The following is a 72,089-nucleotide window of genomic DNA, read 5'->3' on the forward strand; positions in this document are numbered from 1 at the left end:
TGCACTGCACGCCGGCGACCCAGGTTCGATTCCCGCCCCGTGGTCCTTTCCGGATCCCACCCCAACGCTCTCTCCCATTCACTTCCTGTCTCTCTTCGCTGTCCTATCATTAAAGGCATAAAAGCCCAAAAAATATACTTTAAAAAAAAAAAAAAAAAAAGGGATGTTAAAGCCAATTAGGGCAAAGACCTGACGTCATGAAGGCAGGGTCTAGGCTCCGTTGCGCTCCGCAGTACCTCCAGAGCGGCTGCTCTGCTGCGAAGCAGCTGCCTGGCCACGCCTTGCTCCCGCGATAAGTTGAGGCCATGTGATACTGACTGCCTAGTCGAAAACACACCCATCTAGACCATCATGGACAGATTTTTAACCACGTGCATCTTGTGCTGCGCAGTTTTTGTGCTGCGCGCCTTATATTTGACGTAGGCCTACACTTTTTTTGTGTTGCCTGAGTGTGTGTGTGTGTGTTCAAGAGAGAGAGAGAAAGAGAGAGTGAGTGATGACATATGGGGGTGGTGGGGTGTGGTTACTTGGCATGAACAACTTATTCCATGTATATTCTATCATGTGCTTTCTAAGGGACAATGAAACAATTTTTCAAGCTTAGATGTCAAAACTCTTCTTTGCACTCACTTTGGACAAACAAGGTAGATATGATTAGTCATGTTTTCTTTTGTGCTCATTTTCAGCTTTTTCATCTGCAGCACATGTTTGGTAGAGATTGATATGGAAAAGGGGGGGAGGGGTACACAGCAAAGGACATTCTTATTCATTACGAACTTCACGGCATAGGCCACTATCCTATGAACATAGTTGCAGTGTACTGTATATACTTAATTTATTGGACGTTTGAATACTTAAGACACATGTTTGGTAGAGATTGATATGGAAAAGGGGGGGAGGGGTACACAGCAAAGGACATTCTTATTCATTACGAACTTCACGGCATAGGCCACTATCCTATGAACATAGTTGCAGTGTATATACTTAATTTATTGGACGTTTGAATACTTAAGACATCCACATTATACACTCAGTCACCTCCACTGATGATATTCATAGGACTTGATCTGCATTCCAAATTCTCTCTGAAATGGCAGGCATGCAACAGTGCTTGACTATTAAGGTCTCTGTGCTCAATGCCTGAGACTGGGTGCCACCAGGGGCGTCACTAGGAGTTTTAAATTATTATATTAGGCCTATACATGGGTCATCACTTGCTGTTTGTTTTGTGTTTTAATCCAAGCTTGATTACCTGCATATAAATATGGGAATTACTTTCTGTTCAATTTTTCACTCTTATTATGTAATTCAACTGGGAGTTGATGCTGTGCATGCGGTCTTAATAGGCTATAAAATGCTGATAGAGTGACATTTCTGACACACCCATCAAACAAAATAAAATAAACTCAGTCAGAAGTTCAGTGGTCAAAACATTTTGAAACCTTTTCTACGGTTCCCATTCAGCTTCTATATGATAAGCTTCATAAGATTTATCAGTGCTCTATGATTCATTACTTTATTATTATTATTTATTATTTATTAGTGATGGAACTCAATATGCTAAACTTTACCAGAATGTGGGGTGGTCTTCTCTCTACAATATGAGAGAAATACACTGTCCTTTTTATTTATAAGCATTGAAAGGGAAATGACCACCTTCTTACTTCACATTTTGAAAATTAAACACACGATTACAGGGATTCATATCTTTAGAAACTCCTCAACTTAAGTCTGAAGTTGGTAAAAAAGCCGTTCAGTTCCTTGCACCAATTAAATGGAACAAGCTACAATAACTATTAAAATTAGAACATATTAAAGCTTGGCCTTACTTGATGATATAAACATATTGCTGAAGCCCCCCTAAAATGGACATAACAACGCCCCTGGGTGCCACTTTAGCCTTCTGTGCATTTACAAATTCATAAATTATATAAATATCATATATACTGTCATAAAGAAATGCAGGAAAGGTTAAATCTGTCTTAAGCCTTTCTCTGTGTTAATTTGAATGAAAAAAACATTAATAATAAGCACAGTGTAGTTTAGATGTAATACATTCTGATGTGAATTAAGATCAGCAGCTCATTCAAACATTACTGTATGCATTATCCTCCTAAGTAATGAAAACGGTATACAGTGATCATTATGTTCTGCTCTTTTGTCTGGTTCTGCCTGAACTTGCTCAGTTGTCTTCAGATGACATCACATCCACATGGTCATTGGCGTTGAAGTTCAGGATGTTAATTAGTGCAGACAGCAGCAGCAGATTCAAATCAGGTTTCAGATAGCCTTCCTCGTGGTAGTTTTTCACCGGGAAGATGTTGGTCATGGGAACTCCACATTTATTACTGAAGATCTGCATCTAAAGACACACACACACACACACACACACACACACACACACACACACACACACACACACAAATACTTAGTCTACGGATAGTCTAATCTACAGCCATACATGCTACTTCCATATCAAATCACTCATCTCTCTGAAAAGAAAAACAATGTTCAAGACGATGTCAAAGTGAGCAAAAACTACAGTAGGCTTGGTGAACCCTGCCTGAACTTCCAGTGAATTTATCCTTGCAGCTCAGGCTGGAAACCTGCACATCTATCTCCTCTGTTGCCTGCCAGAACCTTTGGCTCCAATCAGAAACTAGCTTCAGTGTTTCCCCTAGAATTGGGGTACCTGACAGAACAGGGTCTGTCAGGTACCCCAATTTCAAAGATGAGCTTGACTGTTATGTTTTTAGAATGTGGAAGTAGGCCTAATTGTGGTGACATTATAGCCTGGCTAACGCCTCCCACTTCTCGAATGAGACGTGGTCTGGCAACCAGACGTTCATTTTCTCGTATTTGAAAAAATGCCCAGATCCGTTCATTGGGCGCCACGGATGTCAATCAAATGCGTCTCTGCATAGCTCATCATGGTCTTGCTTTCTCCCCTGTTCTGTGATTGGCCCCCAACATCAGGCGAAAATGGGGGCGTTAGTTTCCAGACTGCCTTAGCAGCGTGAAAGAAATCACCGCGCAAGGCATTATGGGAAACCCAGGCTAGTGACATTACTGATCATGTGAAGATGTTGCAGTGGTGCTGAAAATCCAGCCGTGGTGCTGCGCCACTGCTGAATACATCGTAGGGGAAACACTGAGCTTATCCAAAAGGCACACCGGATCGTTGGTCTGATTGGTTGAAGGACTATCCAGCATACAGTCATTTAAATGATGCCCATTGATCATGCCTCTAGTGCAGTAGAAATAAAGCTCAGCTTTATGTAATCTGACACACATGGATATTCTTGCGCTGAGAGCTCACATTCTGTTTGATCTGCTTGCTTCTGTAGACAAGTTTGATGTCCTTGTGCACTTCAGGACATGTCAGGTCTATTTTTGTCAGCAATGCAACCTCTGGGATTCCTACAACAGAAAACATCATGAGTTCATGGTCGGAAAAGACATACCGGTATGCCTGGTGACTTGTGAGATCGTCATCTTGCAAAGGTTCTGCCTAGGCTATTGGATTCTCCAGGGCAGCGAACAAGCCACTTTAGTTTTTAAAGTCGAAAAGGCACCGATTCGGTGGAATGACCCGCAATTCTGCAGTGATCAAGACCAGAAGTTAACGTTATACGCACGCACAGTGATATGGTCTTTTGCTTTTAGAATAGCCTTCCAGTCGAAGCAAAAGAAAATAGCCTAGGCCTACTCTTCACTTTAATATTTTAATTAATATGATAGATAGATAGATAGATAGATAGATAGATAGATAGTTATACTTTTTGATCTACTATATTGATCCCCAAGGGAAAATTCAAGACTAGTGCAGAGCCCGTAGATGTGGCATTTTTTAAGAGAAAACATAGCCGTAAGCGGCGATGGCGGGCCCTCGCACCTGCAGTCCGCAACCATTGACATTTCAGAATCTAACAACGCAACATGTGCGTGTTGGTGGGCATGTGCATGAGCAACACACATGCCCACCAAATTTGGTTAATTGTCGTCGTGCATGTATGTGTCAACCACACCTTAGGCCAGAGCTCTGTCTCTAAGTAGTGTTACCAAACTTTGGTAAGGTTTACCTTTGCAGTCTTCATAGCTTGCTAAAAGTGAACATTATTGGGAAACTGGCCCCTGATCAGCATTAGGCACCAATCTTTTATGGGCAAACATAAGACCTTGAGAAATGTCAAACAATTTGATGGTCATAAATCTCATAATGAGTCATTCAAACAGGTCTACTAAACTGAGAATAACTGCTTTCAGACATATGTGTAAGTCTGCAAGTTCTTCGCATATCAAGATGTTAGGCCGTATAGCATACAGCTGAACAACATATCCTCCCCGTTGTCACTAAAAATGCATGCAAAATTGTAAAAAAAATAATAAAAAGAAATGTAGTAAGGAAACCGTCTTACCATATTTGTGAAGCTGAGTTGAGATTCTGCATCTACGGTGGCTGCACTGGTCATCCGCCCCTTAAAGATGCTGTCGATGGCGTTGATGAAGCTGGACTTCCCAGCTCCTGGAGGTCCGTATATGAGGATCCGTAGATGTTGGACTTCTGAACTGTTGACTTTAAGTTTCTGCACTTCGCTTTTAAGCTCTTCGAGTCCCTTCGCACCTTCTTTGTCACTGTCTCAAACAAGTTTTACTAATTAGCTCAGTCATTTCTGTTCCATTAATGGAAGATATGATGAGAGCAAAGTTAACTGGAGTCAAATTCCTTGTTTGTGTACGCAAACCTGGCCAATAAAGCTATGGCAGTCTGATTCTGATATTGATATAGATATGCTTTTCATTGTCTTTTAGTGCTCTTTTAGAGCATTTTTTGCATAACCTCTAAAAATCATTAGCCAAGTTAGCTAATCACATTGGTTAGCATTGTTAGCATAGTTAGCAATTTTAGCATAACTGCTAGAAATCATCAACTAAGTTAGCTAATCAACATGGTTAGCATTGTTAGCATTTTTTACATAACTGTTAAAAATCATTAACCAAGTTAGCTAATCACCTTGGTTAGCATTATTATCATAGCTAGTATTGTTAGCATGGTTAGCAAAACTGCTAGCAAACATTTTCTAAGCTAGCTAAGCAAGCTGATTAGCATATTAGCATTATTAACATAACTGCTGGCAAACATTAGCGAAACATTAAACATCCATTAAACTATACCTTTTGCATTTTCATGCACTCGTAATTTCCTTGGAATTACATTCTCTAGTTGTCACTAAAACCTATATGATTAACCTGTATCAGCTACATGAATTAGTTGTGTTCAACTAATAGGACATAAATGATTGACTCGGGAAAGGATAATATGTAAATGATAAAGTGGCAAAGGGAAATGTAATGATGCTCTGCTTACCTCCATTTAATCTCTCGCCAATCTTTTCCCATCACTACAAGACACACAATAGGTAAATGCCATATAGTTTTCTTCTTGTTTTTATTGTATGTGTGTGTGTGTGTGTGTGTGTGTGTGTGTGTGTGTGTGTGTGTGTGTGTGTGTGTGTGTGTGTGTGTGTGTGTGTGTGTGTGTATGTACATGCACTCACGTGGAGAAGGAGGAGCAGGTTTTTTTTTTAAAGAGCCAAGCCATTTTTCCCTGACAAAATGAAATGGTAAATGGTGGGCATCAGCAGATCACACATACGGTATACTTAGAATCAACATGACTCAAGAGACGTCTCACTGGCAAGATAACCAATATAAAGCTTCAACTGAATCAATCATCAATTGAAAAAGTATGTGTGTGTGTGTGTGTGTGTGTGTGTGTGTGTCAGGATTTACGTCTTCTGCCGATTTCATGTGTATGGAGTCCTTGAGGTGACATGAAAAAAAAAACGAAGGTGAAAAAAAAGACTGTGAGATATTAAGTTTGTTTTTTTTGCGAGATCTCGAGTTTGTTTTGCAAGATCTCAGTTTGTTGCTCTTGTTCACCTCTTGCTGGCAAAATAAACAACTGCAACCAATAGCTCTTCTGGTTCTCATGTGCATTGATAGATTTGTTTTTTAAACTGGAACAATGCAAGTGTATGCATGATGTTGAACTGTGTGCATGAGGTTTGTGTGTTTATGGGACTGTTTGTCTGAATAGAATATAATAGAATAGAATATATACTTTTTTGATCCCGTGAGGGAAATTCAGTTCTCTGCATTTAACCCAATTTAACCGAATTAGTGAACACACAGCACACAGTGAACACACAGTGAGGTGAATCACACAACCCAGAGCAGTGAGCTGCCTGCCCAACCAGCGGCGCTCGGGGAGCAGTGAGGGGTTAGGTGCCTTGCTCAAGGGCACTTCAGCCGTGGTGGACTGGTCGGGGATCGAACCGGCAACCCTCCGGTTACAAGCCCGATGCGCTAACCAGTACACCACGGCTGCCCATAAGTCTGATGTCTGAACTGAGTGTGTGCTGTCTGTCATTTGCAAACAGTTTTCTGTTTGTTTTGAGTGGGCGCTTGCAAACACTCACAAACCATCTGAGGCCGTAATTTTCCACAAACATACAGGAGGGCTGGTGGTTGATGAAATGGAATCTTTACACAAGTTCAAATGTTACATTTCAAAGAATACATATTTCCCATGATAGCTCACCTCAAAGAATTTGAACACACATCTGGATTGACAACACTAAGAAGGCTAATTGTGAGTTGTTTCCCTACTATTATTATGACCGCCGCTAGCGTAGCTAGCGAAGCGGCCATATAGTTGTTGTCAAAGTTTCTTTTTTTTTTTTTTTATTCTTTTTTCCCGTCATTTTTCGTCAACGATTCCCGGGACACCGTAACACCGGAGCGCATGAAACTTGGTGGGCATGTAGCCCCAGTAGAGTTCTATGGAAAATTTTCGTTTCGTCCCCGGGGGTCACTCCACCCCCGCGCTGCCCCCGCCCAAAGCCCAAAAATGACAGTTTTTCCTACATAACTACCTGAACCGTAGCACCGAGGATGACAAAATGTTTATGGTATGTTGTTCTCTAGAGCTTGCATCAACTTAGCTTATAACCAGTCATTTGTGATTTGCCCCCCCATCGTAAAAATTGAAAATGCAATGTAATATTGCTTTAATTGCCCCTATCTTCAGATGAGATGTTATGAACTGCACCAAATTTCGTGTGTATGATTAACCTGACACCCTCTGGGAGTAAGCCAAGTTTTGTGGAATTTCATCCATGGGGGGCTATAAAATAAATGGATTTATGTGTACATTCAGGACTGTATACCCATCGGCCAGTAGATGGTGGTATTATCTGGAGTCTAAATCCCCCCCTGGGGATTTCAAAAACTGTTCCAAACATCTCAATCTCTGCTAGTTTTTGTCCTAGAAACATATAAGTGACACCATTAGAAACCTTTAATCAACTAGTTTCCAAATATGTTTTAAAAGAGAATGGTTGCTTTGGGTGCAACAAACATGCAGGAACACACACACACACACACACACACACACACACATAAATACACACACACACACACGCATACCTACACACACACGCACCACTACATACACACCTGTACACTACATACACACCTCTACATACATACATGTACATAAAACATTATACAAACACATGCACAAACACGCCCACACGCATGCACACATACACCCTTACACACACACACACACACCTACACATGCACACACACATCTTTGAGTACATTTTGTGAGACCACCGGAGCTGAGAAGTGAGTGTGTGTGTGATGTACTATAGTGTGTGGGTGCGTTTCTGTGTGCCCATCTGTGTGTTTGCATGTGTGTATATGTGTGTATGTGCATGTTCTGTGTGTGTTCTCTTTCTTTCTCTCTCTCTCTCTCTCTCTCTGTGTCTGTGTTATCTGTGTGTATTCTGTGTGTGTTCTCTCTTTCTCTCTCTCTCTCTCTGGGTGTGCCTGTGTGTGTGTGTTTGTGTGTGTGTGTGTGTGTGTGTGTGTGTGTGTGTGTGTGTGTGTGTGTGTGTGTGTGCGAGTGTGTGTGTGTGAGTGTGTGCCTGTGTATGTGTGTTTATGTGTGTGTGTGTGTGTGTGTGTGTGCACACGCGCGCATGTGAGTGTGTGTGTGTGTGTGTTATCTGATATTGGAGTGACAGTGACGGCAGAGAACACAGTGAACATATACTCAGAGACACATTAAACACACACACAAGCAGACACACACTCACACTAGACAGAGAAGCACTCATACACAAAAGCAAGCGCACACATGCACACACTCATTTACATACATAAAAGTTGCAGTAGGGATGGAGTAGGCGATGGAAACACAAGCGTGATTGATATTTGCGGAGAGAATGTGCAGGACTGAGCGGCGGTCATATTGTGTATCGCTTTGCGGTACATCTAGTTTAATCACAAAGTGTAATGTGAATTGTGTCCATAGACTTTGTGAAAAACAGGATCTCTAACAGGGGACAGGAGGCAGATCCTACAGACCTGAGTTATGTAAGCAGGGCATACACAGAGATAATGTGGCTGTCTGTCCACTGTCATCAAAACAGGGTTGACTGCAACTAGGCTACATAAAAAAAAATGTTTTTGTGGATGGCTGCAACGACAATAATGTTTTATTGTATTGAATATTATTTCTATATTAATAATATAACCATTTCTGACTTGATTATGCCTACCTCAGTTTCTGTATTTTCCACAAACCAGAAGATTTAATTACTTTGTTTGGTAATTATCGGAAAATAAGTCCTGACAGTGTGAACAGAACCCCGTCTTGTCAGGATTTATTTTTCAATAATTACCGGCGGACATTATCCCACTTATTATGACCGCCGCTAGCGTAGCTAGCGAAGCGGTCATATAGTTGTTGTCAAAGTTTTTTTTTTTTTTTTTTTTTTTTCCCGTCATTTTTCGTCAACGATTCCCGGGACACCGTAACACCGGAGCGCATGAAACTTGGTGGGCATGTAGCCCCAGTAGAGTTCTATGGAAAATTTTCGTTTCGTCCCCGGGGGTCACTCCACCCCCGCGCTGCCCCCGCCCAAAGCCCAAAAATGACAGTTTTTCCTACATAACTACCTGAACCGTAGCACCGAGGATGACAAAATGTTTATGGTATGTTGTTCTCTAGAGCTTGCATCAACTTAGCTTATAACCAGTCATTTGTGATTTGCCCCCCCATCGTAAAAATTGAAAATGCAATGTAATATTGCTTTAATTGCCCCTATCTTCAGATGAGATGTTATGAACTGCACCAAATTTCGTGTGTATGATTAACCTGACACCCTCTGGGAGTAAGCCAAGTTTTGTGGAATTTCATCCATGGGGGGCTATAAAATAAATGGATTTATGTGTACATTCAGGACTGTATACCCATCGGCCAGTAGATGGTGGTATTATCTGGAGTCTAAATCCCCCCCTGGGGATTTCAAAAACTGTTCCAAACATCTCAATCTCTGCTAGTTTTTGTCCTAGAAACATATAAGTGACACCATTAGAAACCTTTAATCAACTAGTTTCCAAATATGTTTTAAAAGAGAATGGTTGCTTTGGGTGCAACAAACATGCAGGAACACACACACACACACACACACACACACACACATAAATACACACACACACACACGCATACCTACACACACACGCACCACTACATACACACCTGTACACTACATACACACCTCTACATACATACATGTACATAAAACATTATACAAACACATGCACAAACACGCCCACACGCATGCACACATACACCCTTACACACACACACACACACCTACACACACACACACACACACATGCACACACACATCTTTGAGTACATTTTGTGAGACCACCGGAGCTGAGAAGTGAATGTGTGTGTGATGTACTATAGCCTGTGTGTGTGGGTGCGTTTCTGTGTGCCCATCTGTGTGTTTGCATGTGTGTATATGTGTGTATGTGCATGTTCTGTGTGTGTTCTCTTTCTTTCTCTCCCTCTCTCTCTCTCTCTCTCTCTGTGTCTGTGTTATCTGTGTGTATTCTGTGTGTGTTCTCTCTTTCTCTCTCTCTCTCTCTGGGTGTGCCTGTGTGTGTGTGTGTGTGTGTGTGTGTGTGCGAGTGTGTGTTTGTGTGCGTGTGTGAGTGTGTGCCTGTGCATGTGTGTTTGTGTGTGTGTGTGTGTGCACACGTGCGCATGTGAGTGTATGTGTGTGTGTGTGTGTGTGTTATCTGATATTGGAGTGACAGTGACGGCAGAGAACACAGTGAACATATACTCAGAGACACATTAAACACACACACAAGCAGACACACACTCACACTAGACAGAGAAGCACTCATACAGAAAAGCAAGCGCACACATGCACACACTCATTTACAGTACATACATAAAAGTTGCTGTAGGGATGGAGTAGGCGATGGAAACACAAGCGTGATTGATATTTGCAGAGAGAATGTGCAGGACTGAGCGGCGGTCATATTGTGTATCGCTTTGCGGTACATCTAGTTATATGGCTACTTGCAAAAAAAAACAGATAATGGGCCTTTCAAAAATATTTTTTAAATGATTGGCTTCCACTGTCAAAATAAATAGTTTGCCACACAAATCTTGAATTTGACAGTTTCAGGTGTGGTATGACAACATTTTACCAGGAATAATATAGTTTAAACAATTAAAAAAAAAAAAAAAAAATAGAAACCATTCTCTCGAACAACAAGCTATTTCCTTGTAATATTATGTGGGTGCACAACAAGCTTTTTCTTTCAAAACTAATGTGAGTCATGCAAGAATATACAGTAATTAAGAATGTCTCTATAAACAATGTAACACATGATCACCCTCCTCATCTAACATACCTTTAAAAGATCTTGTGTGCCAATCTCCGTGTGGTGGATGTCTTGGGGCACTCTTCACTTTCTTTTTCTCTCTCTTTCTCTCAGCGTCTCAACTTTTCTGAGGACACTGTCTCCACTTTACATTTCAATGTATTGAAGGTTTCTCAAAGTCTTCTCAGAGAAAAGTTAGTGAGCACATGATCAAGATGAATGGGTGCTTTGTGTCTGTCTCTCTGTTTTATGTGATCATGATAATCAAAGCAAATACTGATGATTTGCAGGTCCGTCTCACTCACAAAACCTGTTCTTCACATCCTGTTCATATTGGATTCAATTCAAATACAGACTAGTGTTATTGTCCCGTGCCAGCCTCTTTGCAGCTAAAGCTGTAGAAGGACTCTCTCATTGACTAAAAGGCCCTTCTGCAATCAACATAGCCAAATTGTCACGGCCCATCTCAAAACAGAGGACATTCCTCATAACACAGTGGGGCCGAGACTTGACTTATTTACAAACAGTGTATCACCACAATTCCTCCACAATTGAGCTCAATGCAATTCAAACCAGCTAATAGGCTAACTGCAATAAAAACCATGCCAATCTCTTGGTATGGTGAATGGTATAGTGTTGATGTGGGGTTATTTCAATTCCACAGGCCAAGGGGATTTTACCAGGGTGCATAGTGTCCTGGATACATGAAATAAAAATCTGCCTGCCTCTATGGGAATTTTAACACATAGGTTAACATAGGCGTCCCAATACTTATGACCCCTGTATTTTAAGGAAAACTTTTATTTATTTATTTATTTACAATACATTATTCATTCACAAAGACAGTTGATGTCCTTAAATGTTGAATATTTGTATTTAAAGCATTAAGATCAATTTTCAAAAGATGATTTGATGTTGTCAACTTTAGCATGCGCTCAAATACTTTTGGAGGGCACTGTATTTCTGTGCAAGTGAAGGACTTTCTACAAAAGAAAGCTAGTTACAAAGCAGGATTATCACAGCACTTGAACTGGTGACAAAAAAAAACCCTGGTGTCATTATAGACAGGATTATTCATGTTTTTCTTTTGTATTTATTTTCAGCTTTTTCATTTACATTATTGGTAGAAATTGATATGACACAAAAAAAATGGGTAACACTTTACGATAAGGATACATGAATTCTCATGAATCATGCATTAATTCATCCCTGAATATATCATGAATTATTATGACTTAACATGAATTCACTGATTGTCATTAATGAATTCATGCATAAACAACTCATCATCTTAAGCATTAAGTACGGTTGGCACATCATCATGAATCATGATTAATGAAGGATGATCATGATGACTTTTTTGTCGGACAAAATCGTGGACATCACTGTCATGGAGAAAAAAGAAAAGTAATAGCACATGAATTCATGTTAACTAAATGTTATGAATGATCATGGGTTAATTAACTCATGCATTAATTATACATGAAAATCTCATTAATTAACATGAATTCATTGTCTGTCATTAATGAGCATTAGGTACAGTGGATATTTCATTAAGAATAATGATCAATTACACATGATCATGTTGGTTTCTTGGTTTTTTCATGTGTTCCAAGGGGTAAGTAAACTATACATTAACTCAACATGAACTTATTAAGATCATTTTCAGAGAATATCGAAGAATCCACATTGTTTAAATATAGGCATGTCCTCATTAGCTAAGCATTATGTTTTCATTAGTTAATCATGTCTGTGGCCCCTGAGGTAAAGTGATGAACAGGTTGTGATTTAAAATGCGTGAATGAAGTTTATAGTCATGCATAAATAGTGAATTTACATGACTATAATCTTCATTCACACATTTTAAAGCATTCTAAATGTTAATGTGTCCAGAACATTCTGATATTAAATGAGGTCAGCATCTCATTATAGCATTGTGCATTCTCCTGATAAGCAACGGAAACAGTATAGTGATCAAATATTATGCTAGTTTCTCTGGGTGAACTCGCTCAGATGTCTTCAGACGCCATCACATCCACATAGTCGTTGGCGAAGTTCAGGATGTTAATTAGTACATTGAGCACCAGCACCTTCAAATCAGGTTTATTAAATTCCCCATCGTGGAAGTTTTTCACCGGGAAGATGTTGGTCAAGGGAACTCCAAATCTACTACTGAAGATCTTCATCTAGACACACACACACACACACACACACACACAAAGCTCTGAGTATACAGTGTAATCTACAGCCACAGAGGGTGTTCATAATGACTTCAGGGTCCTTCCATATCTCTCTTCTATCAGTAGAGAAACTCTCTGATGGTTTTGATGAATAAATCACTGAACCTTTACCAAATCAGTAGGCGATCACAAATTATGGTCTATGAAAGCCTTTTGAAGTTTCACTTTTATGCATTTTGATGTAATGTTATGAATTGTACCAAATAGGCCTGTTTACGCAGTGTACGAAACCACTTGCAGCCTCAAGCATTCGTACTTGTGAGAAAGTTGAAAAGCTGTGAATCACCACGTGTAACGTTCCGGGCCCGAAATGTTACACGTGGTGAAACTGAGGAGCATATTCTGGTGTGCGGACTTTTTGTTCTTTTTCAGAGCCTGGAAAAAGAAAAGCACATCAGATACACCTGACCTGACCAGTTTCTATCATATCAAAGGAGCCATGCCCATTAGAAGCTAGGCTGTAAGGGTTGTTTGTCAAAATGAACAAAGGCAAAGGCCTGTAGTTTTAAACCCATTAGAGTTACAGACCTAATATTAGAGATTGATCCATGTCCATCCATCCATCCATGTAGGAGCAACTCTAACAAACCTTTCAGAGCGGATGACCCTTTGAAACTATGCTCAAACGGAGTGCTTTTAATGTAGAGCAACACTATGAAGTATGTACTGTAATCTGACAAATAAGGAAATTCTTGGGTCGAGAGCTCACATTTTCTTCGATCTTCTTGCTTCTGTAGACAACTGTGATGTCCTTTTGCACTTCAGGACATGTCAGGTCTATTTTTGTCAGCACTGCAACCTCAGGGATTCCTACAACAGAAACCATTATGAGTTAGATATATGGCCTGTTGTACAGTAAAGACCTATTCGGACGGGATTAGTTTTATGGGGTGACATCAGGTATGTCGGTGAAATTTACAGCCACTTTTACCTTCCGTAAAACGGTCCGGAGAAATTACCGTACTGTAGGTAATATTAATCCCGTGCGAATGCGACCCTCTGTAAAGATGTCTGTAATATTTTGTCACATCCTGATTTAAAAACAATTCCACCATAGCCTGAATGAAAACATAACATGCTGTGCAGCTTCTAATAGGATGCTAGCTGGTTTGCCTAATGGCTTGATGTTGTTAGAAATGTCAAACTACTTATGGCATAACATAAAGCTAACGTTCGCTAGTTTAACCAACTTGTGTAGTCTTTGAAATCTGAAAATGCCCAATATGTTGCGTCTACTTGCAGCTAGAGGGTAGGGAGGCACCAAAGGCGGAGGAGTGCATTTTTATACAAAATAATTGAGACACAGAAAGGTTAATATGACAATGCAAAGGACTACAGATTGTACATGACTAATGTTGTCTTGTATGGATTCCCAAGAGTCCAAGCTTTCAAATGGTGTATAACATACAGTAGAATGAGTAGATCATAGTTTGGAGAAGCATACTGTGTAGAAAGTCATCATACCCCTTTGAAATAGTTTTTAGAATTTTTTGTCTTACAGCCTGAAATCAAAACCCATTTTAAAAAATATATCTTTCCAGTTTTATTTACAAATGTAGCTGTACAATATCAAAATAATGACAAAAAAGACAACAGTTCTGAAAATTAAATAGAATAACAGTGTTGGAAAAGTCATCATATCCCTGAATTAATACTTTGTAACCTTTTGGATACCAGGAAAACCTGCATCCCTCTTCTAGACAGCTATGACGGGCAGGTAATTTGCCTTCCAACACGACAATGATCCTAAACATACTGCCAAAAGAGCAAAGCAGTGGCTTAAGGATAGGAAGGTGAGTGTCCTTGAGTGGCCAAGTCAGAGCTCTGACTTAAATCCTATAGAAGATCTGTGGATTGACTTGAAGACTGTAGTCCATCGCCGTTCCCCACAGAATTTGACTGTGGGGAACAACGTTATACAGCTGTTGTACAGCCAAATTTGTAAATAAAACATGAAAAATATATCTTTAAAATGGGTTTTGATTGCAGGCTGTAAAACAAAAATAGTAACTATTTCGAAGGGGTATGATGACTTTCTATAGGCACTGTATCTCCCAAATTAATTACATGTAAATATTAAGACATGCATTAGAATGCAAAATTTGTTTAATAACTACTTACTAAGCTCACTGGCTTTGAGTCTTACTTCCCTCATCTTCTTGAAGAATTCCTCATCTGTCAGAGAAACCTTGTCTGCTGGCATGATGCCCACAAGGCAGTGGATCTGATCTTTCAGAGCGGGACAGTTGTTGTAGTGTGGACTGCCTTCTGAACAGGGGCTTAAAGGGTTAAACTAGAAGATGGGGAGAAAGTTGCTACATTTGACTGAAAATAACACTGGGTAGACATAATGTACAGTGTTCATTTCAGAACATCCTCAGACTCAGGTGTCAGACTCAGAGAAACATCTGTCATCTTCAGAGAAAACTGCATCAGCGTAAAAAAACCCCTGTGTCACCCACAGCTGAAACCGCATCAAACCAAACGGCCTCAAAAAAACATCTTAAAGGAGCCAGGTTTTTCTCAGAAAAAAACGGTGCCAGAAAAAGTGAAGTCAGGTCTCAGAAAAAAACAGTCAGACAAAAAAGTCTCAGGTGAACTGACACTGAAGGTTTTAGACATCAGATAAAAGCAATTCAGGAAAACAACTGTTTCTGTTAACTGGTAGGCTACATCAAGCAAACTTATAAGTGGTTTTCTGCAAGTTAGGCTGGTTCACTCATGCAAACGTCACGTGAACTATAGCTTGCAGAAAACAACTATTTTGTATTGGGCTACAGTATGTCCATACAATCTATGGTTTTATCAGAAACAAGTGCTGTAGCAGTTTGCTTACCAATTTATTAAATGAAATAGTTGTTTTCTGCAAGCTAATTAATTCACCTGACGTGGTATGACTCTTCAGCAGAGTTTGTTTGTTGTATCCATGGGAACCACAGGACTTACCATCAGAGATCATCAAGAACAAAGATCCTTGATTACTAACTCCGCCTTAACCCTCTCTGGTAAAACCCTCTCTGGTATAAACTATCCACTATAACTAATGTCACTAATATTAATAGCTAATTGTCATTTCAAATAAAGAACACTTCTCCGTCTCCAGATGGTTGGGTGTATATCTTTACCTGGTAGCCATTTTTAATGTGGCCTTTCAAGATGTTCTTGAGGTCTTCAGGAAGCACCCCTCCACAGTCATCAATTTGCAAGCCCATGACATCACAGATGACAAATGGCAGATGTCCAGATCCACCATTTCTAATTTTGTAGACTTGAAACTAAATACACAGACAATGTAATCAGACAATGTAATCATAAACAGGCTGTACACAATTATATCATACTTTATCGTGCCGTTGCCCATCTTTTTAACTCAGTACAACAGAACAGAGACTGAACACAATGATTTTCATTTTGGTTCGTTCTCAGCAAAACATCATTTTTCTGTTCCCTTTCCAGTGTTCAAAGGACTCCCCTCTAAATTGAAACCAGTTATAGAAAAGCATTAAGCTTTGTATCTTTAGAAAATCAATGATGTAAAATGATGATTTTTCACACAGCAGCTATTGATTGGATTGTTGTGTTCTATGCCAGTAAGTGGCAAAAATGCATTAATGATAAAGTCAGTGTGCCCTGTAGTCTCATTTTGGTTTACACAATGGCTGCCACGTGAATAAGGGGAATAGCTTCATTTGTCTGTTTTTGGTCTTGGTTTTGCCCAGCTTTGGTCTTAGTCTTGACTTGTTTTCGATACCTGCTGGTCTTTGTAATGACTTGGTCTCAAATTTCAGAGATCTATTGTAAGAAATGGCAACAAGAAAACTGTCTTACCGACTTTGTGTAGCTGACTTCATTTATTGCATCTACAGGGGCTGCACTGGTCATGCGGTTCTGAAAGATGCTATCGATAGTGTTGACAAAGCTGGACTTCCCAGCTCCCGGAGGTCCGTACATAAGGATCCGCAGATGTTGGACTTCTGGACTGTTGAGTTGAAGTTCCTGCACTTTGTTTTTCAGTGCTTTGATTTCCTTCTCTTTGTCCTTCTCACTGTCTCAAACAAAAGTTCCTTTTCAGTTAAAGAGAAACTATGCAGGTTTGGCCATTTATTTGCTATTTTCTCGTTTTACGCATGCAGGTCTCTCTGCAGAGCTTCCCCTACAGCTTTAGCATGCATGTGTTACAACACTCCTCAATCGGTCTACCTTTTCATGAGCATGATCGTGAGGCTGCGAGACTTACTGTTTGTCACGGTCCGCCGCACCAATGTTTTTCTGCTCACAGGCGCTGGGGGGAAGCGAAACGGCCACCATTCAACCCAAAAGAAAGACAGATAAGCATTCCAATTACTCCGAAACTGTTCAGTTAAAGTAAATTCAGCTTAAAAACCCTGCATAGTGCCCCTTTACATTATTTCTGTTCCACTAAGGGAAGATATCAATGATTTATTCAGAAAAGGGTGATGAAACACATATATACAGTACTTTTCATTGTCTTTCACTACCACTGTCACACTGTCTTATCACACAACCCACATGACTTGCCTTTACTAGCTAAATTATATTCCACAAATTGCACATACTGTAGTACCGATAGATGATTGCTAAGGGCTGAGGGAAATGCACTTTACTTTGCCTACCTCCATTTGATTTCTCGCCAATCTGTGTCCATCACTGCATGAAACACAATATTGAAAATAAATCTCTGTTATTATTATTATTATTATTATTATCATTATTATCATGTGTGTGTGAGTGTGTACTCACATGGAGAAGGCAGAGCAGGCTTTTTTTTAAAGGGCCACGCCATTTCTTCCCGTATCACAGATTCAATTTAGAAATGGTGGAGATCAAAGCAGATGACACTAGAAGGAATAAGAGACAACACCCTGACTAATAGGCAAAATATGTATTTTTTCAATTTAAGACATGCTAATTAAATCAAAAAGTGTGTGTGTGTGTGTGTGTGGGAGGGGTTATATTACCAGAAATTGGCCAGTTTTATGTGTTGTTGCCGAGCAAAAGCAAACAAGCAAACAAACAAACAAACAAGAAGATAGGCAGAATGTCCGGTGAAAAATATGCTAACTTCTGCATCTGATCCACCTGATCACCTCTAAATGAAAACGAGGACCTGAGCCCCTACACCCCCTCCCCACAACTCCCCACCTCCTCACCTGCCCCTCACCTCCACCTCCTCACTTTCTTAGACAGGAAGTGGTGGCTGGCATGAGGCAGCGTGTGGTTTAGTGTGAGTGCAGGGTTAGGTGTGCACTCATGAGAACAAAACACATCAAACCCGCCAGGATCGTGTGACAATGTTTAATGGCCGTTGTAAGGGCTGAAGTTCCTTCCTTGTTATCAGTAAGTGTTTCTCAATGTATAAATTCATTTAACCACTCTAAGACGGATAGAATGAGTCTCTACGCGTGTCTAATGTTAACGACAGTAGATAACAGTGTGTTCCTAGTCCTTTACTGAACACTGACAAAGATACAAATCACACAGTTTCACGTTCTATTCACACATAAACTGTCCACATCGCTCAGCATCTCTGGTTAATCTAGACAATGCAATTAATAAATATGTACTTAGAATGCAAAATGAAAAACAATAATGCAATCATAATATAATTATGTTACAATAAACTTTCACCAGAAAATGAATCTACATATATGTAAGTACAATATATATATATAAAAAATAAATTAGAAAAATTAGAAAAATGGAAAATGGCACTAACAGCCATGATACTTGTACTTGGAACACACACAGCACAACACTTAACACCACACAATTGTCATTCCATTTTCCCTTTTATGCAAATATGGATAATGGATAATGAATGAATAATTAAATAATTAAATAATTACATAATTAAATAAAAATGATCCATAGATTAATCCTGTTGAGCCACATTGACTTCTCTTAATGCAGTTCTAACCTATGAGGATGAAGATCTTAGCATCAAAATAAACTAAACAACCTAAAAACAGCCGTTAGTTCTATACATTGCATGCTGGCAAGAGGACCGGGGCTCAATAGCACTCCAAATTCACAGCACTCCTGAATTTCCCCTTGGGGATCAATAAAGTCTTTGATCTATCTATCAAATCTAGTCAACTAAATAATCATTGCAACACAAGCTAGGTCTGTGCAGAATGCAATATTGATCATTGATCATATTGTGCATGCATACTAGCACAAATGGGGAAAAAAAACAGCATTAGAGAAGTCATTTGTTGTGTTTGTCCTACCTTTACGAGAAGAGGGTGTCTGTGTTTATACCACCATGTAGGATGCTGAGTCTGAATGTCTGCAACTTGCTGACACAGTTAGACTTCCTTACACAGGAAGTGGTTGCTGGTAGGATGCCCTGTGTGTTTTAGTGTGGGTGCAGGGTTAGGTACGCGCTGCTGTGAACAAACTACATAAGATGAGCCCGTATCGCTTTCTGGCAAATGTCTCATTGCTATGATAGTGTAACAGGTAAACATACCCATAATGAATACTGAACACATATAATTATCATTCCAATTTTCCTGTTCATGCAAATAATCATGAAGCTTTATGAAGATAGGAATTCTTCCTGTTCCAGTTGAGTAAAACACTGATTTCCTAAAGCCCTGACTGACAACACAGCTCAGAGTAAGGGCCCTGCCTGACACCGCTAACAGAGTGCAGTGTATCTGCCCACAGTGCTCTAAGCAACAGCAACAGGCCTGATTCCTGGAAGTCATGTGACACATGATACACCCCCATCTGAAAGCTGTCACATCATTGTAGATGAAAACATTGTTTACAAGGTGTCAAAACAGTGCTTAGAGTTATGAGAGTTATGAGCAGGGGAATTGCCGGTCAGTGCCTGAATTGATCACAAACCAGGTAATTCTGGAATACAAATGACTATTCCTATTGCAATCTAGTGGAAATTCCATATCATGTCCCTCATGTCATATCTATTGGCATGCTACTTTGCTGAATTTCATTTAGTGTCAAATAGCTGTCTTTTTTTCCTCTGCAGCTTAGAGTTCAATCTTACTTGCAGTCAAGAAATCATGGATCCATAGTATTAATCTAGGATTTACTCCAAGATGTGTGTAGATGTGGCTGAATTGTGTTAAAGGCACTGCTAAAATCAATTTATAAAATCAATAACCAGGCTCTTTGGGTGTTCAAGATGCTCATAAACATTATTTATCAAAGTCAGAAGCGCATCAACCCCCGTCTAGGGTCTAGTGAGTGTGATCCTCAGGAAGAGACATCTGAAACAACCTTTGGAAATGCACTATGTTTTATTTTGTCTCACCATACTTAGCCATGTGACTACTCGTGTAACTGTATTTTAATAGGGAAAACATGGAGGTGTTTGGTCGCTTCTAACTTCATCTCTGTTTGGATCCTAATGAATGAACCGAGCTAGCTAAGTGCTATCAAAGTAGCACCGTGCGTCAGAGCCAGTGAGTGCACACATTGAAATGTGAGAGGTATGTATATGTATCAACTTGTGTGTTCCTTTAAGATTCATGCATAGGTTTAGTCTACAAACACCTGTGATTTTTTTCAATTTTTTTTCGGAGAGGGTCACTTACCGCCACTAGGTGATTTGACACGGAATGACCCTACTGGCTCATCTTATGTAATTTGTTCACACAAGTGTGTACCTACCAGACCTGCACAAACACTAAACCACACGCTGCTATGTGCCAGCCACCACTTCCTGTCTATGAAAATCAGTTTCTGCAAGTTGTTGACATTCAGACTCAGCAGCCTACACAGTGATATAAACAGACCTCCTCTTCTCATAAAGGTAGTCTTAATACTTTACTACAGTTTTCCTTTCAGTTGTACTGGCATTTGTTCATCTGAATTTGTTTATTTATTTATTTATTTATTTATCTATTTATTCATCAGCTTTCAAATCAATGAAGCTGATCATGTATTAATTCTGACACCAGCAATAAGTCATATGTGTCCAGTCTTTGTATGTGTGTGGTCATTTTGTTTTGAGTGTCTGCTCTATTGAAAAAGACTAATGACATCATATCAGGAGGCAAACATATATCCTCCTGTTTTGCCATCTGTTATGCCCACTAGGGGGCGTTTAGTTTCACCGTACTCAAGGGTGGAACGCCACAAATAGTGGACCTCGACACAGCGAAAGTACACTATATTGCCAAAAGTATTAGCTCACCTGCCTTGACTCACATATGAACTTTGGTCACATTCCATTCTTAATCCATAGGGTTTAATATGACGTCAGTCCACTCTTTGCAGCTATAACAGCTTCAACTCTTATGGGAATACTTTCCACAAGGTTTTGGAGTGTGTTTATGGGATTTTTTGACCATTCTTTCAGGAGCGCATTTGTGAGGTCAGAATCGGCTCATCTTACTTTGAGTACGTTTCGAGTACGTTTTATGAGATGCAGCACTGTGTGAGATCACCAGAGCTGAGAAGTGAGTGTGTGTGTGATGTACTATAGCCTGTGTGTGTGGGTGTGTTTCTGTATGCCCATCTGTGTGTTTGCATGTGTGTATATGTGTGTATGTGCATGTTCTGCGTGTATTCTGTGTTTGTTCTCTTTCTCTCTCTCTCTCTCTGTGTGTCTGTGTGTGTCCTGTGTTATCTGTGTGTATTCTGTGTGTGTTTTCTCTGTCTCTCTCTCTCTTTCTGTGGGTGTGCCTGTGTTAGCCTATTTGTGTTTTGGGAATATTTCTGCCACAGGCCCAGACTACCACAGTGGTAGGCCAACATTGGGAAGGTGACACTGGATCTATATTGCTAATATGTTGCATTTTGTAAAAGCATAATATCATTTTTTTGGTGGTTATTTTGTTGTATTTGTGTTTTGGGAATATTTCTGCCACAGGCCCAGACTACCACAGTGGTAGGCCCACATTGGGAAGGTGACAGTGGATCTATATTGCCAATATGTTGCATTTTGTAAAAACATAATATAGTTTTTTTGGTGGTTATTTTGTTGTATTTGTGTTTTGGGAATATTTCTGCCTCAGATATGAAATCTGTGATAACATTAACAGCAATGGAATCTGAGCTTTGCGCAGTAACTGCTAGGTCCATACAATTTCCAACGGGAACAAACAGGTTTCAAAACAGTGTTCATATTCATTAAATGTGCGTAATCAGTCGCATATGTAACTCTTCTCAACATACTTGTACATTTAACGTCCCCACCATTTAAATTGGATGATTGGTGTTCACAAATCAATGTTACTTGCAGTGGACTTGACATCAAGGCGATGGATGCGTATTAGTTTCACACTGAAACTATTTGTGTGGTGCAACCTATGGGTGCAACCCGTTAAAATGTTAGTAGCTTATACTCCAACGCAGTGGCAATTTACGTTGAAACTAAGCTAAGATGGAACTTATGTTTCACTCGTTCTAAACGTTACCTGCAATTGGCTGAGGTGCCGTGGCTGCAGGACTTCAGAGCGAGAATAGAATAGAATAGAATATATACTTTTTTGATCCCGTGAGGGAAATTCAGTTCTCTGCATTTAACCCAATTTAACTGAATTAGTGAACACACAGCACACAGTGAACACACAGTGAGGTGAATCACACAACCCAGAGCAGTGAGCTGCCTGCCCAACCAGCGGCGCACGGGGAGCAGTGAGGGGTTAGGTGCCTTGCTCAAGGACACTTCAGCCGTGGTGGACTGGTCGGGGATCGAACCGGCAACCGTCCGGTTACGAGCCTGATGCGCTAACCAGTACACCACGGCTGCCCAAGTACGGCTTGAGTGCAATGCTAAACACACACACACCACACACACACACACACACACACACACACACACACACACACACACACACACACACACACACACACACACACACACACACACAGGCATGGACTGGCCATAGGGCATACCGGGCAATGCCCGGTGGGCCGACGCATATATTTGGGCCGAGGCTGTCATAATTTAATAATAATAAAAAAAATATTAGGCTCACTTATATAGCGTACGGCCGCAACGGTAGCGAATCGCGGCCCATTGGTTGACTGCCTGAATGGACATTGGGCTAGTCCAAAGAAATCTCAGGCCCCTCCCTGTCTCCCTCCCGGCCTCATCTCCCTCTTGATTGGAGTTCGACCGGAGTTTGAGACCGTTCGTATATGAAAATGTACAAAGACAAACCACAAAAGCGCAAGGGGGGCGCAGATAAGTTGCTAGATAGAAGGCAAAAGCCTACAAGTGGATGCAGCAAAAATGTGCTAAAATTACAGAAATGTTTTCCACCACAAGTTCAAACTGGGCCATCGACATAGCAGCAGTGCAGAAGCAGCACCGAGTGCACAGGCTTCAGAGAGGCACATGCGAGTGTGCAACAGAGTAGTTAAACAGAGGAAGGAAGGAGGAAGAGGTGAGAGACGTGACCCAGCAGGGACAGATTGAGGAGGAGGTACTGTACAGAGTAGCTACTGTGAGCCAGGTAAGAAGTGGCCGAAATGTTGGCTGAACTTTTTGGGCGCACAACGAACAATTAAAAGTTTGAAATCTGCGACTGCTGCTTCCCCTTGCTTCTTTTAGATGTATTAACCTGCGTACTATGTAGGATTCAGCACCCAGTTAAGTAAAACAAAGTTTTATAGTGTGAGTGCGTCTTTTTGTATGGTTTCTGTGTAGGCCTACCCCTCTCGCATGCATTTGAATTGTGATACCCATCAAATTAACGAGTTGTCGGCTCGCCATCAACCTTCTGAAATCTTAAGACAGTCACGATTGGTCGAAATTGTTGTCAATCTTGACGCAGTACAACAAGCAAACTATCAAATTTCTTTGCGCAGACAAGCAGACACACAGACATGCAGTCAGACGCATGGAATCAATCAGGAATGGTGATAGCCCATGGAATTAACAATGAAAATGTTTTGGGATGTGTAGCCTATACATCTTCACTAAATAGTATCAAGGTGAATTGTTGGCTAAAACTGTGCAAATGCTCAACATAAATTATAGCAGGTTTTATTTAGTGAAGCATTTAATAGCATATGAGTTTTGTGCACAACCTCATCAGAGAGAGAGAGAGAGAGAGAGAGAGACTCTAATATTTTTTTTAGCAAGGGTAGGCTAGCCTACTCGCTTCCATGCAGGCTACTGCGGTTTACTTAAATATTTTTTTACAAACAAAACAGTGTGCATATATGTTTTATCGTGTAAATTATCATGGTGGGCCACTATGGCCAAAAATGCCCGGGCCGTTTTTTGGTCCCAGTCCAGCCCTGCACACACACACTTACAGGCTACCCCAGATACCCCAGGTAGTTGGGTTGGCCCCTTGAGCCGTGGATCTGCCCAAGGTTTCTTCTGTCCCTTGGTGCTTCCCCCCCCACACACACACATACATCACTCACCCCCTGCAGCTTACTCTAACTCCCCCCCATGCACTTAAATGCTTTTTTCACTTGCCCTTGCCCCTCTACCCCCCCCCCCCCCATATGCAAAGCAGGTTAAGGAACTGGCAAATTTCACTGCATTCTTTACTTTAGTAATGATATGCATGTGACAACTAAAACTCCTTGTATCTTGTAAATCTAATATGCTAGTAAACTAAGATAGCTTGCAGCTAACTCTGGTGCACCTAAAAGCTGTACATTGTAGCCTACCACTGATATTTTTTACAAATATGACTGACATTGATTTGTATTTGATTTTGTCATTTTTTTATTTCCAAAGTTTTAACTGTCAAATGTTTCCATGTTGTTTTTAATCTCAGATATTCAAAACATGTTTAAAAAAATGTGTGCATGTGTTATTGATTCATGCAAAAGCAGTCAGGGAAAAACTGCTGGGTTCAATGTGAAAAAAAAAGAGTTTTTCATTCTATTACATGCTTGTGTTTTATGGAAGTACGGATAATTTTTCTCTAAAAGTACATCATATCAAAAGACGATGCTTAGTTTTTATTCTAATTAGGTTCAAATAAGCCCAAAAAGCAAAGTGAAATAAAAATTGCATGTAAAAAAACAGCTTGGGCCTTAGGAGGCTGTCCTAGATTATTTGCATTAAAGGGAAAATTGGAATGATAGTTGGTAAAATATTACAGTCATAAACAAAGTCAGTGGCCCATTTTATGTAATGTGTTCACTCTAGTCTTGCACAAACACAAAACCACAAGCTGCTTCATGCTGCCATTTCGTGTCTGTTAAAGCCAAACAGTGTCTGCCAGTTGCTGACAAGCATATGCTCACTAGAGTAGGCAGTAATGTAAACAACCTCTTCTCACAAAGTAGGACACATACTGTACAACAACAACAACTAGAAAAGCACTCAGAGAGCGCATGTGTAGGCGTGTGTGTGTGTGTGTGTGTGTGTGTGTGTGTGTATGTGTGTGTTTGAGGAAAAATATTTTGATGTGCCATACATTGAAGGCATTTGTTATTGTGCTTTAGATGTTTGTGGTAACAATATTAATTGAATATGAAATAATAACACAGTGTTTCTGCTCTCAGGCCATGCTTCCTGTCAGTGAAAAACAGAACTGACAACAAATGTCACAACAAGTTTCGCTCAAGGCAAGTTAGACCCAAGTTATTTGCATTGTTGTTGTATGGTAATTGAACAGTAATTGTCTAGCCATAACACATTAACTATTTGTAATATGTGGTCTAAAAATAGTATTACCATTAAATTGCATACATATTACCATAACTTTACCCACTTATTACCGATCTGTAATGTGAAGTGTTACCCAATGACATATGCTAGGCTGGAGCTAAAAGTTGTACCATCAGACTCTGAATGGCTGGATTAAAGAGACCCTATGCAACTTTCTGCAGGAGACGATCGCTCCTTGTTTACATCTGGAAGTCTGAGACGAAGAACCACGCTTGCAATTTATATATTCAAATATAGCCTATATATGTATAAATATACATGCTAAAGCTGTCTGGGAAGCTCTGCAGAGAAATATGCAAGCATAAAACGGCGAAAACGAAAAACGAAACTGAAACCAGAGATGAAATCGCCAATCCTGCATAGTTCCTCTTTAACGGGAAAAAGCTAAATATCAATTGTTTTGCTCGAGGGAAGGTGGAAAATTAGCCTAATTCCCCAAATGGTGGAATATCCCTTTAAATATTCAATCTAATGTCTGCCGGTGTAATTCCATAGACTTGACAAGAGGCTTTCCTGAGACCTGACCGTTTTTAATGTGATGTCTGACACCTGACTCTAATATATACAATATATACATTGATCTTTACACTATGTCTTTACCAACAGGGTATTATAAAACACTAGCACAGCCTCGAGTATGTCAATAAAGAACCCCCCACCCCCCCACACACAATTATGCAATTTTCTTACAAAATGTTTCACAGCAACTAGCGGCTAGCACCATTTAGAAGCTTAGGTGGTGCAAGTTCATGTGATATGCATGTGATTTCTGTGTACTGAGTACTGTGTGAACTATTAAACAGTAAACTTTGAGTATGTATACAGTATGTGGTGTGTGTGTGTGTGTGTGTGTGTGTGTGTATGAGAGAGAGAGAGAGAGAGAGAGAGAGAGAGAGAGAGAGAGAGAGAGAGTATCAGAACAAAACAGAACAATGTTTTTAAAAGCATAACGTTGAAAGACATCATAAAGTGTTGGTAGTCATTTTCTAATGGAAGTTTCGGTCCTCTTCTCTTTTCATCACTCTCATCTTCTCCTTTGCCACATAGTCATTGGCGAAGTTCAGGATCTCTTTCAATGCAGTCAGCAGCAGCACGTCCATATCTTTGTTCAGGCGATTCTCCTCATGGTAGTTCTTCACTGGGAAAATGCAGTATTCAGGAACTCCCACATTATGACTACAGTGTTTAACCTGAAGAAACACACACACACACACACACACACACACACACACACACACACACACACAGCCTTACCTTGTTGAGATCTTATTATCATGTATGATCACTAAACTTTGATTATTTTTAATGTCGCAATCCGTTAACTCCATTCAACTGCACCTGTGGTTCAGCTGTGGGCATGCAATTTACAATTCATTATTTTTTTGATTGCCACCTTATGTTAAATGAGCTAGATGAAGGAAGCGTGTCGTGACTCCAGTAAAACTCTAATCATTTCAGCCAGCATTAGCTGTTTGGACCTGAATGTGAGAGATACATACCTTCTCGCGGATGGTTTTGCTTCTGTAGATCATCTTAATGTCATTCTGGACCTTAGAACATGCTTCGTCCACTTTTGACAGGACGACAATTTGAGGGATGCCTGAAACAAAACAAAACAAAAAAGAGTTTCAGAAAGATAAGAAATTAAACTGATGTGTTAGATTCGATAAAAGCTGATTGGCTGCTGTGTAACACTTGCCCATTAAGCTGGCATGTGCTCTAACATCTTTAATCTTTTTAATGAAGGCTTCATCGTTTTCCCGCATGGCATGGTCTGAAATTTTGTCGCCGTCAGCACACCAGAGGACACTGTCTGCTGGAATGACGCTGACCAGACAGTGAATCCTGTCACTCAGACCTGGAGCTTTGTAATCGTTGTCCTTCTCAGGTGGATGTGAGTTTAATGGATTGAACTGAAGGTGGAAAAGAGAGCGGTATCTGGTGTTACTGATTATTTGTTATTGATTGAAGTCATTAGTAGGGATGGGCATTCGATTCCATTTTCTTAATCGTGAGAATTGACGATCAATTTTGATTAATCATTAATATTTTCATATTAAAATTCAATATTTATTTAACATTCTTAACATTTAATATGCAATGAAAACACAACATTACAATATCTGTGTCGCGTATTGTGAGTCTTGAAGCAATCAAGATAATTAAATAATAATTCATTGTTGCCACACAGTGAAATTCATTGCATTGCTTCAAGACTCACACTACCCAACACAACCTACAATAGTGTAATCAATAACAATCCTCAATCGTTGATTAATTATGCCCATCCCTAGTCATTAGTATGTTGTGGCCTTCTCCTCTGGAGCTCGCTGGTTTGAGTGGTGGGGGAATCAGCAGATATTAGGCAGCGAATGGATGGCAGGTTACTAATCAATTTTTTCCTGACAATTATATTGTTTGTGACTCAAATGAAGAGACATTAATAGATTGGAAGTTGCTGATGTAGTTGCCATGTTTGTGTTTGTGTGTGTTTGTTATCCATAACTGGAAGTCACCACATTTGGAGAAAATGACTGAATATTCTCTGAGCAATTACAGTATTGCAACTGTCAATTGTGTGTCCTTGTGGAAAACACTAAGAAGTAAAATGTATCTGTGTGTGTGTACTGTATGTGTGTGTGTGTGTGTGTGTGTGTGTGTGTGTGTGTGTGTGTGTGTGTGTTTGTGTGTGTGTCTATTACCATATAACCTTCTTTAATGTGACCCTCCAATATTTTCTCGAGGTCCTTTGTTTGCACCCCCTCTTGATCTCCTCTTTCCAGACCCATGACATCACTGAAGTCAAATGGCAAGTAGGATTCGTATCCTCCATCTTTAATTTTGTGGGTATTATACTAAAACGTATAATAAACATTCTCATTCTCATTCTCATTCTCATTTAAACCAATTCCCAATAACATCCACAAACACTTCAGCTACTGTACTACAATTAATATTATGATTTCTTGTTTGCACTGATTTTAGAGCAGCTTGGGCGCGTTGTTAGGCACAACACGCAAGTGGAGCGCTAGGCTAGCTGTTCTAAAATCAGTGCAAATGACGGACTCAAGTGGCTTATTGCTTTTCTAATATGGTTACTATGTCTATTTGGCAAGATTTCATGAAACAAAGGCACAGCAACGAAAAATGTAAAAATTGTACTCATAGATAATCATTATTCTGCAAAGAAATATACAGTATTTCCTCTTTCTGAATGGTTGCCATGCAACATTGAGACACAGCTGCTGTGTTGAGTTGTGTTAGCGCATTACTATAGAATGAAATGCGATCAAGGTGTATGTTTGTGTTGGGTTTTATACTGACATGGAACGTGATTCAGTCAATCATAATCAAGGACCAGAATGATCAGTTTCAGAAAATAATTTAACAAAATGTATGTTTTCTAATTTATATAAATGTACTATGATGTCTGTCCACTATTTCCATTGGCTATATTTAATTAGCATCAATGGACCAACCACATTTAGATTTGTTCATTGTTTGTGTGTCTAGCAGCAGCAGCAAACCCCTTTGAGTGAGTCCTCCCTTGTTACCCCCAGACCTGTCACATAAATGAGATATCATGAACACTACTCACAATCTTTGTGAAGCCCCTTTTAGTAAGTCCTCTCTTGCTACCCCCATTTTAGACCTCACATAATGATTCTTTGTGAAACCCCTTTGAGTGAGTCCTCCCTTGTTACCCGCATTTAAAGGTATACTATGCAGGATTGGCGATTTCATCATTTTCATTTTCGCTCGTTTTATGCTTGCATATTTCTCTGCAGAGCTTCCCCTACAGCTTAAGCGTGTATATGTGACAAAACTCCTCAATCAGTCAGTCTGCCGTGCCTTTTCATGAGACTTTACATGACACTTCCTGGAGTAGAGCATGGGTGCGTGCCCGGTGTCTCCTGAAGTTGCAAGTGTGGTTTTACCGCTACAGACCACTAGGGCGGCCGAAAAAAACACCGTTCGACCGGTAATGACTCATTTAATCATATACTGTATAACAGTATGGAACGAATTGATTAACTGAAAAACGTTGCATAGTATACCTTTAAATGAACTTTCTCCACACTTTAGACCTGTCACATTAAATTAGATATCATGAACGTTACTCACAATCTTTGTGAAGCTGGACCCAGCACAAGCTTCAGCTATGGCCCCACTGGTCAAGCGCTCCTGGAAGATGGAGTCGATGGAGTTGATGAAGCTGGACTTCCCTGCTCCCACTGGACCATAGACCAGGATACGGAGATGCTTCACATCTGGGGTGCTGATTTTAAAATTCCTCAAATTGTCTTTCATCTCATCCCTTGTGCTGTGCATTTAAACATTTAAATTAATTAAATATGCATATATGTTACATCATGTCTCATTCAGTGTGCTATTTCAACAGAATATGTTTCAAAATAACACTTTTCAGGTGTGACGCAGCCAATTAGGTCATTGTAATTGAAAATAAAGTAACCTATCTTATGTTTTCATTGTCATATTGTAAGTTGTATCCTTACTGAGTGTTTTCAATCTAAAATTCATGTATTTTAAATTCTTAACACAAATCCAATACAGATACATCTCAGTTGTGGCAGGTCTTTCACTGAATACCATTTAAACACAAGCAAAACAAAATAGGCTACAAATAGTTCACTTCACATCCAATTATGTAATTAATCTAATCAAAAACAAAATAATCAAATTGAGACACACTCAGTTAGGATGGTGTAAATTGTGTTCTTGCTGGTTTGTAAGTGAATCTGAATCTTTGAAAGTAAACTCACTCCCATTCCAGTTCCCTCCAGGGTTTTCGCTGCACTGTGAAACAAATGAAAATGACCAGTTTGATAGCCAGGAATTGTGTTTCATGCCTTGGAAAATCATAATCTGTGTACACAATGTTGGGAAAATAGGTAAGGGCAATTATAATTAGGCTACAACATCCACTAGGGGGTGCTGGTGATTTAAGGGGAGGAGTGTCCTTACATGGAGAGGGAGGAGGAGTAGTAGGATGGTCCTTAGATTTTAATCCTCCCATGTCTGACTGTTTCTGAAAGGGAAAATGAGATAATTTGGTAGAGGACAGTTTTGTTGTCATTTTGATTCCAAGAAATATATTGTGTAATTTGTCACATCTTATCTATGACCCACTGCCACCCCCCCCCCCCCCCCTTCCTACTCTACTACCCACCCACCCCACTACTACCCCCCACACACCCACCCCTCTACTACATCCATACTACCCACCCCTCTGCTACCCCACCCAGACCCCTCTACTCACCCTTCTACTACCCAACTCAACCCCTCTACTACCTCCATACCCACCCATCTACTGCCTCCACACTACCCACCCCTCTACTACTCCAATACTACCCAACCACCCTCTACTACCTCCACACTACCACCCCTCTATTACCCCATACTATCTACTCTCTCTATCAGCTGTGTACTAATTCACCTGCTTCCTCTGGAACGGCTGCACTAACTGGCCCACTATCCTTGGCATTACCACAGGTAATTAGGTTAACATTTATAAATATGTTTACCAAATGTGTGTTTCTTTGTAATTTAAAATAGTTAAATTCATATTTGAACAATACAAACAAAAAAAAAACTTCTTAGTTACTAAATCAGATTTTTGGTCATTTAATTGTGTTGTGCGACGTCCACATACGTGGACAGTTACTTTTTAGGGTCTACAAACTATTTTACATCCAATTTAATTTCTAAAAACACAGAGTTGTTCAACACACTCTCCTGTACACATAATATTTCTTTTAACCTGATTTTGCCTTCTAGAGTACTAACTTTTTACAGATATGCCTGGAGCATTCAGCACATGGCCATTACCATCACTCATGTTGAATTGATGATGTCATCAAGCAGTCAACATTCCAAATATAAGATGATACACATTGTTAATATTGCAATGGAAAGACTAAAACTGCCCTCAAGTGGATTGGTGTATATCAACATGATAAACTAATAGAAAACAGTTAATGTTACTGTCCACATGTAGACGTTGCGCATAAAAGGGTAAATTATATGTTGAGTATGTTCAAAGGTACAAACATGGCCTAAATTCTGGCCCCATAGCATAGCTTTGTTAGCCTGAAAATCTAGACACTCCCAGCGGCAGAAAATCTAATTTGGCTGCCAGGGCAGTCTAGCAATAGGTGCGTTTGACTTCTCGAAAATCTGCGCAGATCTGACTTGATGTGATGCATGCTGGGTTAACCCTTAAGAGTGTACCGTCACACCGGTGTGTTTGGAGTGTTGGAAAATTAACATTCTAAAGAATGTCTGGGTTCATTGAATTCAACATAGAATTTTAGAATGTTGAATTGTTGCGGAATGGAATCTTGTGTTAGAATGTTCAAAACCCACCCTTTTAAACACATACTGGGACAGACGAAATGCAAACTGGTTAGAAATCATGTCCGACTTCTTGCAGTCGTGGTGGGAGTTACCACCATGACATCATGTCACATGTCCTTACAAGATCTCGGGAGACTGCGTCTTAGCTAAGCCAGCACAGTTGTCTTCTAAGCAACTGCGCTGGCTGAAACCCACCCCAATGACGTCAGTTCAAAGTTGTGATAGGGCCGTTTGGAAGGAATCTCCCCATGACGAGTATGACAGGTGTCTCGTTCTGCCTCCTTACCAAAGACTCTAGTGCGGACCAAGACGGATCAGTTCAACTGCACTGTAACCAGCGTCTGGGACGACGCTGGAGCTTATCCCTGTGATCCATCTTGCTCTGTTATAGAATCTTTGCTCCTTACGTTAGAATGTGCTAAAATGAACAGGAATCGAAGGGATACCTTCTTATTTGTGATTTCTGGAACAGCGGTAGGCTAGCCTACTGAAAACGTGAGGATATTCTGCTATTTTTATGCTGTTGGTTAAATATATAAACACTTGATATTTAATGAATGTGCTACAATGCAGGCCGGTTAACTGTATGACAAAAGTGGTTTATTTAAACACATCATATCAATTTATTTCGTCAGTCACCATGCTCATTTTAATGATAAGAATAAAAGTTTTACTGTATTTAATACAAAATCCCGCGATATCTCCCGCGAGGTCTCCAGCGAGGTCTCCCGCGAGTAACTTTAGCTCCGTAAGCTCAGTCAGACTGTCCGGGCTCAGCTGGGTGTGTATAGTCGCCCCTCCTGCTAAGACTCTGCAGCTCTCGTTGACGTATGAAGCCAGCCTAAGTCAGCCGCAGCTCATCGCAAACGAGCCTAATGATCCATCGGAGCTAGAGAGCTGAGAAATGGAAGAATGACCGGACCAATCACAGCGTGTAGGCCTATAGAGTCGGTGGGCGGGCTTAACATAATGGTGACTGACATGCGATTAGAGGTTGCGACGGTAACGCATCCTGCTATTTGAAAACAAGAAGATGATTCGCTTAGCGTTATCCTATTGTGGAGAGAGAATTTGAAAGACAACTGTTCATCCCACCCCTCTGAGCCCTGCCTACGGTGAGTTCCCACAACTATATGTGGGTCTGGCTTGTCAGGCTATAGCTTTGTAGCCGCCTGACTGCACCAGTCAACTCAGGTTTAGAAATGATTTTATTAACGTTCTCCCTCCTACTGACAGTTACTTGTGATCAGGGATGTAGTGGAGGATAAATGTAACTAAACGCAGTTTATCCATCTCTGAAATGTCAAAGGTGCCTGGACCTGGAGTAAATATGAAGGGTTCAGATGCAAAAGCCTCTAAATCCGTCTGACCACTTTTCTTTTAAATGAGCATTTTGTATCAGGCTCCTATTAACCTGACTTTCGCCAGATCCTGTAGTTCGCTGTCTGCTTCACACAAGGATCTGGGACTTCTCGATAGGAGATTTATTTATGAAGGCGGGTCCTTGTAAAACATCCTCGCATGTGATTTGATAAACCACTTGCCTGTTATCTTGAATGACGTGCTAGGCTTCTTCAAGCTCTTGCCAAACCCGGTCGGAAGAAGAGTAAAAAATCCTTGCCACCAATAAATGTCTTCAAAACTATTCTCTGTTAATCTTTTAAAGAATGAATACTCGATAGATTCGACAAAACGGTTGAAATAGCAGAATCAATGTCAGCACAAGACTCCTCGCTGCGTGCCGCCATTGTTGTTTGAATCAAACACTCGCTTTGGCGCTCCTGATTGGTTGCTCATTTTTTGATCACTGGAAGGGGTTTGGATTGCCCTCGCGTCCAGACCCTTGTGTGGAGCTCAGCAAAACGCCTCTGGTGGAGCATGGCGGAACTACAAGGGTCTGGCGAGAGTCAGGCTAGGCTCCTATAGGGTTTCGCTTACAAATCAATATTTCAGACCAGGAAGAGAATGGTATTTAGTGAGTTTTGAAGCTAAATTATTGAATTAACTTACACTATATGTGAAGAGCATTTACTCACCATCATTATCTCATTTTTGACAAAAAGTGGATTTAGAGGCTTTTGCATCTGAACTCTTCATATGTTTAACCAGGTGAGCTCTTGGAAGAGTTCTGCCCAATCTGAAGATATAGCCACATCTCCAAAGCCAAATCGAATTCGATTAGGATAAGCCATGGAAACAGTGTTACTCCCACAGAGAGTTTGCAACTAATATGTGTGGATGAGGGTTGACAATATTTAGGCCATATGAAGTATGAATCGTGAGTGTTGTCATCTTTGTACGACTAATCATTTCCTAGTGTTTCTCATAATTAACCTGTTAGTAATTTGCGTTACAAAAAAAAAAAGTTCTAGTTTAGATCAACTAACAATGAGAATTTGTAGTCCATCAACCAAGTTTCTGCAGAAAATTAACTCAGATACAAATCTATAATTATTTTCACTTATCGTTATCTTACCTTTGGGAGGTGGAGAGTTCTGTGTTGTTCAGCACAGACACTTCATTGCCAATGTCTTTGGTGCCAGCTTCTCATAAAACCTTTTTGTTTTCATCTCAGAGACAGGATGCTGTGACTGAACAAATACCAGCATGTCACAGTTGTGGTTTGGAGATCAGTTATGGGAGCGCATACACAGAAACCAGAGCCCTTTTGAACTCGCATGTTTGTGTCTGTGGGCACATGTTGCCATACAAGCAGAGAGAACTGCTGCTTTATACAGTTTGGTTAAGAGAGAACCGCTAGGTCACTCTAACAGGGAGGCTACACCAGCCAGGCCCAAGCTTGACTCTACCAAAGGTGACATTACATGAAAAGCAGACCACGCCAAAAGTATCCTATGCTAAAAGTAGGCTAATTGAATACATTAATGAAATAATGAGTAAAGTCAGTGAGTGAAAGGCACACCAAGAATGTTCAGAATGCAAGTCAGCAAATCCACATCGCCACCTACAGGCCATGTGAGGGACTGACACACAATAACAAGAGCAAATGCCAGCATCAAAAGTAGTCGTGACGGACAAGCAGTAGCATTCATGGAAAGTAAACCATGTGTTAAGTAGCATGGCCTCCACTGAAAAGCTGAGCTATGTTTTCAGTCAAGGCTTTAGGGAATGAGAGTTTTATCCCAAGGGACGTCTCTGCTTGGTTGATAGAATAATTATCTTTTCATAAAGCTTCATGGTTATTTGGAATTTAAAGGGAAATTGTTTCATAAGTAGGGATTAGAAACGGTTCAAGAAGTGGAAAAGAAAACCGAAAAATAACAAAATTCTCATTTCATAGAGCTTCATGATTATTTGCATTGAAGGGAAATTGGAATGGCAATTATATCTGAAATATTGTGTGTGTCCTACGGTGAAAAATTACAGCCATAATTGAAGGCACAAAGTCATACTGGCCGATTTTATGTATTTTGTTCCCACGAGCGCTTACCTAATCTTGCACCCACACTAAACCACATGCTGCTTCATGCCAGCCACCTCTTCCTGTCTATAAAAAAAAATGTTTCTGCAAGTTGCTGACAATCATATGCCCAGTAGAGTTGGCAGTGATGTAAACATCCTCTTCTCAAAATAGTAGAACACTACAATAATAACAATAAGCTAAGCTGTGTAATACAACTTTCTTAATATAATAATGGTTTTAAAGTCATGCATTCAAAAAAATACAATTGTATCTCATAAAAACCCATGCAATACATCTAAAGACAACAACGCTATCATAATGGCCTAGCTTTTCTGCACAACAAATAAGCTCTAATAATGTAAGACACCTTTTTTATACAGAAGTCATAACTGTAATCATTTTGGATCTGGAAAATTGCATACTTTTACTTGGCTGGGTGAACCCTGCCTGAACTTCCGGCGAACTTGGATTTCACCCAGCAGCCATACGGCTCCAGCCTCCCCAGACTAATGTTCAATCTTAAAAGATTGAGCTTAGTATGGTGATAGCCAGACTATACTTTTACGGCACTGTGAACTCTGAGCTGGGTCAGGTAGCTAGCTTGGCCACCACTGCAATGCTGAGCTGGGGTTTCACTCATGATTTTAGGGAATGAGAGTTTAACTAGAATGGACTTGGTTGATAAAAAAAGCTTCATGGATGAACAGGAAAGTTAGAATGTACTGTATATTAAATGTCCAATATGATATGTGTTCCCAGTCAGAATATTACAGCAAGAAAACATTTGTCACTAAGTGATACTGGCTCCTCTAATGTTATTTGTTCACACAAGTGTGTTACCTACTAGACACTAAACCACATGCTGATGTGTGCCACTTCCTGTCTATGAAAATAAAACCGTGTCTGCAAGTTGTTGACATTCAGACTCAGCAGCCTGCCCAGTGATATAAACACAGATATCCTCTTCTCACAAAGGTAGGACAAACACAGTTCATAATACTCTACAGCTTTCCTTTCAGTTGAACTGGCATGCATGCAGAAACATAATAATAATAATAATAATAATAATAATATGTAGTTTTTCACACAAAAAAAGAGAAGGTACTATGTCTAAAGACAACAATGTTATTACTGTGTTTATCTGCAATTATCAATGAAATGAAATCATTATTATTGATCTGTTGATTAGATTTGTAGTGCTATTGAGCCCTGCATGTGCAGAATGAAACCAATGGCTGTGTTAGGTCGTCTACTTTACATTGATACCTTGATCTTCATCCAGCTGTAGAGTGAGTTGAGGGCAGCCTGTGAAAATCCCTCATTCCGTAGTTAATCACAGTTTTTTTTACTATAGTTATTATGTATTCGTTCATCTGTATGTTTGTTTATTTGTTTATCTATTTATTCATCAACTTTCAAATCAATTAAGCTGATCATGTATTCATTTTGACACTAGCAGTAATTTATATGTCTCAGTCTTTGAGAGTGTCTGCCTTAAAGGCATCAAGAGGCACAAATATCCTCCTGTTTGGGGGTGTCTCAAGGGTGGAACAACACAAAAAGGGAACCCCACCACAATAAGAGTATATTTTACCAATAGCCATTGATTACTTGAATGAAGTTATGAGAAAAGTCAGTAAGTGAGAGGCATACAAAGAAAGTAATATGCAATGTGCTATGTAGCATACTGTACGTATATACACAAGAGAGAGAAAATCATGGAGGGCCTTCAGCTCCACACAGCACAAAGACATCCTCTGAGAGCTCTACATCGCCACCTACAGGCCAACATGGAAAAGACACACATGAGCAACACAAGCGTGACTGACCCAAGGACAAGCAGCTTTCTTGATAGAAGAATTCTTATTTCCATAAAGCTTCATGGTCAATTGTGTCAAAGTGAAATTGGAATGACAATTAAACTGTATGTTCAGTGTTCATCATGAGGAAAACTGTGTGGACTCCCCGGTAAAATAATTTGTTATTTTAAATGTATGTAAATGTATAATTAATTTGTTAACACAAGTGCTAGTCTTGTAAAAAAAATAAACCACAAGCTGTTTTGTGCCAGCCACCACTTCCGGTCTATGAAAAACAGACTGTTTCTGCAAGTAGCTGACAAGCATCTACCCAGTACAGCAGGCAGTGATGTAAACAACCTCTTCTCACAAAGTAGGTCACATATAACAACTAGAAAAGCACTCAGAGAGCGCAGACCTCCGCCTGTATAGTTCTTCCTAAGTTGTCATACACGGGCACTGCACTAGTCTTGCTAACAGACAAACAAACAGACAGACAAACAGACAGACAAACAAACAAACAAACCCAGTCGAAAACATAACGTCCTTGGCGGAGGTAATAACAACTTAAAGTACTCAGAGAGCGCAGACCTCCGGCTGCATTGTTCTTCCTTGGTTATCATACATTTGAACCTAAACTATTTAGATCGCCACCACGTGGCCATACCATGCCATTACACCGCCAAGCGAAAAAACATAACCGCCTCCTGAAACCAGACGGTGATACGGATCAATCCCAAAATTGTTTCTTCCTTGGGTCATTTCAGACCTTCCCTGAAAATTTCATCGAAATCCATCCATCACTTATGAGTTGTCTTGCTATCAAACAGACAGACAAACAAACTAGTGCTTTTCTAGTTAATTAATGCTCTTTTAGTTTTCATGACAACCCTAGTTGCTGCATTTCTTCACAAATGATATGATGCTTGCTCATGGTCATTTTGTGAATGCCTGTGGAAAATCCAAAGTTGATATAGATCCAAACAATTCACTCCGTGTTTTATTCTGGCAGGTGAAAATGGGACTCTATTTCTCGAAGCCATTACTTCAGCATGATCCAAGTAAGTATATTGAAGCCCCTTTCCAAACATGTTCCCAAAATGTGTCATACGTGTCTCAACTTAAATCATGTTCCATCTGTTTGGTCTTCTGTGTCTTTTAGTGATGAATCCTCCTGGCTGGTGTGAAATCAACTGGACGGAAATGTATAATCTTCTTTCTCTATTACATTTTGATAGTTAATGCATTTGTCAATTTGTTGAGAAACGTAACACATTTTGCAGCATTCCTTTATATTCAGACCGTTGAATCAACTATATCCTGAGCATATTGTACATGTTTTTGTGTAGTCAAAACCTTAAAATGAAGGAGAATTTGAAGAAACTGAAACCTGCTGTTGATCATCTCCGCATCCTTGTGATTGGTCCTTTTGGGGCTGGAAAGTCCAGCTTCATCCAGTCCATAAAGAACATCCTCATGAACAGGATCAGTAACTCAGCTTGTGCAGTTGCAGCTGCTGGCACATGCTTAACTAAGGAAGTGAGACAGATTTTGTACATTCAGTATGCATTCAGTAACAATCAATATGTAGTAATATACACAATTGCCCTGCAAGGTTACTACAACTTTTGCTTGCACTGTGTTTGTCGATGTTATTAGTATAAAACCTACCAATTCAAAGATGTGCGTGGAAGTGATCTGCCATTTGTCATCAGTGATGTCATGGGCCTGGGGAAGGATTTGGGAGTGCATCCTAGAGACATCGTCAGTGCTCTGAAAGGTCATATTAAGGAGGGGTACAAGGTACTACACCACAAAGGCACCAGGACAAAAATGACCAAAAAGAGACAAAAGAAGATTTACTGTATGGGGTATTTTAGTGATACACAGTCTCTCTCTCTCCCTCTCCCTGTGTCTTTCTCTCTCCCTTCCTCTTTAGTTTAAACCTACACAGCCATGCTTCGAGAATGACGAAGGATACAACAGCTGCCCAACTGTGAATGACAAAGTTCACTGCTTGGTGTTCGTCATTCCAATAGACACCTTCACAGCTAACACCAGCAATGAAGATGAGAAGACACACAGCCTCTTGGACAAGGACCTCATTAAGACGATGCAGGACATCCGATACAAAGCTTGTGATTTGGGTATAAGATGATTAAATAAATTGATTAAATTAGTAAAAACGTTTGTTTTAATTATAATGGAATATTACCCTGTTTATTTACATTTATTTACTCCAACTAAAATTGCTCAAGGTGGTGTTGCAATACTTTAGAACAATTAGAAGCTTATAATCATAAACATCTATATGCCGGGCAGTTGAGATTAGTTTTTTTAGCATGCTAAAAGCTAGCATGACCATCCACGCTAAACACCCTGGAACAGATATTTCCATAGACCTCTGAAGTTCGCCTACAAAATAGCTGCCATCTTTGAGATTCGGTATCTGATTAGGGAATATTTCAGAACTTTTATCGTGGACAGCTCCCCTTAAGAGCATCTTAAGAGCAGTTCACGCTACGAGTATGTTCGGGAAACAGTTGGCAAAACCAAACGATCGATCTTAAGATGAATCGTAGAAAACCCTCGTAAGAGTGTGGCCCTTTCTGAAACGTGCCCCTAAACCCTAGCCCTACTCACTTCCACTTCGTTTGCGCGTTCACGCGAGGGTCCGCCACATTGAGTATCATCCGAAACTAATTTTGAGTCGAGTGAAGTGCCTAGGGAGAGGGGCTACCACGCAGGAGCAAGTCAGCATGGATGCTGTCTTGAAACGCAGGTGCAACCGTTTTTAAGTGTTCGTGTAGCTCGTGTATCTCCCTGCCAGTTGTTTTTTGGTCCGTATGACAGCATTTACACAAAAGCGTGATTTAAGGTACATTGTAACAACTCATGTTTAGTTTGATACTCAGTAAAATGTGCAAGATCGTACAGAAGTAGGCTGTAATATTTAAACACATGTGCAGGTCGCATTTACAGCACTTTTATAATTTGATGTTAAATAAAGCATACAATGCAGTGCAGTGTTCAATATGCCGTTGACGAAAATTGGCCGGATTTACTAGCCTAGCATCGGCCATTCATTTGTATGGAGGACAGGACTTAGTCACGCTCTTCAGTTATATATAATACCTCCATGATTTGAACTGAATGTTATTTCATAGGGAGCCAATGTAGTTGATGGAGGATGGGAGAGACACTGTATGTTGCCAAACACTGAACTCACAACAGCAAAGAGCATGAATGAGAGTCTCAGCAATGGGTTAGATTAAGTGAGGGGCTTAGTTTGTAACTAAAATGTAAAAGAGAGATATTTAAACTATTATGTATTTACACATTTTTTAATGTCATGGTTTTGATTATTTTATGTCAGGGATCCCTCATGTGATCATCTTGACAAAGGTGGACCGGGCTTGTCCTCATGTGAAGAACGATATCAAACATATCTACAGGAGCAAGATCATCCATCAAAAGGTAAATTAGTTAGGGGACTGGGTGCCTACAGTATACTATATTTTTATTCACTTCTAATGCTTTGCTAGATGATTTGCTAACTCCAAAAGGGTACAAATGTGATTAAAATTGATTAAAACACTGTATTTACATAGAATCAAATGTGTTCCATTTCTCTGTAAACTTTGCTCAGATGATAACAATTTAAACCAACAGATTATCAGAATTTTTCGTTAAAGCTTTTTGACACTCTTTGAAAATAACAATAATAATGTCCATCAGTTGATTTGTTTAACATTTCTGACCACTGCTCATTCAATCCTGAAAAATGACAGCAATTACACAGCAAATGAGACCAAATGGTATGATCACTGAAAGGAAATTGCTCTGTATCAGCAGTAATTGGTAGTCTATACATATTGTGCATAATGGACTGGATTATTGGCTGCTGTTGCACACCTTTCTAATCAAATTTGGATTATGCCATGATATACTGTATGCTTATGAACTAATCCAAATACAGAATTTAAAATGTGTGTGTGTGTGTGTGTGTGTGTGTGTACTAGGCTCAAGCATGTAGCGAAGTCTGCGGAATTCCCATGAGTGACGTCTTCTTAGTGAAGAACTACCATGAGGAGAAACAGCTCAACCCTGATATGGATGCAGTGCTGCTGTTCACACTGACACAGATCCTGAACTACGCCAACGACTTTGTGGAGAACATTAAGGTACAGATGTTTATTTTGATTGAGTCATTATCCCGGATTTATGGGGTTTGTTTGATCGAATCAGAGCTGTGCAGATCTGCGCACGCCTGTTGATTTGATGATACAGACCAGGGAGCCATTACATTTTCTTCCTACAGGGCTAAATCTTCTGTTATAAACTTTGTTTGTTGGCTCCATATAAGTATAAAGAACATTCAAAATGTTATGTAGTTTTACTACAAATTGGTAAAAGTCAGACTGAGGCCATGGCCACACAGAGACGTTTTTAAACGCAGCTGTTTTGCATCGTTTTGGCCGTTCGTCCAAATGAATCCTGCAAATGCATACACACGCATACATAGGCTACTTTTTATTATTTAACATTGGATTGTTGCTCCGTTTTTATGTTTGTTGGAAGATAGGCGTAACATATTAGGCTTCGCTAGCTTACTCTTACATCGTTCATGCCAGTACTTTGCTAACCCACTTGTGAGAGCACGGTGTGCTGCCTGTGCAATAATGTTTCGAGGTGTCACTTAGGCAGACGTTTGAATAAAGAGGTTGATAAGAAAATGAGAAAATGTGTAGGCTTAAATAACATAGCCTATAGGGTTAGATTTTGACGCAGCACAGACTATAGCCACATATTCCTTTCTCTGTTTTTACCTCATAAGCCTAATAAAAAATAAAAAATTAAAGGCTACACAAAAAGATAATGGCAAACTTTTCTAGCAACGTCTCGTTTCATTACTTGTTTGTAGGCTATTTTTGTCCGGTTTTAATAACATCATTATGTCCATTGAATGAATGCTATTTTGCACGCTAAAATCTGAATCTTCACAAGTAGATACAATAAAGAATGGTAACGTAAGTTGGATAATTTTATTCTTAGTTGTAATCCCCCTGCATATCCTGCTGGTGACTCCACTGAGGCATAGCGTTAAGCTTTTAGTTAGTAACGAGAACTCTGGAGCACTCGTAGATCTACAAGTGTTTTCACGATGCTCTTAAGTTACGATGGTTTCGAGAAACAGTCGGAAAACCTTAAGACTTTCGTAAGAGGGACTTTACAATCATCTTAGGCTTACGATGCTTTCGGGAAACGCACCCCTAGGGTATATCAACTAGCCCGCTTGCTTGCGAGACTCAGCTGTGAACTTCACCAGTTTCCTTATTTGGGTTTTATGTTGCCAGGTGTTAGCCTATGAGGGAAGGGTTGAAATAAATTGAAAGTAAGTGATTGTGTATGTGTCGGGTGCATGGCAACCTGGTGTCAGACTAACAGAAAATGAATGGATCAGTGATTTTCGAATGAAGTAGCCTATGGCCATACAAGTTTTCCGGGAGAAACAACAAAACGGGAGGGCGGGAGATGACCTTAAAATAGCAGAGAAACAAGGGGAAAAGGGGAGTTTTGGCAGACCATGCTCTAGCCTTCCACCCAAACTGTGAAAAAATATAGTTTTCACCTCGACGTCTGATTAAAACCTCACAAAAATGGGGATAAAGTTGTACTAAACCACTACTGACCAATCTCCAAATTATCTTGCTTAGCAAAGCTCTTGTCCTTAGCCAACAACCAATTAAAATAATTTCTTTCACATTTTTCTCTGTTAAACCCTCACCAGTCTGGTTTCAGAGCGAAACATAGCACAATCTCTGGGGAAATAGTGTATTTAAGTGGTATCGGTGAATTTTTACAAGTCCAAGTATATGGGCCCAGTATTGCATCCCTAGAAATATCTTACTGTTGCTTGTTAACATATGTGCTAAAAGATAGACCAAAGATCTGCCAAGATAAGTGAAAGTGAAACGGTGGCCTACATCAGCTCTTGAAACACACACACACACACACACACACACACACACACACAGGAATGCATGGCACACAATCCAATCACACAAACAGTTCACTAAGCTTATGCGTTTTATTCTGGTAGGAGTCTTCATCACCTCTAGCAGATCCAGCAACTCTGTGTAAGTTCCCTTCCAAACACATTCACAAAAGTCCACACAAATGCATACTGCAGGCACAACACAAACCTATGTTTGATTTCATGGTCTTCTGTCTTCTTTAGTGATGGAAACCGGCTGGCGTAACATAAACTGGGGGTAAATGTAGTGCAACATCATCCATGTTTTTTTATATTTTGATAGGTATTATATTTGATGAGAAACAAAACACAAAATATTCAACAGCATTCTTCCATATTCAGAGAGGTTAATTATGACTGCACTAGCGTAATGGTCATGAGTGATTGTCATCTACACATTTTTGGTCAATGATTCCGGGGACACCATAACATCATAACTGACTTTTACAGAAAAAAAATGTTGGTCCCCGGTACAGAACTGAGCGGCGGTCATATTGTGTACCGCTATGCGGTACATCTAGTTGAATTTACCATGATCACATTTAATGTGTTTTTTTTTTTATTTATGTAGAAAAAACGATGAGATGAAGAAGAATTTGAAGAAAATTCAACCCAAGAATCCTGCTGTTGATCATCTCAGGATTCTTGTGATTGGCCCTATCGGAGCAGGAAAGTCCAGCTTCATCCAGTCTATAAAGGGCATCTTCTTGGACAGGATGATCAATACCGCTAGCACAGTGGCAGCTGGTGGCAAAAACTTAACTCACACTGTAAGACCATTACAATGCCATATTAACTGTACTTGTGTATTTACCTCATATTTTGCAAAATCAGTGTATAAACCGCAGCTAATCTGTGTATAAACCGCAGCTAATCAGTGTATAAACCGCAGCTTATAGTTGGGAAATTAGAGTAGCAATATACAGTGGGTACGGGTTGAGAATGCACGTTTTGCCGCGGCAATCCCGCAGAGATCCCGTAGGCTAGGCCTATTCAACTAGCGGCCCGCAGGCCAGATGTGGCCCGGTTAAAATTTCCTGTGGCCCTCGTGTCTCGTCATGCGAATGAACTCGCTTTTATTAGCGAGTAGCACACTGTTTGCCCCTATCGGCCAGACTAATTCTTCCAGTTATCTTCACCCAGAGATCTCAGCACATCACTACACAAACTGACATTTCCAAATGTGTAATTAGTTTTAAATGTTATCATTAAATGGTAATTAAATGATAATTAGCGTTGAATTTAACGAAAAGGTAGGCTAATGCCAGCTCTGCCTCTGTGTATCTATTTCACGATTTTTACCGCCAAACCTCAAGCCTGCCCAAATCACAACAATCCCATTCCCACGAGTGGAGTGAAGATGGCTCTATCTAAAGCTAAGAAACGTCTAATTGACAATGAGAATCGTCAGTTTAAGTCAGAAAGGACAGACAAACATTTATTCATTTTACCTTCACCAACAAGTACGAGAATTACATGTTTACTGTGCAACAATCCATCGCTGTAATTAAGAAGTATAATATTAAGAGGAACTTCTATACAAACCACAGCTCCTTTTCCACCAACTTTCGCCTAAGGCTCATGGCTCATGTTGCCTTTTTTTTATGGACAGTCAAAAAAAAAAAGGTTTAGTTATGCCTATATCACCTTCACAGAAGTAGGTTCAATTGGTGTAACGCAAAGTTAGTGTGGTTAACATTACCATTTATAGAATCTTTTAATTACAAATCCCGCACCTGTGGCATTCCCGATGTGCGGCAAGGAAACGTGCGTTCTCAACCCGTACCATCTGTATTCAACTGCCTTGCAAGGAAACGTGCGTTCTCAACCCGTACCATCTGTATTCAACTGCCTTGCAAGGAAACGTGCATTCTCAACCCGTACCATCTGTATTCACATGCCTTGCAAGGAAACGTGCATTCTCAACCCGTACCATCTGTATTCAACTGCCTTGCAAGGTTACTGTAACTTTTTTTTTTAATCTTATTAGTTCACAACCAACCTATTCGAAGATGAGCATGGAAGCATTCAGCCATTTGTCATCAGTGATGTCATGGGTCTGGGCAAGGATTTCGGAGTGCAGCCTGGTGACATCAGCAACACCTTAAATGGTCACATCAAAGAGGGCTACACGGTACAACCACACAGACACAAAAACAGATATGCACTTCAAAATAAAAATGTTAAGTGGTATTTCATCAACTCAACTCTCTCTCTCTGTAGTTTCATCCTGTAAAGCAATGCTCTGAAAAAGACAGGATACAACAGCTCCCCAACTCTAAACGAGAAAGTTCACTGCTTGGTGTTCACCATTCCAATAGACACCTTCACCAAAAATGGCCGTTTGGACAATGACCTCATCAGGATGATGCAAAACATTCGTGAAAAAGCTTGTTCTTTAGGTGAGAAGCTAATAATATGATTAACTACACTGATTAAATTAGTAACAACTTTGTTTTGAATTATGATGCAATATTGTCCTGTGAGTCAATTTACAGCTGTGATTTCATCTGCTGCATTCCTTGAGTTTGTTTATTTACTTTCTTATGTGTACTCCAAACCAGAGTTGTGTTGTGTGAGTAATTATTATATTCTACTTCAGAGATCCCTCTCGTGGTCATCTTGACCAAAGTGGACGAGGCTTGTCCTCATGTGAAGGAGGACATCAAACATATCTACAGGAGCAAGACCATCTATCAACAGGTGAATTAGTTGAGGGAGTTTGTGAAGCAGGTTTCCATCCAACTTTGTGAGCTCACATTTTCACTAGGCCTATTTAAATATTAAAACCTGATTGGAAACACTTGACATGCAAAACTTCTAATGTGCATAGCAATTCAATTTCTAGGAGGTGAATTAACTATCAATTTGCAAAAGGTACAAACGTGATTGAAACATTCAACATTTAAATTTGTTACATCTTCCATTTGTACCTTTGTCTGTAAATGTTGAACGCTCATATAATATGTGAATGAGTTAAATGGAAACATGCTTATTGACTGGCTTGTTTACACTCCTTAGATAATACCCATACATTCTCTAATATTATATTTAAATTGTGTGTGTGTGTGTGTGTGTGTGTGTGTGTGTGTGTGTGTGTGTGTGTGTGTGTGTGTGTGTGTGTGTGTGTGTGTTAGGTTCGAGCATGTAGCCAAGACTTGGGAATTTCCATGAACAACATCTTCCCAGTGAAGAACTACCATGAGGAGAAGGATCTTAACCCTGATATGGATGCAGTGCTGCTGTTCACACTGAAATGCATCCTGAACTATGCCAACGACTTTGTGGAGGAGATGAAGGAGTCTGAAGATGCTGGAGATCACAGTGAAGGCACTGAAACCAACTCACTTGTGGAGAAGATGAAGGAGTCTGAAGGTGCTGTGGATCACAGTGAAGGCACTGAAACCTCTAACTCACTTGTGGAGAAGATGAAGGAGTCTGAAGCTGATGGGGATCACCATGACACGTCTCCTGAAGATGCTATAGGTTGCAGGAGGAGGAGGAGTGAGGAATTGAACCTTAGCATTAGCTTTGAATGGAGGGAGCCGAGTGAGTCTCAAGCTGATGGGGATGACAGCATGGACAGCATGAAATGGGGCACTTACTTTGCAGATTGGGATAAAAAAAACAATGACCCTGCCGTTCACACAGACACAGATCGTGACCTACCCCAATGACTTTGTGGAGAACATCAAGGAGCCTGAAGGTTCTAGGGATCACAGTGAAGGCACTGAAACCTTTTACTCACTGATGTAGATTTTGGACCTAGTACATTTTACAAAACTATGCTCTGCTGTACGTTGTGAAAACAACAGTGCAGAGCAAGAACCTTCTGATTTTTAAAGGTCTATCACGTCTGGTGTAGCTAGTTCCATTGGTTATATTGGAAACTAATGTGCATGCCGCTATCACGTCTGGTGTAGCTGCTTCCATTGGTTATAGTGGAAGCTAATGTGCGTGCCGCTATCACATCTGGTGTAGCTAGTTCCATTGGTTATATTGGAAACTAATGTGCATGCCGCTATCACGTCTGGTGTAGCTGCTTCCATTGGTTATAGTGGAAGCTAATGTGCGTGCTGCTATCACATCTGGTGTAGCTAGTTCCATTGGTTATAGTGGAAGCTAATGTGCGTGCCGCTATCACGTCTGGTGTAGCTAATTCCATTGGTTATAGTGGAAGCTAATGTGTGTGCCGCAATCACGTCTGGTGTAGCTAATTCCATTGGTTATAGTGGAAGCTAATGTGCGTGCCGCTATCACGTCTGGTGTAGCTAATTCCATTGGTTATAGTGGAGGCTAATGTGTGTGCCGCAATCACGTCTGGTGTAGCTGCATTGGTTATAGTGGAAGCTAATTTACGGGCCGCTATCACGTCTGGTGTAGCTGCTTCCATTGGTTATAGTGAAAGCTAAGTACGTGCAGCTTCAGTTATACGCCTGGTGTGGCTCGCCTTTCATAATGATGCAAACGTAGTCACTTACCCTAATGCTTTCATGTGCTACCTTTTTCTTTTGGAACTGCATAATGAATTACTTTACTGTAATCCATACTATTGTACCAAATATATAATGTAAACTGACATCTTATTTTCCCATCTTTCATTATATTCATTTATTTACCGTTCAGTTCTACTGGTGATAACCATGCTATAAACTGTACTGATCTTATCAGTATCCTGAGGTGTAGAAATAAACTCAACTCAACAACCTCATCTACGAGCTCCTTCTTTTCATTTCTATTTCCTGTTCTTCAGAATATCTCAAGCAAGAGGGTGTGAAGACGTCCATTTTGTCTGTGGTGCTTTGGCTGTTACACTTGGGGTCTTGGGGTATGACAAGATCTCAGTTCTTTCTGTGCTCTTCAACTTGTTGTCCTGGGATAATACACCGCAGGTCAGTCGAGATGAGCTTGAGAAAGTGAGCCAGCAGAACATAGAAGCAGCGAAGAAGCCCGTGTTCGAAAGAAGCGATCAGCAGCGCGTGTTCTAAAGCAGCGATCAGCAGCCAGTGTTCTAAAGCAGCGCTCAGCAGCCTGTGTTCTAAAGCACCTATCAGCAGCCCGTGTTCTAAAGCAGCGATCAGCAGCCCGTGTTCTAAAGTAGCGATCAGCAGACCGTGTTCTAAAGTAGCGATCAGCAGCCCGTGTTCTTCAGTAGCCAATGTTCTAAAGTAGCGATCAGCAGTCTGTGTTCTAAAGCAGCGATCAACAGCCCGTGTTCTAAAGTAGCGATCAGCAGCCCGTGTTCTAAAGTAGCGATCAGCAGCCTGTGTTCAGTTTAGTTCAGTTAGCCTATTAGCTGTTTCGATTCGCATTGAGCTCAATGAACATCAAACAGGCTAATAGGCAACCCAACCAGGCTAGCTGAACAAAACACCATGCCAATCTCTAGGTATGGTGAAGGGTGTATGATGATGTGAGGCAGTATCCTGGATCCATGAAATAAGTGGCCTTTAAGTAAGGGATAACGGCCGACGAGGTGACTGGTTCGATGGAAATAATGGCTAGGTGGAGAGGTTTAGAACTCCAGCGACGTGCAAAGCACGGAGACGGAGTTGCCTCCGCCTAGCCATTATTTCCATCGAAACGCATGCAGTCTACATTGAAGTGAAACGTGCAGAACGTTGTCCAAAAAAATACAATAACATTGTATATTGAGATCTAGTACAATATAGACATCTGTAGACATGAAGTGGCAACTAAAGCCATTATCAGTCATGAAAACTTTTACTAAACCTCATTTAGGTTTTGGCTGAGCCAGCTAGCCAGCCAACTAGGCTACTTCATCAGCCAGTCGTTATTCTCAAAGCAAATGGCTTCGGGGTCTATACATAACACACTATCCATTGCAAACATAGCCTATTTGAAACCGATTATTCCCCCTCCCTCATACACTCGTCTAGGCTAGGCTACTACAGACATCACTGCGATATTGAGGACAACTAACTGCCTCCCCACCCCCACCGCCTCTCTCTGTCCCCTGCATAGGCTAGGCTGTAGGCTGGCTGTTTAGGCAACTCGTGGAAGAATGCGCAATCATGTTTCATCGCATATGCGCGTTTCAGAATGTTCGAATTCGCCAGCGTGCGTGTAGTTGTGTGAATAGAAAAAAATAGAATAGAATATAGCCTATACAGTACCCTCCAGAATTATTGGCACCTTTGGTAAAAGCTGACTAAAAATAGGTCTAAAAAATAATCTTTAGGTGATTTATTGTACTCCCACAATGACAACAATGAGGAAAAATACACCCTGCAAGGGAAGCAAATTTATTCTGAGAAAAAGGAAAATCTCATAAAGAAATAAATGTTTTTAATAAAAACACGTCACTCACAATTATTGGCACCCCTACTTGTAATACCTTCTTAAACCTCCCTTTGTCAATAAAACAGCATGTAATATTCTTCTCTGACACCCCATAAAGATTGAGAATACAAAGTAAGGGATTTAAGACCATTCATCTTTACAAAACCTCCCCAGATCGTCCAGATTGCTAGGTCCACACTTGTGCATTCTTCTCGTTGACTCATCCCACTGTTTTTCTATGGAGTTTAGATCAGGGGACTGCTATGGCCATGTCTGAAGCTTGATTTTGTGTTCAGTAAACCATATTTGTTTTGATCTGTGCATTTGTTTTGGTTCATTGACCTGATGAATGATCCAATCATGACCAACTTTTAGGGCCTTGGCAGAGATTGTTTGATTTCCTTTGAAAATGTTCAGGTTTTTCTTGGTGTTCATGATGCCATGCACCTTAATTAGGTTCCCAAGGCCTTTGGGAATTAAAACAGCCCCACAATAGGACAGCCCCTCCACCATAATTCTGATTAGGCATGGGGTTCTTTTTAGTGTAGTCATTCTTCTATATACGCCAAAGACACCTTAAGTGTTTTTAGCAAAATAGCATACTTTTATTTTCATCTGACAATAGACCACACTCCCAGACATGTCATGGTACCATTCAGTAACTCCTGCCATTTACATTGTTCATTAAATGACTCTACTGGCTTTAACCTGACATGCTGTCTAAATAATCTATTAGCAGTGAGGTCACTTTTGAAGATTTTTGGGGGGGACTTGGTGACCCCAAGAGGATAGCTTTGTCTGTAACTCTCAACAGTGGTTCTTATGGATTTTTTTGCCTATCATACCATCCTCCATACTGTGCGTGGGCCTAGCCATGGGTCTTTGTCCAAGCATGTTTGCCACATTTCCAGATGATTAGAACCTTTTAGTCATCATTTTAACTGGAAATATAGGCATTTTCAACAAAATACCTAGTTTCCATAGACATTCTCTTACTTACAAATGTCAACACAATTTCTTTTTATTTCAATTTAGTGTATTCTCTTGTCTCTCCAATGTTGAAAAATGACTAGAGGATTTAGCCTCTGAGTGACTTCATTTTCATACCATAGTGAAAAAGAACGTCATGAACTACTTCTGAAAGTTCACAGACACTCTGATTTACTTTAAAACATTGCATTTACATAGGAAAATGCTCCTGTTAAATGTTGTACATAATATGTTTCAGGGGTGCCAATAATTGTGAGCAAGCTGTTAAAGATTATTTTTTATACCTATTTTTAGTCAACTTTTACCAAGGGTGCCAATAATTCTGGAGGGTACTGTATTTATTGATGCCTTGTTTAAAAGAACTTCCGCCATGAACAGGTCGGGGATCAAACCAGCAACCCTTTGGATATGAGGCCGAAGTTCTAACCACAGTTCTCCTCTAACAATTCAATGAAATGTGTGTATCAATGCTGAATCTCGAATTCACAGACGTTAGCTTAAATTGTAGAAACAATAGGCCTATAGCTTTTTTTCAGCAGACATCGCACACATATCATACACAGTCACAAAACGGAGAATATCTTTCTGCTCAGCATAGCTCTCTATCTCCCTCCCTCCGATGTAGCTAGACCCTATAAGATGCTTCTCCCTAAATTAATAAAAATTGTTTTAGAAAGTAGCCACGGTAGCCTGTAAAATGCGGCCTGAAATCCTGGCTACTGTGTAATTGAAACCAGACTGTTCTTTGTTCCGTCTTATCATTTTCGGCGGCGCAAACATATAGGCTACTTATTAAATGAATAGAAGTGAATTTGGGGAGTGAATTGGAACTAGCCACCCATTCACTTTTAGAGCATTTTAGTTGAAAGTCAAGTTTGCTTAAGGTTTGTTCAAGAACTCTTCCAGAGTTTTTACCTCAAACAACACAAATCAACACAAATAAATGAACAGATAACTCGAATGTGCTGTATGTCATAATGAAACAACCACAGACTATCAACAACACGGTTGTTCTGTTTTAACTAGTAATAAATGAGGAGGACAGAGGTACTCATTTCATGAACTTTACTTCATCTTTCTTCACGCAGATACAACGGGTCATATCATGGTAGCATGTAACTCATTTCAACGCAGCGCCACCTAGTGTGTTGGATATGCAATACTTAGAACATAACATTTCCCCCTTTCTTAAAAAGGTTACTTCTCCTTGGCATAATGGGGTAACATCCAAAATGTATCAAAACAAAATCCTCTAAGAAAAGTATCACTTCTATTTATAACTGTGATTCTTCTTTTTCAGTGCTGTAACAAGAAACATACACATGAACAAAAATGCATTATTTAGAACACTGTTACAACAACAATCCTCTATGTTTCCCTATTCTATGGGACATAATCACTGATCCACGTGGGTTGTCTTCTCACACGTTGGCTTCTGTTCTCTCCACTTCCACTAGCAGGCTCTGCAGGTTCTGTAGGCCTCTCCTCTACTGCTGGGAAAGTGAATGTCTCGGGCAATACAGACAAATGTGAAGCATCCCAAGTTTTCCCATCATTAAGTGTGTAGCTGTGAGGCCCTTTCTGTTTTGTCACTCTAAGGGGCTCGCTAAACTTTGAATGTCCTTTCTTCACATGCAACGGGTTTCTCACTCGCACCAAACTTCCTGGTTGTAACTTTGGAGTCTTAGCATGTCTCTTTTCCACTCTATCTCTCAGTTCCTGATCCTGAGCAGGTTTGAGTTTTGGCTGAATGGACAGTTTGCTTCACATCTTTCTCCCATTCAAAAGTTCTGAGGGTGATTTTCCTGTGGTTGCATGCGGCGTGGCTCTGTAGACCTGGAGGAACTCAGTGACGTGAGCCTTCCATGGAGCCTTTTCTCTCTGTGCAGTAAGGATGCTTTCTTTTATCACCCGGTTCAGTCTCTCCACTGCTCCATTTCCTTGTGGATGGTAAATTGTGGTTCTGATATGCTGTATATCTCGTTCTTTCAGGAATGCTGTCATCTCAGAGGAGATCAGCTGTGGGCCGTTATCTGTCACGATCGCTGTAGGATTTCCATTGCGACAGAACACAGTTTTCATAAAACTAACAACAGTTGCAGTGTTACACTGTGGGGCAAAACAAACCTCTGGCCATTTAGAATAATAGTCCACCATGGTAATGGCAAACCTACAGTCAGCTGGACCGGTCTCAAATGGTCCCACTATGTCTAAGGCAAGCTTTTGCCAGGGTCCATCCGGCAATGGCACTGGTGTCAGGTTCCGTATCATTGGTCCGACATCCCATAAGTCCGACATCTCATTAGTCCGAAAATGAACCATTGACCAGAGATCCCATTAGTCCGACATCCCATTGGTCCGAAAAAAAGAAGCCCATTGGTCCGACATCTCATTAGTCCGACCATACAATACATAAACGAATCCAGACTTTGGTCTATTTCCTAAAAACTCCGTCTACCACTGTTTACAGTTAGAGTGATGTGACGCTATTTGTAGTATGATTTCAATAGCTAGTGGATGGGTACGTGAGCGTGACTGTCATGCAGGTGACCCAGGCTCACATCCCGCGATGAACTTCGTCTAGCATGAGATGTGTTTTATATTTTTGCAAACGAACATCGAAGCAAACGTGTTTCAGTCGTATAAACTTTCATAGCCTACGACAAAACCACAAATTAGCCTACATTCCAACATAGCTAAACGTATAGGACAATTAACTCTTACCTTTATGTTCTTATACAAGTTATCCACAGTTAGTCCACAGTTATTTCCATTGTGCGTTCTTCTCGATATGAGCTAGAAATAGAGCCTTGCCATATTCTTCTATCACACAGGTCTGACTAAATTCAAAGTTTCACTCCAGAAACTCGTTTTAATTTGTGCATAGTCCTGGCTTCCCAAAATGTCGCACAACACACTGCCACATTGGTTTAGGTGCCATTTCTTAAATATTACATTGTTTAATTGCATATAATAACTCTGTTCTCATGTAATATCATTGTATGTATATGTAGCCTACTTATTTCTATGTATTTTTTTTTTATATGCACGCGCACCTTACCCGAATGCGCTATGATGGGGGCGGTCTGAAGAGGGTAGCAAGTGCGTGTGAGATTTTGAATCTGTGGCGCCAGTAGGCCTAGCCTACTCAGTGCTGCGGTAACGAGTGTTTGTAAATGTTTTCCTTCGAGTTTGAAACTAACTAGTTAAACGCTGTGCGCAGTTTGGACCGTTGCGTTACCAAACAGAGGACGCACGAAGAGAAAAAGCCGTCGGGGACTGCTGGTGCATTCACCAGATTTGGTGAGATCGATTGCTTTTCTGTGTTTTCACATTGCTTGGTCTAGCAGAGAGACAGCAATCGCATTTTCCCTTTTTTCTGAGTATTATATTTTTTGATTGCAGACGTTTTGTCGGCAGCGGCCCTTTAGTTTTCCTGGATTGGATTATTGACTCTTGTGCGCAGTCCTGGCAAAATACAGGACATCTTTCGTTTAGTTTGGACTTTTAGGTTTATTTTCGGGACTGAATGAAAGGGGGAATTGCAACGCTTGGGATTGTTTGGGACATTTAATTGTGTGTGAATATAAAGCGCCGCTGTGCATGACCTGGGTTATTGTTTGGTGTGTGTCTTCCTTTACTGTTAAACCGAAGAAAGCGACATTGTTTCATTGTTATAATCAAGAGACGCACTCAGATGTGTAGTCTACGTTGTAGCCTACTTCATTCTCAGAATTATCTGTTTATTGCCATTCATATTTAGTCATTCAAAAAACCCCTTCTGCGTTTAATTAACACAGCCGAAGGTAAACGGTTGATTGTTACAACAGGCTAGAACATTTCCACCTGTTGTTAGACACACAATGCTGCAAAAAAAGATGTCTCCTCTTTTCCGCGAATTTTGCATCTTTCAGTTTCAAGTCATCCATGCATCTCTACTGTGTATGGTCGGACTAATGGGACGTCGGACCAATGGTTCTCTTTTTTTCGGAGTAATGAGATGTCGGACTAATGGTATCTCTATTGAATGGTTAATTTTCGGACGAATGGGATGTCGGACTAATGGGATGTCGGACCAATGGTCCGGCCCCCTGGTGTCATGGGTGCAGGAGCAGTATGTGTAGTCTTGTCATTAAGTTGGCAGGAAACACAGGTAGAAATTACGGAATGTACAAGTGCATCTATCTTGGGCCACCAATACAAGTCTCTTATTCTCTGCTTTGTACGGACTATGCCTTGGTGTTGCTCGTGTGCAAGGTGTACCATGTGTGAACGTAAACTAACTGGCACCACCACCCTGTGTGTTCCTCTGATAATAAAAGAATCATGCATGGACAGTTCATCTTTTACTCTGTAGTACTGCATCATATCCTCTGTTAAGCCTTTTGGTTTCGCAGGCCAGCCTTTTGTCATGTAGGTGCGTACTTTACCTAACTCTGGGCAAGAAGAGCAGGCGGCTGTGAACTCATTCATAGGAATGGCTGTAAGCAGGGTAGAGACCTCAGCAACAGTCTCTGGTTCGCTGTCAAGGCCATCATTGGGTTGGTATGGCAGCGGCAAACGAGAAAGGCAGTCGGCTGCAAAGTTCTCAGCACCTGGGGCCTCATGTACAAAGACTTGCGTGGAATTCCTACTAAAACATTGCGTACGCGAAAATCTGGAAATAAGCGTACGCACAAAAAAATTCAGATGTATGAAACCATGCGTACGCAGCAATCCACGCAGCTTTCCTTTGTACATCCCAATTTACGTGAAATTAAACGCACATGCACAAGCATTATACTCCACCCTCTCTCCTCCCTCAATCACACTCATTTTAATATGCAAACTAGAAGGCCACTCGAAAACTCAGACCTCCGCGAAGGCAAAATGGCTTATCCCACAATATTAATAAGAGTTAAAACGCATTTGTAGAGCCATCCGTTCTCGAACCTGCTACAAAATGTAATACAATTTAAATAATCAAATCAAATGAAGAAGTGCTCTTATCAGACAAAATGGTAAAGATACAGTAGCCTACAGTACGTCTTTATCATCTGTAATTAATATCGAAACAAAAAAACGGTAGTGGCAGAGCGTGGCAGTGGCTACAAGGGTCAGCTGACCGTGGCAGATTCAGTGGTCAGTCTGCAAGTAACAAGGTTCACATAACGCGGTTTGGTGGGCATTTCAAGCAAAATAACTGCATTAATCACTCGTGTCCGAGTAAGAGACCACGCATCGCGCACCCATAGTAGAAGTTTATCCAGGCTTTGCCATGACGATTTCTGGATCATATTCATATATTTTGCACAAATGTGACAACAATAATGTGAATGCTTACTCGAGGAAAGTCAAAGTAGCCTATGCAGTAAGTCAGGGAAATTGCTTCAATTCACGCGTATCATCTTGTCCCATTTGTATTTTGTTTACTGAAAACTATCGGAAATATGTGAAAACACCCGGAAAATGTTTAAGGCATGGACATATTCGTGAAGCCGACCCCATTCATCGCAGATTTCGAGGAAGGAAAGCTCTTCGAAATCTGAAATGTTTGATAAGCCAGTGAACAATCATGGAACTAAATATAGGCACTATATTTATACGTTTCACATTAGGCTACCCAATTCTTGATATCCTCTGATAAGACTACAGTTTTAATTGCAGATATAGGCTGTTGCATAGTTTGGTAGTATTAACGCACATTGCATGCCCATTTATCTAGAAACATATGCCGACTTCAAAGTGCTATTTTTAATAGCCCACATTTCACAATTGCAAATAAAGGCCTTGATTCGTGATCAACTGTTGCGCTGCATTGCCTCTACGTGTCGCCAACTGACGATACACACTGGAAATGTGCGTACGCCAGGCATGAAGCTTGCGTGGAGGACCGCACATTCTCACGTTCAAGTCAGTCTTTGTACATCCGGACGTGAGCGTGAGAGTTAGCGTACGCAGCATTTTTGTGCGTACGCAAGCTTTGTACATGAGGCCCCAGGTCTGTAAACGATGCTGTAGTTGAAACAGAGTAACCTGGCCGACCAGCGTGCTATTCTCAGACCGGCTCTCCCCATGCCTTTTGTAGCTAATAGTGTAGTTAACGCCTGGTGGTCAGTTCTCAAGGTAAACTTTGTTCCCCATAAATAAGTTCTCCAGCGTTCTGTTACCCAGACACAGGCAAGTGCCTCTTTTTCCACCACTGGGTATTTCCTCTCAGCAGTACTCAGAGAACGAGAAGCAAATGCCACTGTCCGTTCTGTATTGTCTGTATGGATCTGAGTAAGTATACCCCCTATGCCATAGTCCGAGGCATCTGTAGACACGATAGTGGGCAGAGAGGGGTCGAACAAGGAAAGTGCTCGACTGTCTGTGATCTGTAGTTTTACCTGCTGGAAACTGTTCTGTGCATCAGCAGTCCATGTGTATGTGGGGTCACGTAGCACATTTCTCATTGGTTCCACCACGGTTGCATAGTTCTCTATGAATTTGGAGTACCACGACGTCAGGCCCAGAAATGACCTGAGAGACGCGGCGTCACTGGGGGCAGGAGCATCACGGATAGCCACAATGTGCTCATCGTTTGGTAGCAGTCCATCCTTGCTGATGGTGTGGCCCAGGTAAGTGAGCCTATCCTGGTAGAAAGAGCATTTCTCTGTATTCAGTTGTAGTCCCGCCTCATGAAGTCTGTAGAGCACCGCTTTCAGACGTTTTTCATGTTCGGCTCGGCTGGAGGAATTAACAATTATGTCATCAAGATAAGCCTGTACTCCAGGTAACTTTGAGCACCACAGACATCATCTTTTGGAATGCTAAGGGCGCGGATGCAAGCCCATAGCACACTCGCTTGTACCTGAATAGCCCCTCATGTTATGAAAGCAGTCAGATCTCTGCTATCCTCATGCAGAGTAACTTGGTGGTAAGCATTAGCAAGGTCAATGGATGAGAACATGGTCGCTCCTCTGAGCTCAGAAAAGAGTTCATCAATATGTGGTATGGGGTAGCAATCAGTCACCACAGCCTTATTAGGCTCCCTGAGGTCAGTACACATCCGTATTCTTGAAGAGTTCTTTCGTTGTGTCACCACGATTGGCGACACCCAGGGGGACGTGTCAATCTTCTCTATTATGTCTGCGTCCAGCAGACGTTTCAGTTCAGCAGAAACAGCATCTCTGACGGAGAAAGGCAGTCTCCTTAGCTTCTGCTGCACTGGTTTCACGTCATCTCTGACTTTCACTTTGTGAATAAAGTTCTTTGCACAGCCGATGGTAGCTAGGGCTGGGGCTGTAGTTGTGACAGGTATAGGCAGAGTTGGCACTGTCATTTCCCCCACTATCTGATCTGACTTAAGTTGCACTTTGTTTCCCACTATGACCATTTCTAAGGCCTGAATTAAATCTAACCCCAACAAAGCTGAACCTGACTTCACTACGAAAAAGGATGCTGGGGCAGAACACCCATTAAGGTGTACATGAGTATCCAGTATACCTAATACTGGAATTCTCTCCCTTGAATATGTCACTAGGGGAATCTCTGTATGTTTCAGTGGCATGTAATCAAATGACTTCTCATAAATCCCTGATGGAAGCAATGACACAGAAGATCCTGTATCAACTATCATCTGAACTGACTGTGTTTGGGGATGTACCTAATTCTACAGTGCACATTATTTTTCTCTCTACTTGGGCAGTATCATTAATGAGAAGAGTGGTCAGTTCTGGAATCACCACCTCCCTCACATGTTCTTTCATCTCTCCTGAACGACACACTTTTGCAAAGTGCCCAGTCTTTGAACAAGATTTGCACGTTTTATTTGCAGCAGGACATTTTGGAGAATTTGCCAAATGCTGATCTGAGTCACATCTGTAACATTTCCGTCCGTTTCTGTTACTGTCTTCCCCTTTCTTCTTATAGTCAGTTTCAGATTTTCTTTGTTTCCCTGCTCCGTCGTAACGTTTCTTTCCTCTCTTTGAAAACGAAAGTGCATTCACTTCGCGCACTGGAACGTCACTGCTAGTGATCGTGCTGGCATCACGCAAGGCTGATTCAATTTGGCCTGCAATTTGGCCTGCGAGCTGAATCGCCTTATTCAAAGTCAGCCCCGTTTCAAGCAGTAAACGTTCACGAATGCGGCTACTGTAAGCTTTCTCAACCAGTTGGTCGCGAAGCATATCTTGCTCTGCAGCGCCAAATTCACAAAATGGAAGCATTTCCCGCAACGCAGAGACATACTGTGCAATAGTCTCATCCTGCCTCTGAGCTTGTTGACGAAACTTATGTCTTTCAGCAATGACATTTACTTTAGGCATAAAATGAGCAGTCAGAGCAGTAACAGTCTGTTTGAATGTAGTACCGGTATCTGAGAAGGTGTAGAAAATCCTCTGTCCTTCGGTTCCTATGCAGTGTAGCAGTGTAGCACGCACTCGGGCATCCGACCATTTCGCTCCCTCAACGTCGATCACGAGTAGGTAGTTTTCGAACATCTTTAGCCATGTTCCAAACGGAATTGTAGGTTCTCCCGGGCATTGTAGGAAAGTGGGAGGCAATGGAGTTGTGGTCAGAGCCATCCTCGTCGCCAATTTGCTCTGTTTTAACTAGTAATAAATGAGGAGGACAGAGGTACTCATTTCATGAACTTTACTTCATCTTTCTTCACGCAGATACAACGGGTCATATCATGGTAGCATGTAACTCATTTCAACGCAGCGCCACCTAGTGTGTTGGATATGCAATACTTAGAACATAACAACGATCTGACACGAATGATACATGGCTTAGCAGACTACTACCCCTTTTCCACCGACGCAGTTCTGGTGCTGGTTCGGAGCCAGTGCCAAGTCTGGAACCGGTTCTTTGCTTTTCCACACAACATAACCTGGCTCTGGGCCAGGAAAACTGGTTCCAACTCAGCACCAACTTTGAGCTGGACCAGAGATAAGAACCAGTTACGTCAGATGTTGTGAGCGGGATTTCAGCAAATCAGAAGCTTGCGTTGTCCACAGAGGCGGAGTAACAAAAAAAATCTGAAAACAATGGCGGCAGCTCCGGGGGCCGTAACTGGAAATATTTAATGTGAATAAAGGTTTCTTGACCACTTGTAATGGCTAATTTTGATACGGTTTATTGTTTATATGCGACACAAATGTGTCCCGGACACACAGATCATTGCAGGTTTGCTGTAAGCTCCTGAACGGTAAAGTTAGCTTGTTAGCTTGTTGACCAAAACATAGCAACCTAGCATGCTGATATGAACTACTGTGGTGTTTGTGGTCAGGCTAACGTTAGCAGCAAAAAAAGCAGCGTAGCATAGTCATGGTCATAACCATAACAACGGGTGCTAATCAAGTGCTAATGTTGGCTAACATGCTTTTCTAGCGACTGCAATAAATACACAAGCAACGTAGGGCACGTCCGGTTTTATTCCACAAATGGATACAGTGATTCAGTTGAACTCTCCACATTTGAGCTTTTTGTGCTCAAAGTTAATCGTAATAAGTTTTTCCACCACATCTCCATTTCTGCTGGTTGTTTTGGGATACAAAAGCACACGTAAACAGTGACGTAGCGACGCAGCACTACTCTGGAACTCAGTCTGTGGAAAAGCGAGCTGGTTCTTGGATAATCGGCAGGTAGCACCAGCACCGAACTGGCACTAGCACCAGCCCGGAACTAGCACCTGGTTCGTGGCGGTGGAAAGGGGGTATACTTCAGTTAAACAACAATTTAACATTCCCTGTGGCAATTGATGAAATTCTTGAATCTGCCTTTTCTTTTGAACTCAGACATGTTGATATGTACAAAAGTTGTCATGTTGTTGGTTTCTAACTGAAATTCACTCTTATCTTTTACACATGTTGTACAGCTGAACAATTTTCGAGTAAAATTACCCTGCCTTGAGGGACTGTGGGGGTTACCAGTTGTTTCGATCAAGAGGGTCATCAAGGTCCAAATGGCTTGTGCCAATTACTTGTCCCAGCGATGGATATACCCCAAGATACCTGTGCACATCGGCCAATATTGGCCAAGCTATATTGTATGCGAGATTCTGCCATCAAAAGTACCTCTGCTGAGGAGTTCCGCAGAAAAATCCTGCAGTGATCTGATAATGAACCAGAGTTGCAAAGATTGATCTTACCCAGGATGTTGAGTATAGAGAGATGGCGATCCTGAATTTTTATAAGGCAAGTGGTATGAACTGCAATATCCCATAAAAACACTTTGTTAAGTTTAGAGAACTTCAGACTGTTTTCAAATGTGTGTCTAGTGTACAAGATCCTACATGGCCTGGCCCCAACATGTTTATTGGATTTCGTCTGCTACCGCCCTACCAATTCTATAAGATCCACTAGAATAGCTTGTGTGTATGACTGTAACAAGCCCTTTTACCGCACAACTTTTGGACAATCCTCTTTTTCCTTTACAGCCATCACACAGTGGGATGCAATAACACAGGATATAAGGAGCTGCAATTCCATCAGCAACTTTTAAACACAACTGAAATGCTCCTTGAAAACTACTCAAACCTGTAATCGCTGATTTCTTTTTTCCCCCCATGGTGCTGACAAAATGTGTTTTGGGCGTGTGTGTGTGTGAGAGTGAGTGTGAGTGTCAGTGTGTGTGTGTGTGTGTGTGTGTGTGAGAAAGTGTAGTAGGGGGTTGGATTTTTGTATGTTTTTATATTTCTTTTATTATGTCCTGCCAGGGACTGCAGATGTAAATTAGCCCCAGGCGTACAATACATGAAATGGCAACATTTATGTTTGAAATTGAACATGGTCCCTAATAAAAACTAAATAAAAAAAAGAGCCCGTCCTTTTTCAGTAATTATGCTCAATTCTGTTGTATTGTAGGTTAACATCAATATTAAAGGTAGGGTATGGAATTAGCTTTTTTGGTCATTTTTGCAAAATCACTTGAAATCCTATTCCTAACCCACTTACAGCCACTAGCAGCGTTCCCCTTTGCTAACGCTGGTTCTGAGCTAACACATTTCAACGGTTAATCCAGTAAGCAAGGGTGGATGAAGGAGTGTTTGGGCTACAGACTGGGGAGGGACGCAGAGCATCATGTAAATGTTGATTTGGAAAGACATTGCAGACACAGACATAATTGAAATAGTTTCTCTGGTGAGTAAAAATAATGACTCTTTACAGTCATGTTCTGACCTTAATTTCTCTCTCTCTCGCTCTTTCTTTCTCTTCCTCTCACCATTACTATCCTCTGTTTGGTCATTTGGGCCTATAGTGTTGGGTTCCACATCTAAATTTACTATTGTAATAAACTGTTGTTTTAAAGGAAAACTATGCAGGATTGGCGATTTCATCGCCGGTTTCGCTTTCGCTTTTCGTTCGTTTTGTGCTTGCATATTTCTCTGCAGTGCTTCCCCTACAGCTTTAGTGTGTATATTTTACAAAACTCCTCAATCGGTCAGTCTGCCGTGCATTTTCATGAGACTTTACATGACACTTCCTGGAGTAGACTATGGGTGCATGCCCGAGGGCTCCTGAAATTGCAAGCGTGCTTCTACCACTACTAGTTCACAAGTGCACTCCTGGCTTGTTGTAGATGCTCAGCATTTGTTGGTTTTAAGAGGATTCCCTCATAGGTGTTTGCTTCCAGTGCAGCTCTCAGCTTAGGGCCAGGTCTGAAATTGTGCAGTGATAAGGAATAAATGTAAATCCATCCTAAAATATCATATTATATGTTTTGTGTGTATAGGCCACAAGTTTAGGCAACAGTTTAGGCCACACACTTACATACTCTTCTTTTCACAATGAAAACAGACAACTGTACACAACAGTATAATCTAAAGTCAAATAAAAAAAATCAATATATGATGTATACTGTGTAGGCTACCTTGATTTGTACTTTTCCAACACTGACAGGATGGACGACATGCAGGTCTGCGTTTCAGGCAGGGTTATTTGAGACTTCTGAAGGGATTTGGATAGACTGCTCAGCTGATAGATTGTGTCACACATAAAACAGCAATACTTGAGAATTCCACCATCTGTGGCAATTTTGAGAAATCCTTTGCACTTTGCCTTATGGACATCATTGACATTGGCCTCCTGTTGAGACTATAAACAAATAACTGCATTAGGCCTACATCATAGACGGTGTAAAACAAGAACACATTAAAATCTCTACCTACACTCCATTTTAGCGCTTACACTGACATACCTTTTGCAGATGGCGTACAATAGCAGCATATCCCCTAAGAAAATGGTCTATGGCTTTATGAAGGTGTGGCAGCCAACGGGTTCCACCCACTCTGGTTGGCATTAAACTAAGCCTTCATGTTGAGCTCACCAAAGCATTTCTTAAAGGGATATTCCGCCATTTGTGGAAATACGCTCATTTTCCACCTTCCCTCGAGCAAAACAATCGATATTTACCTTGTTCCCGTTCATCCAGCCATTCTGTGAGTCTGGCGATACAACTTTTAGCTTCAGCCTAGCATAGATCATTGAATCGGATTAGACCATTAGCTTCTCGCCTGCTAGCTTCATGTTTAAAAGTGACTAATATTTCTGGTAATTTTCCCATTTAAAACGTGTGTCCTCTCAAGTTAGAAAGTGCAATAAGACCAACTGAAAATGAACCCTGCCGTTTTTCTAGGCTGATTTGACATGGAACTACATTCTCATCTGGCGTAATAATCAAGGCAACTTGCAGCTACTGGCACTACTACTGCTTGATGTCTATGGGGACTATTTTCAGATGCTGCGTACGATATCACTGCGCCTATGGTACGTTTGCAAGTTGCCTTGATTATTACGCCAGATGAGAGTGTAGTTCCATGTCAAATCAGCCTAGAAAAACGCCAGGTTTCATTTTCAGTTGGTCTTATTGCACTTTCTAACTTGAGAGGAGACACGTTTTAAATGGGAAAATTATCAGAAATCTTAGTCACTTTTAAACATGAAGCTAGCAGGCGAGAAGCTAATGGTCTAATCCGATTCAGTGATCTATGCTAGGCTGAAGCTAAAAGTTTTATCGCCAGACTCACAGAATGGCTGGATGAACGGGAACAAGGTAAATATCGATTGTTTTGCTCGAGGGGAGGTGGAAAATGAGTGTATTTCCAAAAATGGCGGAATATCCCTTTAACCCCGAAGTCACACTGTCTCCGTCCGTCGACGGATCTCATTCACTTTGCATGGGGCGGACTCGAAATGCATTGTGGGTCCGTCCGTCGCTTCAGCTCCGTTGCCTCCGTCAAGAAAGTTGAGAAATGTTCAACTTTTCAGGCAGCGACGGATCCGTCAGCAAATCAGATCACGTGTATACAAATACACATACGGCAGATCCAACCTCCGTGATCCGTTGAAGGACTGAGACAGTGTGTACGCGGGGCAAGGCTCGCCCAGTGCACGCCACTCTTGTGATACAGGCTGTATAGACCCCTCAACAGGTCCTCAACTCTCTTGACCATTGTATTTTTCTTTACCGCATCTGAAAATGCAAGTTCGAGGCGACGAGCCATGCAGTGGACCCCGAGGACGTACGGACTGTCCACACGCAGTCTTGTGACAACGCCTCTTTTTGATCCTGTCATGAGGACGTACGGCCTGTCAACACGCAGTCTTGTGACAACGCCTCTTTTTGATCCTGTCATGAGGACGTACGGCCTGTCAACACGCAGTCTTGTGACAACGCCTCTTTTTGATCCTGTCATGAGGACGTACGGCCTGTCAACACGCAGTCTTGTGACAACGCCTCTTTTTGATCCGGTCATGACGGCTGCTCCATCGGTAGTCAGCGCCACCAGTTTATTCTTCCAGTCAGTGCTGACCTCACTTTCCATAACCTGGCTCACAGCTTCGGCTATACTTGTGGCATCCGGTTTTGCAACTGCTTTAATTCCAGCAAAATCTACATTGCTCCTGCCCTCCCTAGCACTCCTGACGAAGACGATCTCCTCCTCCATTACGGCACTATCCAATGATCCATTAGACATAACAGAGATGAACTTGCTTTCAGACAGCCGTGCCCTCCTCTTTCTCCTCACATCTTCTGCTATATAATACATTCTACTTTGGCCTGGTAGTTATTTGTGTATGTCTCCCCTATATTCAATCCTTTCATTCTATCAACCCTGAAAACATACAAAGAATAACACACTTCTTCAAAATAAACGCACTAACGAGTTAAATTATGCTAACATTACTTTCATACAGTTAAAATAAGTTAATGTTTTTCCACTTACTCGCATGTCCATGTGAAGTCTGTGAAGGGTCTGGCTTTTTTCCCAATGGCGTGAACGCTTCTGAACAACAGCTCCATCTTCTGCAACTGTGAGGCTTTCATTGACACAAGGCTCTTAGCGGCTACAGTCTCCTCCATCCTGGAGGTCTGGGTTAGTTTCGTCTGGGCACTATCCACATGACTTCTGGCTTTTTCGTGGTCTTTAATCGATTCCGTACCTTTCCGGAGATGTTAATAAAGTGTTGTTAAAGCGTTGCCAGTTGCAGCAGCGACATCTCCGGAAAGGTACTGACTTGATTACATTCATTCTGGACTCTCTATCCGACCACATAAAGACGTGGGGATACTTCGGTTTGGCTTTAGGGACCCTCTACTCTCTACCACGTAAGTGTAGTGTTGTTTGGAACAGTAGAAGAGGTATAAAAATAGCGTTTTGTAGCGGCGAAAGGACTTGCCCCGGTCACTTCCAGGCTAACGAGTTTTGGCTAAAAACGGTTAACTCGAACTTTCTCAAAATACATCCGAATGACATGATTTTGGTGTCAACTCAACGTATGTACTCCCAATAGTTCTGATCTAAAAAATTGATCTAAAGTGCATTTCACTCCGGATTATCCCTTTAAGGTCATTCGACGGATTGAAAAAGAAAATTCAGCATTTAAAGAAAGGCCTTAAAGACACTGGGGTTCTCCAGCTAATAGAAGACGATCCTGCTCTTATTGACAAAACTCCTCCCAAGAACTTTGTCTCAAATTGTTGAGCCAGAGGTATGGTAACCTTTTAGAACATGGTACGTTTTGGTCTTTCAGGGTCTGTGTCCACCAACATATAATTATCTATAATAAAAGGCCTTCACGGCTCATTTTTTTGAAAAGTGATGTTTTTCTTACCGGCCCAATTTACCTTAACCCACTGAGTAAAATGGGCCATATGGTTTCATCTAAAACGGCCCATCCTCAGTGTCCACACACACACCCATGCACATACGTATTCAGCCTCAAAAGAGACAGAAATGAGAAGAGACAGAAAGAGACAAAAGAGAGGAGCAAGGGCCAGAGAGGAGAGGATACAAGGATAAAACAGGGAGAAAGAGTAAGGCCAAACAACTATAATCTATGGCAAGAGGAGAGGATGAAGGGGGCCTTAGAAGAATTGTCACGGTTTGGGGTTTTGGGGCTTTTAGTTTGTAGTGTGTCCTACTTCCTGTCTAGTGTCATGTGTTCCTTTGTTTGTTTTGCCACGTGGCTGTTCCCTGTTGCCTGTGTCTCGGCCTCCTCACCTGAGTTGTGTTTAGTTACTAATCATTTAGCCTTGTTGTTTTCTATTGTGTTCACCTGTACCTTGTTGCCTTGCCCGGTCATCTGTGCTCTTTGATTTACCTTGTTCCATGTTCACCTGTGGCCAATGGTTTGTGTTCCCTTGTTAGTGTCTGTGTATTTAAGGTCTTGTGTTTGTGTCAGTCTTCGTTTAGTCATCGTGTGTATGTCATGGTTGTTCTGTTCCAGGTGGTATTTCACAAGTTATGTCTGTTTTGAGTCAATCTGAGAGTCCTGTCCTGCGTTTCGGTCTGAGCCTGATCCGCAGTCCTGACGCAAATACAGGGAGGGAAGACAAGAATTCCAGTTAGTGTGGACCAGAGCCATAGATAGAGAGAGTTGCGACACTCTTTGATGTTGCCGCCACGATCAACAGTTAAAAAAAAAACTGTGCTGAATGGCTGAATCGCAGGAGGGTGGGATGTTCTTCTGATGCTGGAAGGTGTAATCAATTAACTCATTGACTACTGACCAAGAGATTGGCTGTAAACAGTTCCAAAAGCCCCATAACGAGGAAATAGCCTGGAAAAAGCGCTGCCATTTTTTCCTATGGAGGTCTATGGGAGTGTCGCCACTCTGTTTTATCTACCGCTCTGGTGTTCACCTCTTGTCACAAGCACGGGGTGTGCACCTCTTGTCACGAGCACGGGGTGTGCCACGTTCCACGCTGAAAAGACACACAGAAGGCGGAATGGGAGCTTGCTGCCACCCTCAAGACCTTGGCGCAGAGGGCGCTTCCTTTCACCAAACGCGATGTCCAGCGGGTGGCCTTTCATGTCGCAACTAAGAACAAGATAGCTGGTTTCTCCAAGACAGCAGGAAGGGCTGGATATTACTGGTTCCACAACTTCTCGAAGCGCAATGCGAAAACCAGTGGTCCTGTCTGTACTGAATGCTGGTTACATGTCGGCAGTCCGACATCCTGCCAGTCCGACATCCCTTTCGTCCGACATGCCGCTATTCAGACATGGTGTTATTCCGACATGCTGCCAATCCGACACATTTTAGTACCCCCATTCCGACAGTTTACAAATCCTATTTTTTTCCACGTCAATTTAACGGACCCGAGCCAGACGGACGCAAAGTGCGTCAAAAAACACACCCATTCTTCTCTGTTATTGCTCCGCGATTATAGTCACAGCGAGATGAGACCTATAGCCTACTATTGCATTAAAGAGCTCAGAACCGGGGCTTTCCAACGAGACTAGACACGTGTCTGTACGATCAAGTAGGCTATGAAAATAAAAAATAAAATCATGAATTTAAATGAAAGTAGCCTATCATATTTACAGTCTATATTGCTCTGCGTTCACCCATGCAGCCACTGCTCTCGCTTGAATTACTCCGGGACCAGGCATCGCACAGACATATCACGCATATCAAATGAAAGAGGAGAAACAGAGCTTTCCATTGATACCAAACACATCGATCCTTTTGTGTTATAGAAACAGACGAAGTGACAAACAAATAAGAATCATATAGCTTCGGCTACCGCGACTTTCGTTTGATTTAGGCTACTCGTGAAACCGTGGTTAAAAAGATACGGCTTGCATGTCAGATAAAAGGAGAGCAAGAGCTATCTCCAAATACAACCTTCTAGGCCATAAAACTGACGAAGTGACAGCAAAATAATAACTTAATTAAGCCCCACTTAGTCCGCGAATAATGAGAAGAAAACTTGCCATGTCTATAGAGCTGCTTTCGCTTCCCCGAGTCGTGCACGCAACAGACACCTAACCATCAAGAAGTCTTCACAATGACATTTTAAATGTGAATCTTTATTATTTTACACAATTGGATATAGTTATGACATTAATAGCCTATTAATGACCTCATGTCGGAATGGCACGTTGTTTGAAAAAAAAGTTAAATACCGCCACTGCAACCATGAAAAAAAAAAATGTCGGACTGGTGGGACTTTTTCCCATAAAGAGACATATCTCCACTACGACAATTGGACGTCAATGTCGGAGTGGTGGTATGTCGGAATGAACGGCGGTAGCCATTTATTACGGTGAGAGCCGATTGAGCCATTGTAATGTATCAATGGCCCAATCCCAATGCCCGGACCCAGACTTTGGTGCGCGTTCTCGCGAAATTCGTAAGGGTTTAGGGCTGTCCCAATGTCGAATTACAACGGGCGTGAGGGTTTGAGTACACACTTACCGAGCCCTTTCCGTGAGTCTGCATCGGTGCAGACTTACCCTAAGGGAATTACCCACAGCTCAAAGTGTTTTGACGTTTACCGTGGAGATAGAAGAAAAATCCAGAAATGAAGGTAAACAACAGCACGCACGACACATGTGCATGGTGCAAATGTTAGCAACGTCTTTGTTAGTAAACATCGCCAAGGTACATGTGATCTCGTGAAGCGCTGTCCCTATCCCAAAATACCTATCTGAGCCCATGTGGCCTCAACTCACTCACTTAGCACCTGAAATCAATTAAGTCTGTGAGTCCTTAGTCCTAGTCTTTAGGGCTGACATTGGGATTGGGCCATTGTCTCTCAGCCCAAAGGCTTCAGGTAAGACTCACCCCTCCTTTCTCCCTCCGTCGTTGTCGCTTTGTATGTGTATTGAGTACGGATCCATCAGCCTGCGAGGGCTGTGGCAAAAGAGACCCGCTAATTGGGGGAAAATGAACGCTGTGACCGATACAGTCGAGTCAGTCTTTTCAGCGCGAAAGGTCACAAGAACAACCATTTGGCAAGATTCCATGGCTAAATGAGGAGCGGCTTCAACGACTAGAAATGTGCATCTCCGTGGAGGAGCTGCAAGAGTGGGCTTGCTCACCAGGGCGCAATGATGTAAACGCCTGAACAGTTCCCCATGCAGTTCAATGGGGAAACGCCTCTGGTGGAGCATGGCGGAACTACAATGGTCTAAAAACGAGGATACCGGGAAAACAACATCCGGCAGCCATCCGACATTAAAGCAATAGTTCGGAATTTTGGACATAGGACCTCATTTCCAACTCAGTCTGGGTGATATAGGTCGGTGAAGACCATTTTCAGTGAATTTCTGCCCTTCCTATGAGTTGCAGCGTTCATCTCGTGCTAATCTGGTGCCAAGATAACGCAAGTCAACGGTAACATCCAGCCTGCCACTGAAAACACTCCACAGAACACCCGAAACAAATACATTTTAACGTCAGACTATCGATGCACATGCCTAGTGTTGATAGAACCATGTTACAAATAAAACAAACCTTGCATCGCATTGCAATAGCCCACTTTGTTCCCTGTATGGCAGTGGCGGATTGATATTGAGAAACTAGTCCCTCAAAATGTAATAAATCATTGAGTTGCAAGGTTAGTTTTATTTCTAAAAATATTCTATCAACACGGACATGTATATCGATAGTCCGGCAATTTAATTGACTTGTCTCGGGTGTGCGGTGGAGTGAGTAAGACTGTTGTTGATGTCAGACTTATGTTACCGTAGAAATGTGTTAGCTCAAAACCAGCGTTAGCAAAGGGGGACGCTGCAACTGAAGGAAGGGGCTAAACGTGATAAAAACGGTGTCCACCGACCTAAATCACCTCGGTAAAGTTGGAAATGAGGTCCTATGTCCAAAATTCCGAACTATTCCTTTAACAAGCAACCTACACCGGATCGAGCCTGATTTTTTTAGTGTTTGAACTGCGTCGACAGCTCAAACGCTTTAGGAGAAGAAAAACACGGCGAGGGAGAGCTAGTTGAACAGTTGGTCGTAGTGGTTGGAGTGGAGTAAACAGGAGACCTTCGGTATGTGAGAGAGGATGACATCAGCAATTTACTGACCCCCCTGGTGTTCTAATAGACTTCTGTAGTTCGCAACAATAAATCTGCCATTTTAGAAATCCGATATCTGGCGATTTTTCCTAATATCATGGGGATTTTGAATTATCGCACCTGTTAAACTTTCGCGGGGACTAAGAAAAAGTCTTAAATGCAGACATTTTCCTGAACACACTTTTATCCTCTGCCTTCTTGTGCACACTGTGATCTCCAGTACGTGAAGCCGGCACACTTTTGCCTTCGCGTATCGGAGATCACATTATCGTCTCAAAGGCAGAGGGCCAAACTGTGTTCAGGAAAAATGTCTGCATTTAAGACTACCAAGATCCAAGACCCTACCTTTTCGAAACCTGTGTTCACTGAAGAGGAGTTGCGAGGAGAGGAAGGTGAGTCGGATGAGAGAACGAGAACAAACACGATGGCGAGCAACGCTCCCGAAGAGGAGCGTGACTGCACTTGTGTCACTGCTACCGACGACTTCTCAGCAATGATCCATCCCGCAGTCCTCAGTTTTTCTTCACAGGTGTGATAAAGTGAACTGGAAATATAACAACACACTGAGTGGACCCAATGGACAACTGTCCACAGAGTAAGTTAAAAATATTTATGTATTTTTACAGTGAAGTTGAACTATAACTCTACTATCACTATAACTCTGTCGTGTTGTGTTGAAGTGGGCCATAAAGGGAGAGGCACTGGGCAAAGGTAATCGAATGCCATTGCCATCATATGTGACTGCATCAATCCGACAAAACTATACTAACGAAGCATGTAAGTGAGTTTTACATGTAGGAAAATAAAATTTTTTGAAGACTAGGGTGAGACTTGAGGCCTATTCGGACGGGATTAGTTTTATGGGGTGACATCAGGTAAAGTAAAATTACCAGGTAATGTAGTCCCGTCCGGACGCGCCATGTCAGTAAACATAACGGAGTATGTCGGTGACATTTACAGACACTTTTACCTTCCGTAAAACGGTCCGGAGAAATTACCTTAGGTAATATTAATCCCGTGCGAACGCGACCCTCTGTAAAGATGTCTGTAATATTTCGTCACATCCTGATTTGAAAACAATTCCACCATAGTCTGAATGAAAACATAACATGCTGTGCAGCTTCTAATAGGACGTTAGCTAGTTTGCCTAATAGCTTGATATTGTTAGCCATTTCAAACTAACAATATCAAATATCATAACATAAAGCTAACGTTTGCTAGTTTAACCAACTTGTGTAGTCTTTCAAATCTGAAAATGCTGCACTTACCTGACGCAAAGTATCACGTGCACGGCGACGAAGATGTGACGGCAGAACGTAAACGTAGTTACTCCTCCCATGTCAAGTAAAATGACAGAGATGTCTAGTCCCGTCCGAATTGGACATTTATATTACAGAGGTCATATGATAAACCTGCATTACTCTACGTCCCCCCATAAAACTAATCCCGTCCGAATAGGCCTTTTGTGTGGCCTTTCATGAAGTCCTCCTTGTTGGGTTTTGGCAGACCGATGTTTGCTGCCCATCGAGGAGCTTGAACATGCGATGATGGGTCTCTATTTTTTATGGAGGGGTCCAGCCTTCTTCGGATGACTCCTTCCATAAGTTCATTATTGAACTTTTGGGTGGTGTCCACGTACACAGACTTGATTGTTTTTGAAAGATAATGTTGGTCTTTTGAGGCCTGTAATTTCTAGTGATTTCAGCAGGTCAATAGCCAATATTATTGGCCTTGATCCAGCACTTCTTTTTCTGGGCAAAACATCAATTTGGCCAGATAGAATTACTTTAGCATTTATTTTTAGTCAAGGTACACACACACACAAGGAATTTGGTCTCAGCATTTGACCCATTCATGAATTAGTGGGCGTATTCACACCAGGAAGGTCCGTTAGTTCACTTATTTGGTCCGGACCAATTTTTTTTTCTTTTTTTCTTTTTTAGTGCGGTTCGCTTTCACACCGTGATTAATTGCAACCGGACCAGAATTTATAAACAAAAGCACATGTGCCACGGTCGTTCAACCATTGGCTGGTAAACGTGTAGGTGGGGTGAAGAATAGGAAGCCAAAGTCAAAGTTGACCCACGTAAATACTATGTTTGCATACTGTACTCGTTATTATCCTAGCAATATAGTTTATACTGTTACAGCTTTGCAGAAGTGCTTGAGCGTCAAGACCGTCTGATGCAAGTTTAACAATATCATGCTCGTAATTTTGCAACGATGAAGACG

The 72,089-nt window shown here is 41.2% G+C and overlaps 3 protein-coding genes across 6 annotated transcripts; 1 reads left to right on the plus strand and 2 right to left on the minus strand.

Moving 5' to 3' along the window:
- Window positions 1-11,549: 11,549 nt before the first annotated feature.
- On the minus strand, window positions 11,550-19,310 carry LOC134081428 (interferon-induced protein 44-like). Of its 2 annotated transcripts, none has more exons than XM_062537560.1 (9): window positions 19,256-19,310; window positions 17,766-17,863; window positions 17,639-17,672; window positions 17,242-17,286; window positions 16,833-17,049; window positions 16,130-16,279; window positions 15,126-15,297; window positions 13,714-13,814; window positions 11,550-12,950 (listed from the first exon to the last, which is right to left on the minus strand). In XM_062537560.1, exons 2-9 carry the CDS (start codon window positions 17,806-17,808, stop codon window positions 12,774-12,776), a joined length of 939 nt encoding a protein of 312 aa, XP_062393544.1. In that variant the 5' UTR covers window positions 17,809-17,863; window positions 19,256-19,310; the 3' UTR covers window positions 11,550-12,773. The 2 variants fall into 2 exon arrangements, 1 of the variants encoding a protein (XP_062393544.1); XR_009939530.1 differs by having other exon boundaries at window positions 12,812-12,950; window positions 13,261-13,814.
- Window positions 19,311-24,739: 5,429 nt separating this feature from the next.
- On the minus strand, window positions 24,740-34,540 carry LOC134081412 (interferon-induced protein 44-like). Its single transcript, XM_062537558.1, has 8 exons — window positions 34,502-34,540; window positions 30,634-30,697; window positions 30,432-30,465; window positions 29,773-29,971; window positions 28,350-28,502; window positions 27,347-27,560; window positions 27,147-27,247; window positions 24,740-26,837 (listed from the first exon to the last, which is right to left on the minus strand). Exons 2-8 carry the CDS (start codon window positions 30,683-30,685, stop codon window positions 26,634-26,636), a joined length of 957 nt encoding a protein of 318 aa, XP_062393542.1. The 5' UTR covers window positions 30,686-30,697; window positions 34,502-34,540; the 3' UTR covers window positions 24,740-26,633.
- Window positions 34,541-36,376: 1,836 nt separating this feature from the next.
- LOC134081465 (interferon-induced protein 44-like) lies at window positions 36,377-47,996 on the plus strand. 3 transcript variants are annotated; one of them, XM_062537561.1, is made up of 16 exons: window positions 36,377-36,424; window positions 37,521-37,621; window positions 38,261-38,309; window positions 38,411-38,453; window positions 38,598-38,787; window positions 38,908-39,051; window positions 39,188-39,395; window positions 40,625-40,725; window positions 41,271-41,432; window positions 43,352-43,388; window positions 43,490-43,523; window positions 43,857-44,055; window positions 45,276-45,419; window positions 45,509-45,687; window positions 45,888-45,988; window positions 46,423-47,996. In XM_062537561.1, exons 3-14 carry the CDS (start codon window positions 38,267-38,269, stop codon window positions 45,638-45,640), a joined length of 1,437 nt encoding a protein of 478 aa, XP_062393545.1. In that variant the 5' UTR covers window positions 36,377-36,424; window positions 37,521-37,621; window positions 38,261-38,266; the 3' UTR covers window positions 45,641-45,687; window positions 45,888-45,988; window positions 46,423-47,996. The 3 variants fall into 3 exon arrangements, with proteins under 3 accessions (XP_062393545.1, XP_062393547.1, XP_062393546.1); XM_062537563.1 differs by lacking the exon at window positions 37,521-37,621 and having other exon boundaries at window positions 36,382-36,424; XM_062537562.1 differs by lacking the exon at window positions 36,377-36,424 and having other exon boundaries at window positions 36,539-37,621.
- The last annotated feature ends 24,093 nt before the right edge of the window (window positions 47,997-72,089 follow it).

The sequence above is a fragment of the Sardina pilchardus genome, chromosome 1, assembly GCF_963854185.1.
Source record: "Sardina pilchardus chromosome 1, fSarPil1.1, whole genome shotgun sequence".
NCBI lineage: Eukaryota > Metazoa > Chordata > Actinopteri > Clupeiformes > Clupeidae > Sardina > Sardina pilchardus.

Excerpts from the sequence above, each read along its gene's own strand:
- LOC134081465 (XM_062537561.1), top strand. The coding sequence starts at position 38,267 with ATGGGACTCTATTTCTCGAAGCCATTACTTCAGCATGATCCAA. Across the intron at positions 38,310-38,410 it reads ATTACTTCAGCATGATCCAA|TGATGAATCCTCCTGGCTGG; the intron begins GTAAGTATATTG and ends TGTGTCTTTTAG. Across the intron at positions 43,524-43,856 it reads TGGCGTAACATAAACTGGGG|AAAAAACGATGAGATGAAGA; the intron begins GTAAATGTAGTG and ends TTATTTATGTAG.
- LOC134081412 (XM_062537558.1), bottom strand. The coding sequence starts at position 30,685 with ATGGGAGGATTAAAATCTAAGGACCATCCTACTACTCCTCCTCCCTCT. Across the intron at positions 27,561-28,349 it reads ACATTAAAGAAGGTTATATG|TTCAATCCATTAAACTCACA; the intron begins GTAATAGACACA and ends TTCCACCTTCAG. Across the intron at positions 27,248-27,346 it reads AGCACATGCCAGCTTAATGG|GCATCCCTCAAATTGTCGTC; the intron begins GCAAGTGTTACA and ends GTTTTGTTTCAG.
- LOC134081428 (XM_062537560.1), bottom strand. The coding sequence starts at position 17,808 with ATGGCGTGGCCCTTTAAAAAAAAGCCTGCTCTGCCTTCTCCAT. Across the intron at positions 16,280-16,832 it reads AAGTCAGCTACACAAAGTCG|TTTCAAGTCTACAAAATTAG; the intron begins GTAAGACAGTTT and ends CTGTGTATTTAG. Across the intron at positions 15,298-16,129 it reads ACATTAAAAATGGCTACCAG|TTTAACCCTTTAAGCCCCTG; the intron begins GTAAAGATATAC and ends CCCATCTTCTAG.